Genomic DNA, 72,089 nt, shown 5'->3' on the forward strand with positions numbered 1-72,089 from the left:
TAAGTGAATATGTATAATACGCGCTTGGATCGGATCGGTATCGGTATCGGCCAAAACTCAAGGCTGTAATATCGGTATCGGATCAGAAGTGGAAAAAGCTGGATCAGGACATCCCTAACTAATTCCAAACGAGATGTTGCATCTCAAGGGGTTTATCCCGTTAATAAAGAAATTTCAACCCATTCATACTCACATTACTGTGTCTTTAGATGACTAAGTAATCACTGCCTCAATGTGTCTATGCGTGGCAGGATAGGGGGTTGTTCTTTTTATGCGGCAGACAATGGCATCACTAAATGCAGCCGTGTGACAATTAGCAAGCTGAAAAGAAACCTGCTCTGCTATACTAGAGGGCAGAGACAGACAATGTATATTGTTGTCAAATAAGGGAGACTTGTTGAGCTTTTCACATAGATTCTATTCTTTACTCCTAAACCCAGGCTTGCTCACCGACCCCGACTTTAACTAATCACACAAGTGTTTGAAAATGTGCTGGTTCATCACCAAGAAAGGTGATTTCTTTGCAATCATAAAATGGGCTCATTGACATTGTGTTTGCTAGCCCACTTGACATTTACTGATGCATTTGACCCGTAGGTGTAACAAAAAAAACAGCGTAATCTTCTTTATTTCCATGGGTGTGTCACTTACACATGAAAACAGCTCTAAGAGCAAAGACTGTCATTGTCAGGGGCAGTAAAAGCTCTACAATATCCTTTTGCCATACCAAAATTATTACTTTGCTTAAATTGTTCCAAAGGCAACATGCCAATATGGAAAAGAACAACTGACAGAGCAGTTTTTATAATTACAATTACCTTACCTCCTCACTGGATGTCCCTGCCTTAATGCCTCTGCTTTAATCACCCAGCTTCCTGCTCTCTATTGTAAAAATATGACATTAGTATTTGTGTCAATTACAGACCAGTGGAATGTGTGCCAGGCTCTTGTCGATGCCTCTGCCTTCCCTCTGTGGCTGATAGAGGTTGATTAAAGTCATAGATTACTTAATGCTTCTTTAAGTATAAATTGAATTACTGACATCCAAAGCACTTCTCTACAGTAAGGACAGCGAGTGTATCTCCACTCTTGGTGAAAGCCAGCAAGGACACACTCTGATAAGAGAGATGCTTTTTGTTGCCGCTGCCATAAGCAGAGCTGGAGCCCCTCCTCTCGTCCTCCAGCTGCCTCAACCTCCCACTGCAGCACCTCCACACAGGGGGGACATTGATCAAGTGTCATCCGCGGAAGAGGGCCCAGCGGATCAAGAGCTGCTGGAGGAGGCCATAATGTTGGAGCCTGTCCATTTTCCTGTCTTTAAATCCTCTAGGCTGCTGAGGCTGCTGGGTGTATCCTCTCCCATCCTGTGTTGGCTGCTTTGTCCGCCAAACGTAAGCCCAATCATCTGTGCGAGAGTCCAACTCCTCCTCTGGCTGCAGTCCTGGTCCAAATCCCAGCCGCTGCCTCGCTCCTGGCCTTGGTGCAGTCCAGATAAGAGGATTTTCCCCCGGCAGCGTTTTCCTACCTCTGATGCCAGCTGCTGACAGTGCTGAGGTGAGGTTGTCTAATGTAGTTTCACAACAATGTCATGTCTCGTCAGGGGGTGTAGTTTCCCTCATGCAGTTTTCGGTTTCTTTTCCTGCTGCCACTGCCTGAGAGAAGCAGCAGTGGATCAGCTGGCTGCTGAGGAGTCCATCCAAGAGTCCTTAACTTTTCAGTAGCCTCCACAGCCAGGATTCAGTGTCACGTATGAAAAACTTAATCTAAAGCACCTCAATGTTTTTGTGCATGATGCATCATAAGGAAGCTAATAATGGACAAATACAGGTGATAATAACAGTACTGTATCCAGGTATTAAAGGGTGAAACACTAGTTTTGACACTAACTGCTTTGTTATGCTAGAAATTGGTGCTAGAGTGCAAACCTGCACCTGTGCTGAACATGTCTTAAAAATCATTTTAAAGGCTGATGTTCATTTATCATATCATTCTCGAGTTTGATTTTCTGATAAAAACACAGATGTCAGCTTGTCCCACCAAAACACAACAAGCTCATACTTTAACCTCAGGCCATTGTCTTCCACCAAAAGGTGTGAAATCTATACATGTGCATTTTGAACAGAGAGAAATCTGACAGTTTAAACCCCTTCAGGTGTTGGTCTTAGAAGCATTGTAGCTTGATGTTAAAGAAGCAAAGATGGTTCTATCTTTCTCAAACACAAATAAAGAATCATCCTAATGCTTAATATCTTGCAATCTGATAAATGTTCTGTGATGGAAACAAACTTGTTCCACTAAAAGAAAGTCCTTGTGTGTTAGTTTCAATTTTTGTTAGATTGGGATTAAATTACTTTACAACACTATTGCCAGAATAAACGTTGACATTGTATGTTTCTGCAAATGTTACATTTGTATGTTATCATGTGGCAAACACATTGAAACTTTACAGTTCTTTACATTTTAACATGTGGTTAGATTTAGGCACAAAAACCACTGGTAATGATCAGTGTACTTTAAAAGTAATCAAAGTACGTTACTGCATTACTTTCTAAAAAAGTAACCAGTTACTTTACTGTGTTACTCCCTGAGTAAAGTAACTCAATTACTTTAAAAGTACTTCCAACATTACTCCGTGAGAAAAGTAACTCAAGAACTTTTAAAGTACTTTTGAGTATTCTACATTTCCTACTGGGCAATGGACCACAGGGCGCTAAGCCTACATTTTTTTGTCTCCAAAATTAAAGTTATGGACCACTTGCCCTTCACTGAGATCCAATTCTCCCATCACAGCCGTCACTTTGACCAGTAGAAACACAGAAGGATCTGCTGCCGTAGACAACTGTATGACAACACCCTGGCGTTTTTAATATTTCCTCTAGGGATGTTACCACACAGAGTAAAAGGGGGAAATGATGGTGCGAAACAGCAGAGGCACTTTGTCAACCCGCTGAGTTAACATTACTGTCATTAGCATCAAGCTAGCAAACAATGGTACATCCTCACGGTCGGACATAAAGTAATAACATTAACAAATAGCAGCGGGGCTTTTACTCACCACAACTGCAGAGGCTCCCAGCTTCATTTGAAACAAACTACATTATAGACGGTCCGTTATTCATTAATCCCTCTGTGTGTTTATATATTTACTTTTTGTCCCCTCCGTTGTCTTTGTAAAGTTAACATATCGCACCGTCATTTCAAACTCAACACTTGTTTCAAATTAAAAGCCCCTTATAACCTCAGCTGAGAGAATCCCTCCATTTTCTAAATAGGCTTTTATTCTGAAACATTTGTCAGAAGTTCCTGTGGAAGATACAGTAGCTTGATAGTTTACATATGGCACTTCAAATGTAGCTCCTGCCATCTGCTGACGCTTTTAGGTGACTACAACAACATGTCGGCTGGCACATGAACAGACACAGTGACTCAAATAATAGTGAAAGTAATAAAAATAGGACAAGAATAACCCGATGACATCACACACGCTGTGAAAGACGACCGGGGATAATTGGTGAGTACCAGCGTGTAGCGTGTACCAGGCATAATGCAAGTCCTGAGTCTGAAATATGTCTGTCAGCGAGTCCTACTTAGACTCCACCGTAGACAACTGCAGCATTTCTCCGACCACGTAGCGAGCCACAAGCTTCATGACTTCTTTCAGACTGATACGTTTAACGTTATCTCCGTTATTAGAACCAAACGACAGCCGTTGCTGTTTCGGAGCTGAAGGACCAGCGTCCTAAAAGTAACGGAAGTAACTGATGTCTTGTTTGAAAATGTACTTAAGTATTTGATTACTCAAACAGCAAACTAACGCGTTAGGTTACTCGTTACTGCAAAAACTAATCAAAGTACTCTAACGCGTTACTTTGTAATGCGTTATACCAACTCTGGTAATGATTAGAAAAAGATCATGTTTTGGCTTAAAATACCCAGTTTTGGGGGTGTAATCCTGGCTAGAAACGCAGTAATGAGTTGGTACTAGCCCCTTTGAAAACGCAGTGATGGGTTGCTAAAAAAACACAAATGTTTGGTGGCTAACAAGATGCCTGACACACAAACTGAATCTCTTTGATTACGCTAGTCATGCACTGAAAGCAGCAAGTCTTGGTTCCACAGGGTGCAACAGTGCAGAGTGCTGCTCTGCACTTAAGCCATAGACTACAAAAAACATAATGGATGCATCCACTGTGATGTCACCCATTGGTCTGTGAACGTTTGAAGCCTCGAGTTTGAGATTTCAGTCGTCACCATCTTGAATTTTTGGAGCCAGGGGTGACCGTATTTGGAAGAGTGGGTGGAGCTGTGGGTGGGTGAGGGGTTGTTTTGACTCACAGACTGTAGCAACACCTCGCAGACAGTCTGGCCACTCCTGGCCATGCCCTTAATTTAGCATAACTTTAAGTCTGAATGAAATACAAATGTGTGAGTTATATAAAAACTTCACCCCCCACATGTCGGTGAAGATTCCTAGTCATCCATGCCATGGTTATCGTAAGTGTTATATCATAGGCAACTGGACTTGCTTGCGTTTCTTGAAGACGTTTCGCCTCTCATCCAAGAAGCTTCTTCAGTTCTAAATGACTGGTACAAAGGTGTAGGCTATAAACCCTGTGTGGGTGGGAACCCTTGCAGAGTCGTAGGGCTCACATGAGCTCTTAGTTTCAGAGTCGTTAAGGTCACAATGTGAGTCGCTGACCCACCTGGCCACCGACTCTGCAAGGGTTCCCGCCCACACAGGGTTTAAAGCCTGCAACTTTGTACCAGTCATTTAAAACTGAAGAAGCTTCTTGGATGAGAGGCGAAACGTCTTCAAGAAAAGCAAGCAAGTCCAGTTGCCTACAATATAGCACTTACAATCGCCCCCCACAGTTGTCATGAGTGGGGAAAAATGTTTACACCAGGCTGTGTTTATTTTAGCTATAAAGATTTGCATTTTAACATGGGGGTCTGTAGGGATTGACTTGCTTTTGGAGCAGGCCTCAAGTGGCCATTCAAGGAACTGCATCTTTTGGCCTCTTTCAGCCCCATGGTTGCCACTTTGGCTGCAACACTTTTTGGCAGTATTCACAGCCCAACACGCAACCACTTAAGTTATGTATATAAGTCAGAGGAAAACTGACTTGCACTTCTGTTCATATGAGTGACATGTGAGTAGAGAGTTGTATTGATTAAAATGGAAATTTATCTGTTCCTCAGACATGTGTGAGATGGGCTGGAAAACATGGCTGTAAGACCACTGTTTAAGATTCAGCAATCCTTCATATCTGTATCATCATTATTTACATCTAGTCAATACAACCGAGGGCAATATGTCCATAAAATCTTCTCAGATATCTCGCTAACACACAGGCAAACAGGGGTGAAAACATAACCTTCTAAGTCATTGAAGATAAACATAATGCCTGCTTTATTGCCATTAGAATGTTTTAGCCACGAAGTGATGGAACAGTGTGTCCAGGAAAAGACACTGAACTCTAACCTGCTCATTCATGCTCACTGCTCATTCTCAGTCATCGTCAATCTTAATAGGAGCAGCAGCTGAATGTCTAAAATGTTATTTACTGTCAGCTGGAGGACAAGGCCAGGACCATGTGGATATTTGGCTCAATTATAAAGATTGTTCTTGTCAAGAAGTTTATGAAAAGTTTTCACGCACTGACTTGTTCTTATTGACATGGGGAGATCTATAATTTTCTGAGGTGTCAATTGTACTTTATACTAACCGGGTGTTGTTTTTTAAAGAGCGCTTTGGGCTAAATTGGATGAGGGGGAGCATAACAAGATGAAAAATTATGTTTCTTGTCTCAAAACAAATACCACCCAGTAAAACCTCACAGTTGCTAACTCACAGAATTGCATGAACATGTTCTTGTGGCTGGACCGCAGCATGCAAGGGCGGCACTATAAACGCCATGAGTGAGTAATGAAGTTACACCATTGCATGGAATAAGTGATGACATGAGTGTTGTGTTTCCCCATTGGCCGTCGCTCTTTCAAAATGAATAAAATGCCTCAGGGATGATGCTTTTTTAAATGTTTATTTCAACATAGTTAAAATAAACATTTAGAGTTAGTTAGAGTTTGGCCTCTAGACTACGGCCTCATTGCTCCACACAGATATGTTTACATAAGATAATGGGGAGTGCTGTTTAAATATTTCCTTCCTTAACCAGAGCCTGTGGGTGGATGCTGGGGTGGAGGTGGGGCTGAAAGAGCAAGCAGCAGTACCGATGCAGGGCAGCAGTGGCATAGACAAGGCAAAGGGAGAGCTGGGAAGATTTTGCAGCTTAAACAGACTGCTAGATTGGGAGGGTGGGTTTTGTATATGACGTATGGAGAGTGACATATGACGTGTGTGTGAATCAGTGCAGCTTGAGTTGGATACCTGAACTAGCTCACAAGCGTTGCTCCATAAAATAAGCTCTCTGACCAATAAAAGTTTATGATAATTACACGTTTTGACCGGCAAGATAATCTTCACTAATGAACGCCACTTTCATGATTATTGAAGCCTAAATACAATCGTCAGAGGGAAAAAGCTAATGTAAAGCTATACTAGGTTAGTAGTCTCATTTAGCCACTTGTTAGCAACCACCTTTTTTTAAGACACAGAAGCTTCAGAGTTCATGAGTAAGGTATTTACGGACGTATTTTATGTTGTAGAACAAAAAGAAGAAATTCTCTCAAGCTTGTGTGAAACATAGACCTTCAGGCAAAACAAAAAACAAAAACCCATCAAAGAAAACCCACTGACTTTAAGGGAGCTATGAGTGGTAAAATGCTAACTAATTTATGGGTTTCAGCAGTAATTTCTAGGGCACTGTATAGGTGTTGACAGAGATGTGTGTGCTGACAGCCCTGTATTATTGTTTTCCTCATTTTCTGTATCCAGTGCAGTAGGGCTGTCAAAATTGCTCAAAAATGACATTCGAATATTCCTTCTAAAAATAACTCATAGGTTCGAACCATTCGAATATTTTTTTTTCCGCATTATGTCCACAAGAGGGCAAACTAATACAAGGAAACATACTTGTATATGAAACATAACTACCTGTAGGTATTTTTATTTCAACATAAACGTCTTTGAAAACATTTACATACCTACACATTAAAACACATAAAACAATTATCTATAACATTACGTTATAAACGACCGCGGACCTCTCGCTTGCCCCCCCCTCTCTGACCCGTGACCACACCGCCCGCGAAAGCGCTGCGAATAGCCTCGAAGCACCAGACCGTGACCGGCTCGCGCCCTGCAGCGATCGTTTCAGCGTCTGGTCTATTTTCTGCGCGAGCCGCGAGCGAATGTGTCAAGCCGGGTGACGGAGACAACAGCTGGGAGCAGAACTGCTTGTCGACCAGCGTGGAGTAATGCGCATCTGATGCCAACGCCCACTTGCAAAGAGGACAGCTGCGGTGGTGTTTTTTTTTTTCTCTCTCTACAATCGAATATCAATTTTCACATTTGAAGGTCCATTTTTTTTTTTCAAATTCAAATTTAAATTCAAATTTAGAATATTCGTTGACAGCCCTACAGTGCAGCATGATAGTGGCATTAGCAGGCTAACTAGCTTGCTAACTAGCCAGCCACTACATGAGTTAAATTTAACAACTTAGTAGATCATCCACACACTCTTGTCACAGCGTAGGAAAGCTTTGCTCTCATCAGATGAGTGACAGCTTTGTCCAGCTAATTTTCTGTAACCACTTGCATCAAAGCATGAATTAGCAAGCAAGCTATCTAGCTAACTAGCCAGTCATGGTTGAAATAGCAGTTTTGAGGAAAATGGATCACCTAATAAATGTGTTGGGGGAACAGCTGTGTCTGTAAACTATAAGCCTTAAATTTATACATAATATCATTAACCTCGTTTCCATCTATAAGTGATTCGAATCTTTGGGAAATGCACATTTTTAGAAATGTGAATCATGTGTGTTTCCATTTCCATTGGAGCGTGAAAACTACACTACGAACTTGCGCAAGTTGTGAGATTACCTGGCCGCAGAGCCAGAAACAAAACAAATCTCACATGCTGTTGCCGGCAGGTCACGAACATATGCATTTAAGAGGGAGCAGGGCAGGAGAGGAGAGGAGGAGGAGAAAGGAAGAGGAGAGGCAGAGCAGCGTCCCTGGAGATAGACTGCGTGTGTGCACGCGCGCACGCACGCACACACACATACACACACACACACACACACACTCCTGTCTGTCCCTTTCTTTGGAAAAGCAATAAACATACATTCAATGTTCTTAACTCAAGAAACAGTCGATCAGTCACGTGTTTGCTACTGAGGGGTGCTTGACTGTCATGACATGTCAGCTTCGTTAAAAGCATAGCTGCAAATTAAAGCAACAATAGATGTGAAAACACAGAGAGACAATACATCTGTGATCAGTTCCCTCATTTAATTTTAACAATTTTCCAAATTCTTTTCCTCTTTTCCAATTTCTCGTTTATTTTATGGAAATGATCAATGTAAGTGCACTTGTCCTTTAAACTTGATAACAAATAAAAGCTAACAAAATAAAAGATGCCTGGTACATTCGTTACAGCTGTATCAGTTTGTAGAACAGTTTTGAACAGTTAGAACAAGAGGCTGCACTGCAACGTGCAAAGCACTCTTTCTCATGGCTGCCTGCGCTTTCCCTGTCCTCGCGGCTGGAGCTTGCGCTCTCTTCTCTTCTTTAAACTACAACACCCATAATTCATGTAGGAACTGCTGCAACCAATGTGCAGCCAGTGGGAGCGGCAGGACGACTCAACCACCATGATCAGTTTTTAATGTTTTATCAGGCAATAACTACTCCAGACTCTGCTCTACTGTCATTTTCGGGACAATTAGGGCAGGATTCGGGACAACTGCTTGGCTTTCGGGACTGTCCCGAATTTTTCGGGACATGTGGTCACCTTACTAATAATGGTGTGTGACAATGTCTAATATTTCTGTATTGTCCTTCATTTGAAGATGTATTGAAATATCCCACAACAACAGAACCAGCATGATAAGAGCGAAAGTCTGTCCCTGAGTGGATGACACCACTTCCTGTTTGAAATTTAAAGTCCTCGTAAAAACATTTTGAAAGAATCTGGTCCAGCCATTTACTAGGTTTTGACCAAGCCTTGTTTTTTCTTTTTTTAACTTCTCTCTGTCTCACTGACTCTACTGCAGCATGAGCAACAACAGCGCAGGTCCAAACTGTTCCCCCATGTGCAGAAGTTGCTGTGGGCCTGCCCAAGATAAGATGAGACTTAATTGATCCCTGTGGGGTAAATGCGTGCGATGGTGGTCTGCCACACAAAGCGCTCCCATCTTGCTGTCATCCTGTCAGACACAATGTTTCCTAATAAGTGCAACTGTTATTGCACCTTGTAAAACTCTCCCATACTCATTACTTTTTAAAGGTCAGCAGTATTATCTCCGACTCTGGTTCATTTAGGGTCATCAAACTCAGCTTGTATCACGGGCCGCTTGGTTGATGCGCTGAAACACAAACACTGCTAATTACTCCTGTCTCTGTCAGTAACCACTAATCGAGGCTGATGCTGATAACAAGGACGCACACATACATAGGGCTGTGCCCAAAGCTAAAGACATGAGATGCTTTTGTAGAAGAAGAAAACACACACACACCCCATGTGGAGTGAGGCTGTTTCTTTCTAAATGTTTACAACTTGAAGAGAAAGTAAAGTTACTTATTGAAAACAATAGGGGGTAGAGGGAGAGACAGATTAAAGAGCCTCCAAAATATGAGATATTAGCAAAAAATAAAAATAAAAAAATAGAGCAAGATGAGGAGTTTTGAGATAAACAGAATGTCAAGCAAATGACAGAGAGATGAAACATCCACCAAATCAGACACAGATAAGTAAATATGTCGGGATACACAACCCCCATCATCCATCTGTGGGCGTTTGGCCTCAGGGACCCCTGGCATCTCTTCCTGCCCAGGGGACACTGCACGCAGTTGGGCAAAGATGAAAACATCCCTGGATGATGCTCCAGAGACTGGCTGGGTGTGTGAGTGAGTGGGTGAGAGCTGAGAGGGGCAATAAAGCAGCAATCTGGGGTGGGGGGAGAGATGTGAGGGCAAGACAGAGAGGTTTAGATGTATGAGGGTTTTTGTTTTTTTTGTTTTTTTTTCACCTACGTAGGTGCTTGATGATCAGTGACATGAGAACATTTATAGACTGACTTCCCTACCGTCTGAGGCTCCAAGCACATTTATTCATATTGAAGACATACATCTTACAACAAACACTGGGCACTGTAGTTTTGGATGGATGGATTAACACACATTTGGTGTATTATTTGCTTTCTTGCCAAGGGTTAGATTAGAATTAATACCACTTTCATGCCTGTGTGTGCTAAATATAAAACTACCGCCCACAGCCAGTTAGCTTAAGTTGGCACAAATCCAATATCCCTGCGATAACACCACAGTGTGTCGCTTTTATATATTTTTGGGTTGATAAAAAAAAAAAAAAAAAAAAGTGAGAGATACAACATCTACAGTGCTCATTAAAACCTAACAGTGCTTTATAATAATGTTTGCCTGCTTTGTTTGCCAACTTAACTATTGGCACCCACTTCCTGCCGGGGTCTCTGGTAAGTAGTTGGCATAACTTTTTAGTAAATCCAGCCATCCAGGAAGCTTCCACCACTGGTGCTCCAGGTGGCTATAGCTCAACTTTAGATTAATCCTTAGATACCAGCTAAGTTTAGGATTAGATGATTAGATGTAATGGTGGTGAATGAATGTTTAACATGTTTAGTGAAATTGCACAAAAGACTTCAAATAAAGCGGGCCCCTGTGGATTTTTCAGCCCAATCACCAGAATAAATGTTGGCATTGTATGTTTCTGCAAACCACAGATGTGGAACATTTCTACGTCATAATGTAGCAGATACATAAACTTTACCTCCCTACAGCACTAGGTTAATGTGTATTTATGTTTACGCACAAAAAGCACTTGATTATGGTTTGGAAATGATTATGATATAGCTGGAAACACACAGTTTTGGAGGCAAAATTGTGGCTGGAAATGCCTCTACTGTATGTGTCGCTAAAAACACCCAGTTTTGTTAGGTAGCCTTGAACAGTGGTTTACAGCTTGACATATTTTTTATATGTTCTTTATATTCTGATATATTCAGTAAAGAATATTTTATAAATAACTAAAAAACAATTTTAGAAATAACTAACTGTATTAACAAAGCTGTATTAAATATGATTGATCTACAATTTCAATTACTGTCAAAAAGGTTAATGGAAAATAGAAACAAAAATTGCTTTTGAAAAAAAAAAATACAAGTAACCGCTGCTACGTTTAATTTTACACATTCTTGGTTTCTCTGTATCCATGTCCTTTTGTCTGTTATGTGAGTATGGCCTTTTTCACATGCTTAACTGAAATACACTCCTGAAACAATGGTGTGTGTGTGAAATAATGATTTCGTTAATTAGTAAGCTTTAGAGGAGTTGTTCAGTAGATTCTGTTACATTTGGACACAGCCAGGCTGTTTCCCTTGTTTCCTGTCTTTACTATGCTAAGATAATCAGCTACTGGCCTGATAGCTTGATACTTGCTGTACATGCGTAAGGGTGGTATCAATCTCCCACTTTAATTCTCTGCAAGAATAATTTTGACGGATTGTTCTTGTTTGCTTTTGGAGTTTCCATAGGATTTGTCAATAAGAAAAAAGATATGAATGTCTTACAAAAGTACTTTATGCTGCAGCCATAGGAAGGAAAAAATGCTGCCATATAAATCATTGATATGGTTTCAATGCTCTCAGAGCTCTTAAATATGACATTTCCTTGTTTTTTCTTTTTTTTAGTTGTATTTAAAACTTTCTTAGTGTTTCACGCATGCTTTATTTTATAAATATTTATATATATTATTTTCTTTTCAGTGGCGTAAGCGTAACCTACCCTATAAAAGCGTGTCGTCAAATACGGGGGCTGTAAGACTACGGGCGATATAAGTCATCATCAGGCTCCACTTTGAACATGCAGCCAACCTAACAGCCTGCTGTGCTCTCTTAATGTATAGGTATGAATATTCAGACCGGAACACTTTGATCTCTAAGGGATGCTACCCAAGATGTTTGAGGCATCTTAAGGAGATTAGGGATTTATAACTTATAGACTTCTGATATTTGTCAACCAGAAATACCATATTTGGTCTTAAGCTGGCTTAAGAGGCATTCATGCATTGTAAGGTAATTCATAATCCCATAAAGTGTTTTTCATCAGAAAGCCTTTCCTTTCATGCACAGCTGATTTAAAGTTTGGAAAAATGTAAAATGTTTAGAAAATCTGTCTCTTTGAATCAAAAAGATAATATCTCAATTAACCCTGCAGTTAAAGTGAGAAAGGCCATGGCCCCTAACAACAGAAGCCATGACAGCTCATGAATTACTGTGATTTTGCTAAACGGTCTCAGGAAGCACGACAACCTGGCTGAAGCTTTTCTAATGACACGAACACACTGTTGCATTGTAAAAGAAAAAAACATACACAAAGTTCAATGAATAATTTCAGAAGTTACTTACGTCTCTGTGAGTGGCAGATTTTGTTTTGAATTGTTATTTAAATGAGGTGTTAAGGGGTTGATAGGGATGGTTAACATTATAATATCAGTTTGAACTCAAACTGACAGTTATGTCGTCACAGTTGCGCGTACAGTTAGACGCTGACAATAAGAAAAACATGAAACTCACACCAGGAGCTGAACGCACCACAAACTACCCTACAGAAACGGGGCAACCTCCATGCATCTGAGCATGTCATACTTGACTCAGGCCCTTTTTTGTTTCAAAATGACATCATGAAAATCACTCTGAACTGTGATATAAGCACAGATTGTATTCAGCTGCTGGGGCTTAGACACAACTTTTGAGCGCCATTCTAACCTTTAACTTGTCATTTGAGAGGCCTGGCCAGTGTTAATTTTGTTGATGAAAACAACGACGAAAAATTTTGTCAACAACCTCTTGCCCACGACAAAAAAAAGACAATATAAAGCTAAAAATAGATTTTGATGATAAAAACTAGGACAAAATATATGTTTCATTTTCGTTGTCGAGACGAGACGTGATGAAAATGTTAGTGGTGGACTATCGGACATTGAAAGCTGAGAATGGCTTGTAATTATCTTCAGATGCCACAAGAGCGAAAGGTTGGTAAACTCCAGAAAATAGTCTACTCCAGGATGTTTCATTAGCCAGCAGAAACGCTCACACCGGAGCAGCGTCAGCCGTTGGTGCAAGTTGTGAGCTGTATTTCAGAAGTAAATACTCAGCCGTGTGTGTCTCACTGTGGATGGTGGAGCTGCTGAATGGATTTGTGGAGTTTGTTAGTTACAGTGGTGGCTGTTAGCAGTTAGCTCTGCTCATCAGCCGCAGAACAGCAGTGGAGCAAGCAGCCACCGGCCACCAGACTTCACAGCTGATCCCCGTAGGACTCTACTTAATCAGGACTTTAGAAGGTCTATGGTTTGATGCCGTTTTACAGGTAGGTAGGAGGCTCAGTTATCAGTGAGTGTAGCTGTGGTGTGAGAAAACAGTCTGCACTCAGCTGAGTTTTCTTAGACAAAGATAGAATTTTAGTTTTAATAACCGACTCTGCGAGAGGACATGAGTTTAAACTTCCAGACTAACATGTTGCAGATTAAGAAATAATTTTGACTTTAGCTGAGATATTTCTGTGCTTGTTAACAGTGAGTTGGATAAGTCAGAGTTTACAATGACTCTGGGTACAAATCCTAGTTGTCTCTGATTAGTTGTTTGTGGTGTCAACGTCTTTGAGAGCAGAAATAGAGAGATGTTGAGCTTTTCAAATGATGATAAGTAAGTGTGTGCCCTTAAATCAATCATCAACCATCCCTTTATTCTTAAACTAACCAAGTACCTTTGCCCTGTAAACCGAACAAAATAAACCTACATTGGAAGTTAGGAGACTGTATGCATGTTGTGAAAACTGAGAAGCCGTCCCTGAGCATCCCAAACTGATGCTAGAGGAGTACCTAGAGTGTCATGGGTTGACGCATAGGGACACTGACCAAGCTCCAGTATGTGATGAGCTGGTAGTGAGGATGTGCCGGGATGAATGCCATGCCCATGGCTGTCCAGCCCAGTTTGAAACATGCCGCTGTGACATTAAATTTTCATTGTTTTATGGAGCAAATTCAGTGGTCTCCCAATATTTCCAAGGGAACGACTCCAAAGCCTCCTGCTCTGACTCTTTTGGTTGGCAAGTCAGTCATTCCTCCCATCCTGTCTCCATGCCACCCATTCCTCTTCCCCTCCTTCCATCTTCCCCTCCCCTTTCATCCACCCAGTCCATCAGTCTGTGAGTCAGTGTTTCTGAGCCGTGGGGAGTCTGGCAGCCTGTCTGCCACTTCATCACTGACCTTCCTCTTCTCCTCCTACACTGTCTTTTTCCCTTCTGTCTCTCTTTTCTTCACTTGCTCATTTGCTTGCTGTCTCCCGTTGACCTCTCCTGTCTCCCCTTTCTTTGTTCCTAACTCTCCCACTATTTCTCCCTGACCTTTTCTCTCCACTCCTCTATTTCTTTATAATTGACCTCTCTGCCTGATGGTCTCTGTCTCCTTCCCTCCTTGTCTTTTCCTCCCTCTCCCCTTCACTCTGAATGCATGTTGATGAATGCAGCACGCTGGCTGCAGCAGTTACTCAGACTTGTTCATTTTCATATTAAGTGTCGTACTGCAGCCAAAGAAGGGAAGGAACCTATTCTCCAGAGGTTTTTTTTTTGTGAATATTAGAGAGATTGCGGGGCTTTACTGCAGAGAAGGAGAGGAAGGTGGTAGGTGAAAGGAGAGAAAGAGAGGATACGACAGGAGAAGAAGCGCAGACATAAGGATGGAAAAAGAGTGTTGTGCAGGTACAACCATAAGACTTCAGGAATGGCTGGAAATATGTAACATTTGAGAGGATAAGAATGACAAAATTTTGAACTTTCGACAGACTAAAACACGTTACTCCTTTGCAAACATCAGTTGATGCATCCTTTTTATCTTAAAAATATACAGTAACCACTTCAACTTGGTCTCAATCCAAAGTCCTCGAAATCCGACGCTTGGTCAGTGACTTCTGGCGTCAGACACAGACGAAAAAAACCACATTTTCACGTCGGCATGATACACGTCCGGCCGCCGTTATTGTTTAATGACACCCAGCGGCATTAGGGGGAAATGCAGCAGGACAACAATGAAAGTTAAGGCAGCAGATATCTGAGTAGGGTGGAGGGGCGGGGCGGTGGATGGGTCCAACAACCACCGACTTTCACACGGGAGGGTGGTGTTTGCTTTCCATAAACTGTAAAGCAATGCCATGTTCTTTTTCCCTAAACGCAACCACATGCTTTTCTTGCCTACACTCAACCAAAACGTAGCAACGTATGTTTGTTGCTGAAGGAAAACAGCATCAATTTGTGGTGGTGGTATAATAATGCAATGACCAAAGTCCCCAGAAACAAAATGTTTCCACACTGCAATCCATTACCCTGAAAACATTATTTAAACTAATGCCTCCTGTTAGCCACTGGCTAATGAGTCCGCCTGCTGCCAGCATTACCCAGTGGCTATTAGTCAGAATGCCGTTGATGCCAACACGCCATTTTTCAACCCAAAGGCAGAGGGAGGCACAAACTGTCACAAATGATGGAAAAGGCAGTTTTGCAGTTTGGGTATTTGTCTTCATCCAAGTTTGATTCTCCAACAAAATAGCATGTGAATGTAAATGTGTTAAGCAGCTAACTTGGAATTGCAGGGTGGTGATTGTTTTCACTAGCAAAAATGCAAATTAAAAAAAAAAAAAAAGGAAAATGTAACCTCAGACAAGTAAAGGAGCATTTACGTTATTCCAATAAGTGTCATCTTCAAACCTCATTATGGCATAACATGCACATACTACCTGGAAATAAGCCCTTTGTTTGTAAACGATGGAGTGAAACAGGTATTAATACTCTTAACCACATATACAGCTCAAAAGGTCTTCTAACCTTTGAGAACCTAAGATCTTGTTTTAACATCCCAAAGACATCCTTTTTCTTTTAACAACATTTGTGTTCTGCCCTTAAATGGTGTCGAGTCCAAACGTTTATCACCAAAAAAGGACAATATAATGTTGGAAATGCCTTATCTAACATAGACTAATTTCACAATTATAATATAACTGTCTAATCAATTTTTTTAGATACATTTTTTTTTTTTTTAAAGGAGCTGTATGCAACATTCAGCACATTAATATACAAGTGTAACCCTTTCACCCTGGGCTCGTACTATTATGACCACATTATGCACAACACAATTTAATATCTGACCAAATAAATGTTCAAAAGGGTGAAAGAGACATCTCAGTGTAAAATAACATGTCTAGGGTAAACTATGACTCTCACTCTCATTAATAATCACTGAGAGGCTATGGGAATAACTCTGGTTATGATAAACCCAATGAAATGTTAAGGCTACTTATTTACTGGAATAAATGAACAAAAAGGACCCGGTTATTTTTAGTCTTTAGTCTGGGTTAACCTGAGTACACTCTTTAGGTTTTTGTTCTTTAAGCAAGCTTGCATTCAGGTTCGTTGGCGCGCTTAATGTTGGAGCTCATGAAGTAAACAAACCAGCCTAAGGTTACCTCCTCGTGTGAGAACAGTCTTGAAATCCCACTCCTCTGCCCTGGCACAGGCTGCAGCAACACCGCAGCACAGCAGTGATGAGTAACGTTAGCAGGCAGCCCCGCTCCGCAGACCGCAGACCACACTCGGGACCCAGCAGCACCTCCGATGCAGCTCCTCCCGGCCTCAGTCTCCTCTCTCGTCCCGCAGGTGAAGAAGAATGAGGCCAGCCTCTCCCCCTCTGATGACGGCAGGCGAGCTAGGCAAATTAGCTTGGCAGGCGAGCTAGGCTAATTAGCTTGCCTCATAGTTGCAAAACCACACTTCGTCGACAATAAATAGTCTCTAACTTACACGCACCGGCAATACACAGTGTCTGGCTCACACACGTAGGAGCACGTTGGTCCACAACAGTCTTTAGTTCAACATAAAAGTAGGAAAAAACATGTTATATAACTTAAATTATGGTCCGACGTCCACTCAGCTCTACAGCACACAGCGTGTCTGTCCGCTCGTCCCCGCCAGTCCGTCTTTGTTATGTTACCCTTGCAAAAAAAAAGGTCAACAGGAAGTCAACTCCTCCGGGTTATTAACTCTTTAAAGTACATTTAACTTATTATCACACTTTTCAAGTACAAACCAACCCTTAAAACGTATTGAAAAAGTATACACAGTATAAGAATAAATCTTATTATTTCAATGAATATAATACACATTACCACCACCTTAATATGAGTTATGCATCTTAACATTTGCAATAATTCACAATTAAATCAGAAACGAATATTAACAAAATAACTGATGTGAAACATAACTGATATGAATCAGGTTATTACACAAGCAAACCATTATTTGCTGTATAAAGATATAGCGGAGTAATGGCGTCCTGAGCAGAGAATGAAGTCAAGTTAACACTGTGCATGTTGTAACCCAAGCTTCTCTGTTCTTTTAGAGGGAATCTCTTGGATTCGTGGATTCCTCCACGGGGTTATTTTGACCTTCTCTGTTCTTTGTTGTAGTAAACAGTGCAACAGTGCATGCATATTAGTGCATGTGAGTCCGTGTGTGTGTACTACTGATAACACCGTCTTCACCAACTGTGGCGGAACATTGCCATTGCAGAAGCATCATGTCCACCTTCCAGTTCCCCCACATGTTAACACTCTTAGCTCTGTCAGCACTGTTGCCGTTGTTAGCACTTTTCACATTGTTTTAGAACCATTAGCTGCTGGCTCAGACACCTCCATGTTGAGAGCCATGTGCAGTGAATCTCAGCTCCAACTCTGAATCATAAATATGCCCTGAGTGCTATATACAGCTCCTTTAATTGCCTAATCATATCATTTTCTTACCATCACAATGATGAAGACTTAATTAAGGCAAAATAATGGGTGTATGACTTGTTGCAATGCCTCAATCATTATTCAAGTCATTTACCAGCTCAGCTAAATAGAATCACAGTCACACACTGTAAATCTTAGTTTTATTTGGGGCTCAAACAAAGGAAGTAAAATGCAACCATAGAGTCAGTAAGTTAGCGCTGGGCTACTAACTCTAGTGCCATTATGGGGTAGATTGGCACCATTAGATGTATGCTGAAAAAGTTCTGGAGTTATGAGAAGTGTCTTTTTCTTTCTAAGCTGATTTATGGATGATGTGTGTGCTCAGATATGACTGAGTAAAGACTCAGGACAGGAATTATTTGACTCAAATTGTGGCAATCATGCGCTAAATGCTTTTAAGTACTTTAAATGCCTCTAAGAGCTATGCGTCATGGCTGCTGCGCTACAGCTCACTCACTGGCAAATGTAGTGAGCAAATTACAATAACTAACTTCCTGTTCCTTTTAGAACTCAGGTATGAACCTGTCCTTTTAACCTAACACAATATATTTGCCTCAAGTCTCTCCATCTATGTCCCCCTCTTCAGCTCCCCCCAAGTCCCGCACAGTTTGCAAAGATCTGCTCCGGTGCATCCCTTCATCTTCAGTCAATCATACTTGTGCAGGGATGCCTTGCACCAGCGAGCTATGTTAGCTATATAAAAGACAGGCCAAAGTGATCTGATCTGTTGGGATTATTGAAAATGGACACTAAATAGACACGGACTATGAGCTTCACTGCAGTAAAGAGACCTGCTGAACACAATGATCCCTTAAACCATTCCTCAGTGTGCCCTGAAGGCATCCTTTACAGCCTTGTATCACACTGCCCACGCAATGAAACTGCATGCAGCTGATGAAGAATGCCACAGACATTGTCTGGGAAGTTGATGAGGCTGCTAGGAGGGCTGATAAAGTACCGCTCTTCACCGACACAGTGGTGTGGTGCATAAGAGAGCTGGTCCCTGGTATCAAGGCAAGTACCTGAAAGTGAATCATTCAAGTAGCAGAGGAGGATAAAGAGTAACAAAATATTAAATTATTGAAAAGTATGTTGAACAAATTTAAATTTGATAAAGCAAACTGAAACATAATGAATGAATGAAATAGATTTTTTTTTTAAAAAATGTGAATGAATGGTTTCATTGTGCTTAAAAGGTCTGCTGAGGATGCTGAGTATTAGACAGAAACTTTACTCTCAATTTTTAAGAAATGAAACAATATGAGCACAATAATGGTCATGCAGGTATATCTTGGTTATTCAACACCAGTATTATCCAAATCAGATGGTGCTGAGTCTTGCACAGTATGTGGGTGGATGATAGCTTATGTTTGATTGGTGGGGGGCCCTGGCAGGGCAGCGCTCTATTTTGGGTGTCCTTGGCATTGAATAGCTTGACATTCTCAGGCATATTGTAGCTTTGATTTCAATTTTCTTTACTGTAATATGTGTTGAAAATCGTCTTATCTCCAACCTTGTTTAAAATTAAGTGCAATGGATTATAATGGTCTTTTTGAAAGCTGTTTACTTTAGTCTAATCACATCCATCAATACACACCATCTGATGTAATTGTGTTTTGTGTTGTGAGTTTATCAAAGCAAAATGCTGGTTAAGATATTAAAGAAAAACAAAGTGTGACAGCGGCGATATCAGCACCTTATAAGATCTGTAGTGCCCCCAATGGCTTGCTAAAAGTTTAGTATGACATAGTATGTTGCTCATAACACATGCTGTACTGAAATGCAGCACTTGGTGTACCAAACTCCACTAAGAATGTCTTTAAAAGAGTACAAACACAGCAAGAGTTTAAAATCTTCTCTTTTCAGTCATTGACCTTCAGGACATGTTTGACAGGGGGCCTTGGCTTGTGCAAAAAAAAAATGTTTCAAGTGTACTGAGAAATAAACAAGAAGATAAGATCAGTCTTATTGTACCCGGGAGGAAAATTGTCTTTTGCTCTACGAGGCCGTTTCTTCCCCAGGGACAGGACAACTTATCATATGTCATCTCAGATCACAATGATTTTGAATAACTTTGAGGTTTAAGTCTTAGAATTCAGACGCGGTAGGCAGCTATGGATCAATAAAACAGAAAAATAGATGCATGGCAGCACGCTGTTGCTTCAAGCTACTGGCTTTGTACTTGCTGTTTATGTGTGGTATTTAAACCTAATGTGTGAGTGCGCAGAATACATCTGATACTATGAAGTCAAAAACTCTGTGTTCTCAGTATTCAGAATTCACAACACTCAGAAAGACTTGGCAAGAATCACAAGGTTTTTATAAGAAAAAGTTTTTGGGAAGAGCTTTATATTATAAGATTTTTTTAAAACTTTATTTTGCAAAATACAAAGCAAATCTGCAAGTTCCATATATGCACAACAAGTGTTGGGGGTAACACGTGACAAAAGTAATGCATTACAGTTACATATTACATATTACTTTTTAGAAGTAACAATGTCATGTGATGCGTTACCAGCAGGATTTCGAAATGTGTGTTTGCATGTTCAATGTTTTTCCGTTCACATCCCCTACAACTGTGGAGCAACGCCACCCATCCCCTTTGTATACACAGTTCTCTTTACGGTGCTGCTGTAGCTGACAGGCTGACGGGAACCAGCTGGTGGGTCTTCCAGCTCAGCTGTATTAATTTGCACTCGTCATAGTGGCTGACTCACATGCACATTAATAAACTGCAGTAAACTTGAGCTTCCGTGCTTGACTCAGCTGCTATGACCCTCTACTGTTTTATAATTCTTATTCACACTCCTGAGGTTATTTTGGTGAAAGTAACACAAAAGTTGTGACACATTACTCTAAACAGGAAGCAACGTTGTAAAGTAACTTATTGCTTTCAAATAAAGGTAACTGGTAATATTTTATGTATTACATTTTGAAAGTAACTTACCTAAAATTGTGTACAACCAACACGTTCACCTCCCAAGTTGTCACATTTTGCAACTTTGTCCTCTTGTATCTGCTGTTGAAGTTCCAGGACACGCTACCAATGCCAGGACATAAACAAAGGCACATGGTTAGGTTTATAAAAAACATATTGGTTTGGCATACAGGAAATGAACACTAGGCTCCCAGGTGAAAGTCTGGGGTTTGTTGGACCCATCCACCACCCCTTCCACCCACCCACCCTATACTTACTTTCCAGCCCCTTCTATTACATCATTACCGGCAGGGTTTCAAACTGACATCATCTGACGGTGTATCATGGTAACACGTAAAGTTATGTTCGGCTGTGTTATATACTGACGCTGCCTGGCCGTGTATCAAAACATGACTTTTTCCGTCAGGTGTATGATGCCGAAATCAGTGACAAAGCAACAATAAGACTACTTCAGATGAGCATAGTCTGGTACAGCTACATATACTTTTTTAGGCTGCCATATAATTTCATTAATAAATTTCACTCAAGTAGATCTGTTTTAAGAGTAAAATTTGCAGCAACTAGATTGCTGTTTTTGGAAATATTTGTTAACTAGTCCATATTTTGTGTGTTTGGGATACAGGTCATAGGAAATTGCAGATTAAATAGTCAACTGAACACATTAAGAAGAGCAATGTATTCAGACAGAGTTTTGGTGAATTTGATAGTATGATTATTTTATTGAAAGTACAGTAGTACCATTGTGCTAAAACTGTACATTAGTAGTTGAGGTAGCACGTTGAAAGGCAGATAGTTAAAGTTTTTATATGTTGTTTTGACTTAAAAGTGGGGTGCACTGGTAGAATGACTGACTGACTGACAGAATGACACACTGACAGTTTCCGTGATTATGTACAGCATACCACACCATGACTTAATCATACCAAAAATTAGAAAAAAAACAAAAATACATTCGGCCACAGGGGGAGCCACAGCGATCGGTCGCATTTTAGCCATTTTTAAGCATTTTTCTGTTGTTATAGCGCCACCCAGTTGCCAGTTAGAGTTACATTTCTCCAGTCACCTTGAGGCGTCCTGTTCTACATATCTACCAAGTTCAGTAAAAATCGATATGGCGGTTATGCCTAGATAAGAAATTAGCTCTCTAGCGCCCCCATTTTGTTTGATGGGGTCAATAATGGAGGGGTCCCCTCAGATTATGTGTGGTCATATGCCTACAAAGTTGCATGGTGATCGGTGAAACCCTTGAGATGTTATACACCTTTATGTGATGAGCCACGCCCTCCGCAATATTCATTGCCTTATAGAAGCTCAGTTTTAGTAAGTTTTCCAACTTTTGCCAAGAGGGAACTTTAGATATTGGTCCCTAGATTATGTTCACAGAGTTTCATGCAGATCGCTCAAACTTCCTAGGAAGAGATCGATTTGAAGTGTTTTTCAAAAAATTCAAAATGGTGGAAAATCTATAACCAGAATTATGGTTTCTTGAGGCAAATTTGTTCCTCATGAGGAGAGGCATCTCTGTGCAAAGTTTCATGTCTCTACGACATACGGGGCATGAGATATGCCCATTCAAAGTTTGCAATTTCAATCGGTTGCTATAGCGCCCCTCTTTGGCCAGTTGATGTAATATTGCTTCATTCGCATCCTCCCATGACCCTCTACCACTGTGCCAAATTTGACATGGATTGACCAAGTCAGTGAGGAGAAAAACGTGGAACAGACACACACACACTCACACAGACAGACAGAGTTTTCGTTATTATATAGTAAGATATGCTGTTATCCACTGTACTCAGAACTTGGAAAAAAATACTACCTCAGACATGTCAAAGTGCAATTGAATGGTCATTGACGTCAGAATTCCAAGTTGGAAACTCGGGCAAGATCCATCCAACTCAAATTGCCGATATAAACACATGTGAAGTCACAGCAACATAGCGACGCACGGTCATATATTTTGATATATTTTATGTCAGTTTATCCTCATTGTGGTTTAGCAAAAGAAACATGGTAATAATGTAACTTATAAAGACTCAAAGTTTTGAACAACCATCTCATGGGAGAGTCCTGGAGGATTGCAGACGTACAAAATACATGGGTTATGCGCAAATTACTGGTTCATCATTACGCTGGATATGTATGAACTTTGGTGCATTACTTTTTGTAAGAAAACATACAGACAGTGCATGAAAACTGCCTGTGTACATTATGTTTGTGTTGTAAAACATGCTTTAAGCTGCCATTTTGATTTCCATTCAGCTGATATGTGCTTGATAGAAGTCTTTGCTGGCATTGGAATCTCCACCTCTGTCTACACAAAACATATGCACACAACAACTTCATGCTATTGGCACTCCGCATTCGTTGACACAGTTTTTAGCTGTTGTATGATATTTTAATGAGCAAAGATGAGCAAGACAGTCGACTTGGTTAACTACACTGTTTCTCTTCACTGTTGGCATTGTGGTAATTGATTTAGGTCATCTGTAGATACTTGTGAAGCTCAAAGACTTGCCATACAATCCTTAGCTACCGGTGTCCATGTTTTCCTGAGCAGATGCACTGGGACAAATTTAGAGAGGAAGTGGGCAAGACCGAGCTGTGATCATCAACTTCCTGCTTGCAACAGATTGCAGCATTCAGCCCTCAACTCACAATCAGTCTCAGACTTGGTTGACTGACATGAGCGTGTTGTTTTGCTATGGGCAGATCAAAGTCGCCAAACCTCAGGCATTACCTTGGGCCTTATGCTTGGATTTTTACCAAGCCTCCAGGAACAGCGCTGGGCTGTGAGGTTATTTTGGCGTGGACTCAGAATTATTTACTGTCTCTGGTATCTCAAAGAACTCAAGAGGAAAGCATTAGCGATTGAGTCTGCAGCTGGACCCTCTATGTCATAAATAACTGCAACCTGAGAAAATGTCAAAATATAGTTGAGTAGAACACAAAATAAACTACTTTTCACTGTCTGATTGAACAGGAAAAATCCTATACATATATATATGTGTGTATATATATACATATATATATATATATGTATATATATATATATAATTGTTGCTGATGTCAGTTCTCAGACAGGCAGGTTGTTTGGTCTTCAGAGCTGGATTGACATCTTTTATACGAGCCTCAACAAACCAAATGGACAAATACACCAAAGTTCATTTAAATGGCACCAAATCTGTCAGATGTGAAAACACCCTATGTACTATGGGCCCAATGCTTTACAATGTAAATTAATGCAACCGTGAGCTGTTCGTTGCAGCCAACAGCTGTTTAGAGGTAACGATAACCAGCTCTCCTCCTGCTGATTTCAACACGGATTTATAGGTTTTTCGTGTTCTTTCTCTCCACATCCGCTTCTCTCAGTAGTGTAGTGGTGAATGAGTGGGCACCAAAAAGCTTCTGTTGTTTTACATGACATTGAATAACTCGCCCATCTCCTCCAGAGAGCAGGTAAAGTGTAACGAGCTGAGAAGGGGGTCGATAGGAACCCACAAATAAAGGTCTCTTTATTATTTAGTAGGCTTTGCTATGAGGCTATGTTGTTGATGCCTAATGTAATATTTCAAAATAATAGTAGTAATAGTATTAGTAAAAAATAGTAAAAGATAAACATTTTTTAAAAAAATTTCTTCCCCCATTTGTGGCGCCCCCTATGGATGAAAGCGCCCTTTGCATATGCCTATACTGCCTATGCCACGGGCCAGCACTGGCAGAGTTGCAGAAACGGTTTGCAGAGTTAACAAACAGCCGCAGACATGTGCTGCACAGCTCCTGAAAAATCAGACTATGTATGAAGCACTGCGGATGCTGCAAAGTTTTGATTGGACATCAGAACAAGTACCTCACATCCGTTATAACACAAACATGGACTAGTTTGAGGAACAGCTGGCGAAGCAAGTAATAAGATAATGTCTATGTAAGGATTATAAAACTTAAATGTAAGTCACATTTCCTAGAAGGAGATTGCTGAAGAGCTGGAGAGTGATGTTGGCAAAAATTGAAAACAAACAAAAAAGAAGGCAGCAAAAAGCAATGGGAGTTTATGGGGGAGAAGAAACCAGCCTTTCATATAATGACAAGGATTGGTGGGGGAAACTATGGACCTACAGTGGAGGTAAGTCCCTCAAGCCTCAATAGCAATTTCAAACACCCATGAGTGAAATCACGCCACATGTGCAGTCCCTGAGATAGGCATACAGCTACAGAATTATAAATAAGACTTAAGGAAGCCTGAAAACTTTTGCAGCATATAAACAACTTATAATGGAATTAATGGGATGCCATCTTGAAACAATATATACAAATACATCCCATGGATTTTATACAACACCACCTTAAAATCACAACACATCTTGGCAGAGAGACTACAGCACGGCAGAATGTCAGCAGTGAAACAGGGCACTGGGGTTGTGTAAAGACAGATACTGTAAACAAAGGTGTTTTCCTGCTACCTGGCACATTATGAGCTGTGTGTATAGAGCCTTCAAAGATGTTTCTGGAGCCAGTAAACAAACAAGATGGTTTCTTTTATCATATCAGCCCAGCCCACCCTCACTCACCCTCGCTCACCTACTGTTAGTTTAGACCCGGAATAACCTGAGCAAGCTATTCCAATAAGCTCTTTGTTTTGGTCAAATCTACTCAGTTACAGATTTAGAAAAAGAAAGAAAAATAGACTCAATAGCAGCAATTTGCTCTTTTTTTAGCCGACAATAACCATCAGCCAGGCAGAGTGAGAGAACTTTGTGTGTAATCAATAAGTCTGCCAAACACTAATTCAGCTGTTGGGGCCTGTGACACTGAAGGCCAGGGTGGCTGCTGTGTGTTTGTGAGAGTGCAGATGCTGAGAGTGCAGATCCTGCGGTGTATGTATGTGACAGGGCACAGGTGTGTGTGCGTGTCGGTGTGTGTGTGATGTGAGCAGCTGTTTGATAATCCCCTCCCATGGATTGCAGAGAAGTTATCTTTTCTGACGGAAGAAAGGCCCAGCAGAGGGAGGAGGTGTTCTAAATTCTAATCTCTCAACGGTTTGTCGATAACGCTGCTGGCGGTTTCACAGCCCATTCTGCTCACTGCTCCGTCGATTGGGTAAACCCAGCACAGGCCAAGATATTTCTTGCTCTCGCTCTCTTACACACACAAACTCAACACTTCTTTACTTTCCTCCTCTTCTTCCTCGTGATAGATAAGCGAGGAAGGGCATGAAAATGCAGGAACTGTGTGTGAGTGTGTGGAGCTATCCACTGAGAGATACTTTACATGTGCTGCAGTGATGCAGCATCGCTCCACCTCCAGGAGGAGTCCTGTCTCAGACCTCAGAAGGAACATGGATCGAACTGATAATCACAGCTTTTATGTGACCTATTCATCTTTCTTACAGCTTTTTAGAATGTTGTACTGCACAATGAATGATACCAGCAAATTCCTGTTTCTAATGCAGTATTCTAGCTCTGCAGTACAGTCTTATTTTACCAATGGACACTCCAAATATTAACACCAAGGCTCCCATATACACTGTACAAAAATCTAAACACAACACTTTGGTTTTTGCTCCCACAGATTTTGTGCCCACTCCTCTTCAATGGTCGTGCGAAGTTGCTGGATATTGGAAGGAATTAGGAGATGCTGTCATACACACCAATCTGGGCATACCAAACATGCTCAATGGGTGCCATGTCTGGTAAGTATGTAGGCCATGCAAGCACTGGGATGTTTCCACGCTTGCAGAATTGTGTACAGATCCTTGCACCGTGGAGCAGTGCAAGATGAAGACAGGCATGTCATGAATGGCATGACAATGGGTCTTAGGTTTTCATCATGGTATCTCTGTGCTGTCAAACTGCCAGTAAGAAAATGCACCTGTGTTTGTTGTCTGCAGCTTATGCCAGCCCATACATAACCCAACTGCCACAGTGGAGCGCTTTGTTCAACATTGGCATTAGCAAACCACTCACCACACGACGGCATACACGTTGTCTGCCATCTGCCCTGTAGAGTGTTAACTGGGATTCATCTGTGAAGAGAACAGTTCTCCAAAGTGCCAGATGCCGTTGAAAGTGGGCAGTTGCAATGCCAAACAGCTGTCTGAGACCCTGAGACTGACTCTTTGGCTGTACAAACCAACTGTTGCATCAGCTGTCCAGGCTGCTGGCCTCAGACAATCTTGCAGGTGAAGGTACAGGATGTGGAGTTCCTGAGCTTGTGTGCATGCTCCCACAAAATTTGTGACATCTGTGGCAAAACTGCACATTGTAAAGTGGCCTTTTATTGTGACCAGCCCAGGGCACACTTTTGTAGTGAGGTGAGGTAAGGTGAGGTGAGGTGAGGTGAGGTGAGGTGAGGTAAACTTAAATGTCCCTGAGGGGCAATTTGAGATACAGACAGTAGTCATGACTACAACAAAACAGACAGTACCATACATAACACACAGTATCCAGTATCACACACTGTCAGGGGTAAATAATGGACATTAGTGGTCACTGCTGGTTAAGATAAACGATAGCAGATGAGACAAACGATCTTTAACACTTAGTGCTACTTAGAGAGGCAAAACCTCCGCCCTGATGGAAGTATCGGAAACTCGTCAGAGTCTGAGACAATTGACCAAGCTTTAGATGTGACCCTCTCTTCATACAGATGCTGTAGGTTATTTAGAGTAACACCAATGATCTTGCAGCACAACCTGACCACTTTTTTCAACTTTTTCTTGTTTTTAAGGCTCAGATTACCAAACCAACTGACAATGCTAAAAGAAAGAATGGACTTAATAAAATCAGAACAGAACATTTTCATGACAGTCCTATCTACATGAAAACTCTTCAGCTTCCTTAAAATAGTTTAATAAATCAGAAATTAACTTGGAATACAATGCCCGCATTCAATCATAAATGGTCAGTTCAAAGCACCTTGTGGATTTTGATGCATAGAAATGAACCTTGACAGTTTTTTTTACAGTGAATTATGACAAAAAACATGTGTCACCAAAATATTTATGTTTACAGTGATAAAACTGATTGCTTTGCAACTTGCTTGTACAACTCATCAGAACCTACTTCAGTATACAGTTCATTAAATGCAGTAATTACAAACTATAATAAATAAATAATAAAAAAAAAAGATTAATGGCCATCAATTGATTACCTAGTGCAGCAATGAAGCTTTAAAAAAAAAAAGTAAAATTAGTAAATGAAAGGAGCTGTATACGACATTCAGAGCAAATATATGATTCAGAGTCGGATTCAGGTTGTCTGCACACAATTGTCAACATGCAGGTGGCTGAGCCGGCAGCTAGCAACTAACAGTGCTAACAATGCAAACAATGCTCACACTGGCAACAGTGCTGAAAGAGCTAGCAGCATTAACCTGGGGGAGAACCTGAAGGAAAGGGTGGCAGTTCTGTGAGGATGCTGTGGGTTGGGACGGAGGCTCAGATTACAACACACACAGAGGAAGCGTGACTTTATCCTCTGCTCAGGATGCCATTACCTCACTACATCTCTACATAGCGAATAACTGTCTCCTGCTGGCCTCAGTGTAATTTAAGGAAAAAGCTTTGAATGCTTTTGAGGTTGTCGGTGACTTCAGAAGATTTCAGCGATGAGCCACCCACCCTGGTAAACAAGTCACCCACAGCTTTTAGTCAAAAAGTAATGGTATGATGGATATGAAGGGTTATGGTCAAGGTCACAGTATACTTGAAGCTGCACTTCAAAACTGACTGAATGTGGGAGATAACTTGAATTTCAAAGGTTTAGAAGTCTCACTTGCATTATGCAGAAACCTTTAAATCAGATGACGGTGCAGAGCACTCAGTCTAAAATGTTGCCTTGTAAATGGCAGGTGGGTAAGACATGCTAGGAGGGCAGGTTTCTGGACACTGTACATACTGTCTCTGCATCCAACAAAATGCCTGTCAGATTATACAACATCCAAACCCCCCCTCATGTATCCCACTTTTGAAATCAGGGGCAGCATATATATTCCAAAAGGTTAGATGATGCAAGATTTGAACTTCCCTTTCTTAAACTCTCTTTTTCACTCTTTTCACAACAACTTCCGTAACTTTTTGAGTATAGCAATACCATGAATTCCAATGAGAAGAGGCCAAAAATACCTTTGTTTGTAATTTTCCTTTTTTTTTGCATCTCCCCGCTCTCTTTTTGCCACCTTCCAGTGTGGCTATTCATAACACATTTGAATGAAACTTCATACAAGCTAGTTTCTTTAGAGAATCATCAAGATATCAATTGGTCTGTTTCTAGGAGTGCTGCCATCTCTATCACAATGTGAGTATAGTAGGTATCGACAATGTACTTAAAGGCACCTTGTGGCTTTTTTGGCCAATAGTAGTGATATAGGGCAATGTTTTTGAGCAGGTCCCTCTTTTATTTGTACCACATGAACAGACGCAAGGTCCCACATGTATGCACAAGCAAATAGTCATTGTAATGTACATTCCTGCTGACAGTTTTAAGCTGTTTCCCCAATCTTACTATATCTTACTATATAATGACGCAAACTCTGTCTGTGGTTGTGTCTGTGTGTCTGTTCCACGTTTTTCTCCTCACTGACTTGGTCAATCCATGTGAAATTTGGCATAGTGGTAGAGGGTCATGGGAGGATGCAAATGAAGCAATATTACATTAATTGGCCAAAGGGGGGCGCTATAGCAACCGATTGAAATTGCAAACTTTGAATGGGCATATCTCATGCCCCGTATGTCGTAGAGACATGGAACTTTGCACAGAGATGCCTCTCCTCATGAGGAACAACTTTGCCTCAAGAACCTATAACTTCCGGTTATAGAGTTTTTCCACCATTTTGAATTATTATTATTATTTTTTAAAACACTTCAAATCAATCTCTTCCTAGGAAGTTTGGCCGATCTGCATGAAAATGATCTGTTGGAAAACTTACTAAAACTGAGCTTCTATAAGGCAATGAATATTGCAGAGGGCATGGCTCATCACATAAAGGTGTATAACATCTCAAGGGTTTCACCGATCACCACGCAACTTTGTAGGCATATGACCACACATAATCTGAGGGGACCCCTCCATTATTGACCCCATCAAACAAAATGGGGGCGCTAGAGAGCTAATTTCTTATCTAGGCATAACCGCCATATCGATTTTTACTGAACTTGGTAGATATGTAGAACAGGACGCCTCAAGGTGACTGGAGAAATTTAACTCTAATTGGCAACTGGGTGGCGCTATAACAACAGAAAAATGCTTAAAAATGGCTAAAATGCAACCGATCACTGTGGCTCCCCCTGTGGCTGAATGTTTGGGTTTTTTCTAATTTTTGGTATGAGTATGGTATGCTGTACTCAATGGGTATGGATGAGTAGATGGCTCTTGGCGATAATGTGCCAAGAAACATATCAATACACAGCAAAGGCACGGCAGAAGAGTGCTAGCTAGCAATCAGCTTTGTTGATGGCTATGAGGAAGAAAATAAATTCATCACATTTTTTAGACCTCAACAAATACACACAATGTATTTTAGAGAGTAACAGTGAATGTAGATATTATTGTGATTGTTTCCAAGAAAACTCAACAGGGTCTCTTTAATATATGCCTCAGAATTAGATGCATATGTGCATGTGACAAATTAACTTTAACTTTATTACTTATCCGAAGGAAATTAAGCTTGCAGGCAGGTGGTAAAGGGATAGTTTGCATCTTTCGAAGTGGGGTTTTATGTGATAGTAATCATAATCAATGTACTACCTAAATTAGATGTCAGCCAGCATGGCCCCAGTTTGGAGAAGCAGACTGGAGTCCGGCATGAAAGCTAAGTAATGCATTGCTGGAGGGGTCAGCAACAACAGTATGTTAGCCACCTAAAAAATCGACAGAAAAATTAGAATATTTTAAATAATATTTTAATTAAGAAAAATAGTCATTTATCATCGTTGAACACAGGAGTTGCTGGTCTGCCGCTGCTTCGATCTGTTAGCTTGTTTGTGTTACTGTTTGATTTTGGTGTTTAGAGAGGTTAGTTCGGATTCACCAGTCACACAATAACACAAACTAACTAACTGATCAAGGCAGCAGTAGACCAGCAGCTCCTGTGTTCAGCGAGCTAAAATTACTGTTTATATCAATGGAGTGTGGTGACTTAGCTTCCGTGTCAGCACTCCTGCCTTTTCTCTAAACAGGGGGAGTGCCATGAGACATCTGCTGTAGGTAATACACACTGACTCTATACAACCCCACTTCAAAAAATCCAAACTATCCCTTTAATACTATCCCTTTAAGTTACAGTAGTACACATATGTCGATGACAATGACAATCGATAATCAAGGACATAAAAGCAATAATATAAAATACAGTACATATGAACAAAAACAAAAATTGAAAATAAAAAAAATAAATACACAATTTAACAAAATATATTAATCAAAATGCTACAGTCTTTAAACCAGGATTTACTCTGCATCAGTGAATGGTCTGATGATCACACCATTCACCATCAGTGAATGGTGTGATCATCAGACCTCTCTGCATCAGACAAGCAAGAGCCACTACGCTATAAAGAGAGTTGTTGCTAACTACTCTGGGAGTCAACACATTAATATTTTTCCTAATAGTGCGAAAAATGAGCCAGTTTGAGAAATGAAGTCATCAGGGGATTTGAAAAGTCACTAAATCTAGCAACAAAGTGACCAAGTTGACAGGAGTGTCTTCCTGCCTGGAGACGATTTCCCCCCAGCGAACATACCCAACAGCAGAATTTAATTTGAGCAAATAGGGCGAATACAAACAAAACACACACACACACACACACACACACACACACACACACACAGGCTGTTAGCAGTGAATGCTGGGTAGCCTCTGCTGAATGGTGATGGCAGGTCATTCTCTCCTTGGACTCCAGACAAAACCTTTTCCTGGGATACAAACATCCATTATCACCTGTGTGTCCCTGGTGGCAAGTGGCAGGTAAGGAGAGAACACAAGAGAATGCAGTTACACACTCACACAGACAGTCACACAATACACTGGGTCACAGACATATTGTGTATGGTATCGGCATACACACACAGTAAGAGCTTGTTTTTAACTCATTAGCACACACAAGCAGACCCGCTCAGCTAACACAAGCAGAGCATCTACTTTAAAGGCACATCCATCTCTAAGTGTTAACTGCCTTGAGAGCTTTACCTTCAAAAGCCAGTGTTTTAACTAATGCGCACCGAGAGAGCATTTCAGGCAGTACTTTACTTTGATAAAACTTTTTTTTATCTTTTCAAATATTTATTTCTGTATGACTCCATGGACAATAATCCTCAAACATTAGATGCCTCTGAGGTGTGTATTCAGCATCCCTATTCAGGTGTTGAGATATAATTGGAAAAGGAAGTTCTTGAGTGTGTTTGGTTAAGCCTCTGTCAAAGATGGAAAAAATAAGTCCACTTTGTGGTGTGTTGTTTCGTTGCATGACTAAACTCTTAAATCCTCTATCTGCACACAGAAATAGAAATGGTAACCTGGTCAGTGTTACTGCCTTGGTCCAATAAATTAGCAAAACAGAAAGTTATGCCAGGTACACACTACACATATCAGCCTGATTATAGCCTGACGGAGCATCGGCTCCGCTCTTGAAAAACAACGAGTGTCGTGTGCAATAATCCATTGTTTTATTTTGTGTTGTGTCATAGTAGACAACAACCGATGCCACGTCTAGGATGCCTTGCAATATCCTGACATAGAGTCTTTTTCATGTTTGATTTTCTTTTTGTCGTTCATGACTGCTCCGGTCACAGCCTTCCCTTTGACCAATAGAAACACAGAGTGATCTGTTGCTGTGGACAAGTGTATGTCAACAACACTGCAGCCTTTTTGATATTTCCTGTAGGGATGTTACCACAACATCTGGGTACTCCAGCTTCCTCCCACAGTCCAAAGACATGCAGGTTAGGTTAATTGGTGACTCTAAATTGCCCGTAGGTGTGAATGTGAGCGTGAATGGTTGTCTGTTTCTATATGTCAGCCCTGTGATAGTCTGGCGACCTGTCCAGGATGTACCCTGCCTCTTGCCCAATTTCAGCTGAGAAAGGCTCCAGCCCCTCCGTGACTCCCAACAGGATAAGCAGTTATGGACAATTAATGAATGAATGTTAACACAACAGGGTAAAATGGGAAAAACGATGGCATGAAACAGCACTTAGGCAGCCCGGTGAGTACTGCCATTAGCATCAAGCTAGCAAAAAATGTTAATTTTTCATAATGAAAGTAAAAAGTAAAGTAATGAAATAAAAGATGTGTGGTGGGGCTTTTACTTACCACGACTGCAGAGGGTACCAGCTTCATAGAAACAGACTCCATTAGAAATGAGCCATTATTTATATAATTCTCTCTATAATTCATCATTTCAACTCAGCACTTCCTGTATCTGTTCAAAATTAAAAGCCCATTACAATTTCAGTTGAGAGAATTCAATAACCATTTCAGCTGGGACGTGACCTGCCATAGTGACTGAAATAATAGTAATAGTAATAAAAGTAGGACAAGAATAACCCGATGACATCACACACATCATGAAAGACAACCAGGGATGATTAGTTGTTGACCATCGTGTCTGTCATGTTTGTCGGCCAAGTCACAGCAAGATTTTATGACTCCACAATCACCTAATCTGACATAGTGACTGTCGTAACAGACAAATATGTCGTGTTGTGTGAGCCTGGCATTGGCTAAACATCAGAATAGATCTGTCAATAACAAAAAAGAAAAAACAAAGATTAGTTGCAGGTATACCTTAACATTTTAATCCATAGTTCTCACAAAATAATCCCTAATTCTGCTCTTGTTTGATTAAAAACCGACCATGTGTGTTTGAGATGTGGTGCGAAAAGGATGGGTGGAAAAAGATGAGAGTAGATTGATTGATTCACTCTCCATGGAAAAAAAAAATCTATATCGCTGCTCAGTAGGATAACAGAATCCACCACATATACATATACTATCCCTTTCACCTCTGTCTGCACATGTTGTACCATGACATCTATGTGGTAATTAATCAAAACCACCCGCCCCCTCAGCCACTGTATCTGAAGGCAGACCTGACACCTATTACCGCATAATTACTAAGCTCCCATTAACATCTGTTAATGTCACAGCGTACAATATTTGTTCAGACGAGACCATCGTGTTTAATCTTTGCACATACATGCCCGTCATCGTAAAGCTGTCACACGTACAACATGTACCATGACCTTGAGACAAAGTCAACTCTGACAGTGCATTAATAAATGTAAAAATAAGAGTAGCTTCAAAGGGAAAATCACTTCTGTTCAATTTAAATCAGTCCTGTCCCCAGCAGCATGAATATCATTTTTAGCCTATGTACAAATACTTGCAATTGCTCTTCAGAGTAATGCTCCACCTGTGCTGCAACAGTTTGTCTGCAATACCTTCTGACACTGACCTCACAAAATAAAAGATTTTCCAGTGTAGCAACTTCCCCGCCTCAGCAAAACACACACACACAGACTGCTACTGTGGCCAGCTGAGTTATTAGAGGTGCTATTTTGTTTTCTTGTGATACCATAACCCACTCTGGAAAGCAAAGACTGCCATTTTCTATGCTAAATATATTTTACACTCCACTTGCTCTCAGTTTGGTTCACCGGCTTGTAGTTTGTAATATATTCAGCCTGCATCGTGTAAAATACACCACTGTTTAAAGGGTGATCAGAAACACAAACTCTGGGAAAGATTCAGATACACCACTGTCATTTTCTATCCAGTCTAGTGATTCAGTAAATCTAACACTACAGTAATAACTTCCCATTTCTATTAGTTTTTTGAAGCTATTTTAAATTGTGTCCTTAGTCTAAATCATTTCGTAGACGGCTGATTTGTTGGCAGCACTCGTTGTTTGGACGACCATATTGCTCCTTGAGCTTGAACTTGTGAAAGAAAGCAGAACAAATACAAAACGCAATCAAACAGTGTAATGGGATGTGTAACAATGATGGGACAAAGACTTAAATGGACTGGAAATACTGGAGGGTAAAAGTTCAACCGAGAAAGGGAAACTTTTTTTCTTTCTTTTTGCATCCCCAAAGAACAATGTGTGTTAACAGTTCAAATTTTGAGGACTCCATTACCCAGAAATCCTTCAGGATGCCCCCAGAGAATTAACAATAAAGGTTCACTGCCCTGTGATGATTGAAAAAGCAAAGCATATTGCACTGCTGGCCAGCCTCTGAACCATGATGTTGTCTTTCAGAGACAAAATATCTGCTGTGACATCACTGACAGGGGTGTGGCTAAATGTGCAACAGGTCCCACATGTTTCCTGCAATGCTTCAGCAGATTTCCCTTGTGTTTTTTCTTGCCTTGCATTACCTCTGTGTCAGGACTGTGTGCTGTGGAGCTCTCCGAGGTGCTGATCCTGCTGCTGGGAGCAGTGTGGGAGCTTTCCAGCGTGCTCTCTTTCTCCTCTGCCCAGAGCAGTGGGAAGGCTTCCATCAGAGGGAGCCTCCAGCCAGTAACGTCCTTAACCTGTTTTCTAACATTTATATACACACTCCCTCTTAGTGTTTTCTGTTTGCTGAAGCTTGAATCTCCTTTCACATGTGAGTACCAAGCGGCAACCTCAGGCTCTGAAAACTGAAGCCAATGAAGAAGTGCCATAAGAGAGTCAATCCCCATAGTTATGCATTACTAGAGCATTGCAGCTTTGAGTGACAGACTGTCTGTGAGACAACACCACAGTCTGTGAGTCAGATCCACCTCTCGTTCCTCCACAGCTCCACCCTCTGGCTCCAAATGTGGTCACAAATGTGGTCGCTCCAAAAATCCAAGATTATGACCAAAAAATGACAAACTCAAGGCTTCAAAAAAGTAGTTCACAAACACATGCGTGACGTCAGGGTAACTACATTCATTAATTTTGTACAGTCTGTGGTGAGTACCCGAGAAAAGTAAATCTTTATTAACTTTATTCTTATACAAGAATTTACAAGTCGGCTAACAGTGTTAGTTAAACTAATGACAGTTGTTCTAACAGATATCTTTCCTTGTCAAATGGCAGTGGTGGGATTTGAACCCACGCCTCCTGAGAGTCTGGAGCCTAAGTCCAGCACCTTAAACCATTCGGCCACACTACCAGCAAACCATAAAGTCACTTAGGTTGGGTCTAGGAAAAGAAATGTGGTGACTGTGGTCAAGGTCACTTGTTTTTTCACAGTCCAAACCATGATCTTTTTCTAAAGCTAACCAAGTAGTTTTGGTTCCTGAATCTAATAATCGCAGTTTCACGAGTCATCAGTTCCCATGTGTATAATGTATGCACATATAACTTAATGGGAGATTAACAAAGATGATCAGTTGGATTGTCAACATTTTTCTTCCAATGTTGACAGCAAAGCCTGATATAATGGCAGTGGTGGGATTTGAACCCACGCCTCCACAGAGACTGGAGCCTAAATCCAGCGCCTTAGACCACTCGGCCACACTAGCTCATTTTCAACAGTGCTCCTACTCCGCTCTGCAACTACTAATCATAATAGTCAACTGTCAATGATTATTGTTCAGACAACAGAAATGTACCTCTAAATACCTTCCACCAATCAGTCTTAAGAGCAACAATCAACAGTTGACATTGCTTGGATGACAAGTGCTTTTAGCTAGTCAAGTCGAGTCGATCAAATTGCCATGTGTCCTTTCGGCAACAGAGGTTGCACACAAGTTTACTTAGCCTGACACCCTTAGTTAGCTAATGAGCTAAGATGTGTTCTAACAGATATGTTAGATGATACTGGAAAGTCACTTAGGTTAGGTCTAGGAAAAGAAACATGGTGACTATGGTCAAGGTCACTTGGTTTTACACAATCCATAACACCAGCCTCCTGAGGAAAGTCCTGTGTTTGTTTGACCCATCCATCACCCGACCTGCCTTTTTAGGCGGATTTTTGCTCTTTGTGCTACTTCCGTCTTTACTCCCATTGGCGCATTGGTCACATGATCAGAGCCTTCCTAATCATGTGGGTGAAATATGAAAGGTGGTGCATTATTTTTATAGGTACATGTATGAACAGTTCATGAGAACAGCCTGCTCAGTTATGTTTATTGTTTTCTGCACTGTAGATTGATGGTGTGAGGGTACTTATTAGAAAGCCTCATTGGCTGTAGTATTTTTTGTTGTGCCAAGAAAATAAAAGTCCTCAATGGTTTCTTCAGTCTCCTGTCTTTCTCTGCACATACTTCTGATGAGTCATAAGTGACAATTGAAAGGTATCACTTCTGTATGAGTAATACATTGTTTTGTTTTGTCTTTTTTTTTAAGGAAAATCCTACATAGTATACATTTAAAAGGTACTCTTTCTATAGTTTTCTTATAAGCAAACAAATTTGAGCATAGCATTAGTTCAGGCAGGACACAATGTCAAGCTCAGGTCACATCCCAGCTACATCAGCTGATCTCAAACAGCCAATCAACAGATGGAGCAGCTGATTGATGAAAGGGAGTCAGCTCATTCAGGCTGCCCTATTTAAACTGCTCTGGCCTGCCTACTGTTGCTGCTTCCTTTGCAAGCTGCTTTGCAAGCTGCCTCCACCCCAGCTCCTCCTTTGAAAGTTGTGTCTGAGTCATCAATGTCATTTCTGTTTGTCATTGATGCTACTCTGTTCTGTTCCCAGGGGGTCTTTGCTGCTGCTCTCCCTGCCTTAGGCTTTCCATGTAGGCGCATGGAAGGGCAGGGAGGTTTGCTCTCTCTGCCTCAGGCTTTCCTTTTTTGCATGTGGAAGGGTGAAGAGGTGTGCTCTCTCCACCTTTGGCTTTCCGCACAGGTGCGTGGAAGGGCAGGAAGGTTTGCTCTCTCTGCCTTAGGCTTTATATAATACTTAGGCTTTAAATGTAATACTGCAAATGGAAATAAAGTTTTCTTCGACAAAAGTGTTCCTGACTAAAATTATATTGACATTAATGGTTTCTCACCAAAATGCATTGTGTGTGTATTGAATGGAACTCCTTCCTCAGAAAACATTTGCAAAGCAGATTTTTTAAAAATACTTTAAAACCTGCATTGGTTACATACATTTGCTAGTTTGAAGTCTTCTTCTTTCGTACCTTTGCTGACTCATTGTTTTGTTTTTTGGTGTGCTTCTGCCACCAACATGAGCATGAAAACCATATTGACGCATGCGCACAAGATAAGCAAACAGGGGTCTGTTCATAAAAACACTGCTCCATAGTGCTACTAGTGTTTCATCATGAGTAGGTGTACCGCTGGCCATACTCATATAGCATGCTCACATCAAATGACAAACACACCAAAACAGCACAAACATGACTGAATAGCTAATAGAGTGCCAATGATACTTATATGGTGAATTTCATATTTTTAAAATCCTTAAGTTTTGTTCTTGTCAAAATGCATATATTGTGGTTTTAAATGTGTTTTGGAGATTAGTGTTATTTCTTTTACATAACATACAGTTGTCTAAATGAAGTCTATACACTGTGACAGTAACAGATGTTCACATGAGTTTAATAATTAAAAAGTAAGAGGTGTCAAGTGGGTGGCAATAGAAGTGCTATGTCTACCTGTAGATATCTTGGCAAGCACATAATGTGTGTGTGTATATATCTGAGTGTGTGTATTTGTGTGTATAATTGAGTGTGTGTGTTTGTGTTAGCTAAATGATTCATTAGCACCATGACAATCTGGACAATTGGTATCGCTGTCGGAGAGCAGGGGATTTGACACAGAGTGTCACACACGCAAATATGCACTTGAATACGAGTACGCCCAATCTTCTACACACACACCCTCACACCCTCACACACACACAGACACACACACACACACACACACACACACTGATGCATACAAATAGGTGGACAAACATCCAGGAGCCCAAACATGAGGGTACGCACAAACAAATGCGTAGACTGACCATTGGTTTGACAGTTTCTCACACACACACACACACACACACACACACATAAACACATCCACTCAGAGGCAGTTAAGAGTGAGCAGGTGGAGGCAGAGGCCACATGCGTCTGGCTGGGTGACTGATGAGTTTTTGTGTGACTCAGACACAGTGACATGTCCTCTGAACCTCAGCCGATGGTGTATGACTAACCTGTGGAAATGTGTGTACAGTATATGTGTGTGTGTGTGTGTGTGTGTGTGTGTGTGTGTCTTAAATGACTAAGGCAGTGACAAACCCATCTGTGTGTGTGTGTGTGTGTGTGTGTGTGTGTGTGTGTCTGACAGGGCAGGGTGATGGTATTGTACATGAATGAGACAGAAAGGAGGTGTCTGTGTGTGTGTGTGTGTGTGTGTGTGTGTGTTTGTGTGCGTGTGTGTGTGTGTGTATGTGTGTGTGTACTTGTCATGCATAAAAACATTTGTTAACATTATGCTGAAGCCTTCTTGAGAGCATCATTGAAATCCAACAGCAGAAGCCCACACTGGCTGCCTTGGTGGATGATGTCATACCATTCATAAACTGAGCAAGAACACTTGTGTTTTTAGTTGTGCTGAGCATGACTGTAGATGGCAGGTGGACAAAATAAACTACAAACATACTTATCTTGACCCAAACCATGATCTTTTTCTAAAGCTAACCAAGTAATTTATAGCAGTTTCACGAGTCATCAGTTCCCATGTGTATAACTTAATGGGAGATTAACAAAGATGATCAGTTGGCTTGTTGACATTTTTCTTCCAATCATGTTGAAAGCAAATCCCCAAAGGATGGCAGTGGTGGGATTCGAACCCACGCCTCCACAGAGACTGGAGCCTAAATCCAGCGCCTTAGACCACTCGGCCACACTACCTTATAGTCAACAGTGCTCCTACTCTGCTCTGCAACTACTAATCATAATAGTCAAATGTCAATGATTATTGTTCAGACAACAGAAATTTGCCTCTAAATGCCTTCCACCAATCAGTCTTAGAAGCAACAATCAACAGTTGACTTGCACAGTGAAATAAATTAGATACTGTAATTACCTTTGGAGATGTTTTCCACTTCAAAAGGAATGCGTATTACACATTTCAATATAGACACTTGATTGCTCAGTCATATCAAACAATGGGAATGTGAGTGAGTATGGACGGAAATGGTCGAGTCAGCACGAAATCAACCAACTTGCCATGTGTTCTTTTGGTAACAGAGACTGCACACAAGTTTACCAAGTCTAACACCCTTAGTTAGCTAATAAGTAGTGATGTTACGCTCGAGCCAGTTTGCTCGACACAGTGTCGATCTATTGAAGCGCAAGTGTTCCGATCCCTGCTTCAGCACGCCCACAACCACGTGACTACCGGGAGCGAGGCCTCATTACAGGCAGTCCTGAGGCTTTTCCAGGTCTTCCACTTAGATGCAGTTCTGACACACAGCCAGCAGATGTCACTCTTCTGACTGTATGAAATGCTTCGAAGCAGTGTGTCATTCTTGAAGCAGGTGTGTCAAAGTGGTTCAGTGCTTCATGAAGCTTCAATTTCACCATCACTACTAATAAGCTAACTAGCTAAGACACACTCCAACAGATAGCTTTCATTGTCACATGGAGGGATTTGAACCCACGCCTTTTTAGAGACTGGAGCCTAAATCCAGCGCCTTAGACCACTCGGCCACACTACCTGCAAGTGTCCCATGGCTGTTTCTGCTGTGACTGAGCAAGCAGTGAAGGCAACTAGGCAGGATAAGTTGACATGTTTTTTTGGTTTTTTTTGTGATCAAATGTTTTTATTTACAATTTCTGTTTATAAGCAGTGGCATCAACAATTATGTCAAAGAAACTTTATACACATATTTCCCGCCCCCACCCTACCCACCCTCGGACCTGAACACTTTGATGACAACATAGATAGCACAGATTGGACAAGGATAGCTGAAACAAGCTGTATCAATTGAAATTCATCTTTCAAGTCTGGCTTTAATTTGATCTGCTGCCATATGTCAAAATAAAATATGATATTTTAAGTTGACATGTTTTTAAAGAATAAGCCATTATGATGTTTCCATTTAGCTGCTTGTGAGCACCAACTTTAACTACCCCAAATGAATATGTTGCAGAGGAGTGCTGACTGATTTAAAGCCATACCATGCTAAAGATCCAACTTCAAATTGCACCACAGAGCCAAATAGCAAAATAGAAAAAGTTAACGACAAACCTACTTGTAATAAACCAAACTACGACCATTTCCTAAACCTAATTAAGTATTTTTGGTGCCTAAACCGAACCAAACTCCAACCGTTTCACCATGTAGGATATGCACCTTTTTTCTGAAGCATTATAATGGTAGTGATAACACTGATAATGGGCATTTAATGGGCTGATAAGATTTAAAATAGGTGCATTACTGACTACCGTTCATCAGGGATCCAGATGACTCACATCACTTGTAATGTTGCTCTGCCTGCTGGATGTGTCAATAGATAATCGACACCATAAATAATTTTATAAGGCAGTAGTATGACAGAGCAATGTGTTTATAAGCTTTAGCTTTTAGTTGTAGAGTTTCACTGTCTCCACACAGGCCAGAAAATATATTCTTGCAAAAGGTATAATTTCAACATTTTCCATCTACACGGTGTGTGGGTGTATAACACCTTGGTGCAATAATATTTTATTCCTGTCTGTGTCATAACCATTAGTAGCATTATTGTTGGAAAAACTTAATCAATTCCACACCTGCTATGCAGAAATGGAATTGATTAAGGAATTTAATCTAGACCTGCATAACAGCTGTTATGCAGGTTTGTGCAGGTGTAGCTTAAATATTTGCCAGCAGAACAAGTTTCTTGTCTCACATGCATTAACCATTACTGTGTGAGATTCAAACCCAGAGCAGCAGAGTACATATGAAGTGACTTGTTTTAATTTGTATTGTGGTGCCCTGGATAAGCATGGTGTGTACACCTTTTCCTCATCAGGGCACTGAAGAGCATTATCAGTTTTCCAACACGTTTATTTACAAGAAAAATGGGGTTAAACTGGTCAGAAAACAACTATACAATTGAAGCACATGTAAACTTTGTTATAAATAGTAAAAAAGAAGGTGTTATATTTATTTCTTTAACATTCATGACTTGTATCTATGTTTGTCTATACCAATACCACTAATAATAATAATAATAATAAAAAACAACTACCCAGCTACTGAGTGAAAACTGCATCACCCTAACAAGTGTCTGTCAGGTTAGGAATGACAGCTTATAGAAAGCTGATGGTTGCATGGCAACTTATCGTAACTAGTGCTGTTAGCTTAATTTGCTAATTTTGGTGAACGACATGCAACTGCTTTTTAACCTTTGTGACCCTTGATTATATGCTGGCTCCCTAAATTGGCATTTTGTCATCAAAACTTTAATAACCCCTGCTTTAAACGTGTCTCATTACCATGTGTCTAACATGTGTTTCCACTACCTGTTTCCAGCCTGTAACATGGGCACTGTACAACTTTTTGTTTTTTCTATTAACATAAAAATATCCTACATGCAGTCCTCATTAAAACAAACTGCTTCAACCACACAGAAACCAAACAGCACATTCAACCATAGTCTTATTATCCTCTGCCTTCTCTTGTTATTTTGCCGAACAGCCCACGATTGAAAATGACCCACTATTAAAAATTGAAAACGCTCTGCAAACCTTGACTTCAGCCTGCAGAGAAAAGACGGATAATGAAACCGTAATTACATGATGTGAGTCATATGAATCATCCTTTTACCATTATTGCAAACATTATTGTTAATGTTCTTTAGACTTACTCTTACCTCTCCCTTACCCTGTTGAATCTCAATTATGATTTTTTTTTCAGACTGTTGCTAAAATGAGTGAAAGGCTTTCCTTGTATTTTTCTCATTGACCAGAGTCACTGCAGGCAGCGAGGAGATTAATTGTGAACACTTGACTGTCCATTAAGCTGCAGTGCCTGTGTTCACAATAATGACAATTTGATTTTAAATTTAACTGGGACAGAAATACACATAGGATGAATGTAGTAATAATGAGTTAGGGTCTGCATATTGTGCTACTGCCATCATCACCCTGACCAGGAGAAGTGATGTATCACAGGTGAACTATGGATGAACTGAAAACACAGTGGTGACATTGGTAATACAGTTACCGTGTAAAAGTCTATTCACAGTGACGCATATAAACCTTCTTTATAGAGAGAGATATTAATGAGGAAGGCCTTCTATTACATGATTACAATGAGCTTTAGAAACATTGCCACATACAGTGACCATGAGGAGCATCACAAACACCATCACCAGTGTATATGAACTAAACACAGAGATATAGATAGTTGTAACAAGGTCTTAACAAAAGGGAACACTCAAAGGCCAATTAAACATACAAAGGCGGGCTTTAGCACACACAAACACGCACAGGTTAATGCAGTCACACAGTTCCCTTTACACTGAAGGTTTCATTGTCATCTAATAACACTCAAATAAACAATAAACAACAATCTGCTCTGATGCAGCAGTACGATACGCAGACAGGCAGCCTCAGTTCCTAACACAGCCAGACAGCACCTGTCACGGCGTTATGATACGCTGCTGGATGGCACCAGGTTGAAAGTTGACAGTAACAAAGTAATACAAGCAGTTGGAAATCCCTTATAGGGCGGGTGGATGGAGGAGGTGGTGGATGGCTCCAGTAAACTCCAGACTTTCATCCAGGAGCACGGTGTTCACTTCCAGTATGAATGTAAAGCCAAGCCATGATGTTTTTTTCTAAGCCTAACAATGTGCTTTTGTTGATGTCCCAGCATTGGTAGCAGGCGTCCTGGAACATCAGCAGCAGACACAGAATGATACCTAGAGCATAATATGAAGATGTGAAAGGCCATTTACAGAGAAGAAGCATGTGACAACATGAGATGAGAATGTTTTGGAATAAACTGCAGATGCAAAGTGTCTGTGAGCACATTCAAATAGAGTGCATGAAAGTCACTGAATGCAAATTTACTAATGGCTTTGGAGTTCAGGTGCATTTCATCAAATCCTAATTAATTCAAATATTTGATCAGGTTTCACTTTCCATGTTTGAAAATAATTAAAGTAAATTAAAATTGCAGCTGATATTAGCTCTCGTTGGCTGAGAAGGCAGTGACAGTTTTTTTAACAGCCTAATTAATGTTCACAAATTGATTTTAAGGTACTTTCTCCAAATATTGGAGGTCCCATACTTAGTTAATAAGATTAAAACGCTGATGTGATATTTGTGAAAGTCGGACTGGGAGACCCTACTAAATCCGATGTAAGCAGCAGGAGTCTCCAGAGATTTCAACCACATTTTTGATCTTCTGCATAGACAGATTTGTTGTCGTGGAAGAGCTCAGTTGTAAGACCACAAGATGCAGATGAAAGCTGGTGGTGTTCTAGAGTGAAGGTCTTCTGAACCAGATGGACTTTTTTATGGAGAAAGTTCAGTTATAAAGACCACAAGATGCAGCCAAAAGCACCAGAAAAAAAGCTTGTAATTAGACTTTATTATTATTTTTTGTCCAGCAGTGCTTCCAGGGATGAGAATGACATACCCTCCAGCACTGGTTGCAAACCAGACTGAAATTATGACTGAGAGTTGGGTCCAGAATGGGCACAGTAATCATTTTGTCTCATCTATGATTGTTGGGTTGTCCTAGAGATAAAAGAACTGGATTACTACACCCGAAATAATCAATTTTTACATTTAGATTAAATAAGGGATAGGTCCAAATTAGATCTGAAAAGGTCATATTCCATGATTTTCGTCTTCGTTCAGATCTTTGAAAAGATATATCTAATCTATGACGCATGTACAGGGAAAGAGAAATCACTTTGTGTTGTAGGCATGGAAGTAGGCAGTAAAAATGAAAGAAAAATCTGATAAGGTGATACGTAATCTTAACATCCATAGTACACTGAATCTAGCATTCTACCATCGGCAGAGGTTTGAAAATGCCATGCATGTGGCACCACAAGTGCTTTACTGTCATGCTTTGTACTTAGGCAGCAGTTTCATCAGAGTACAACTGCTGGAGTTTAACGCTAGGTTAGCCTTCTGTTTATCTCCACAAGCTCAGTAAACATTGCCTATTCAAAGATGGTTCCCTTGAGAAAGATGCACCACTGCGAAGAGCAATAGAGAGAAGACATTAATGACAAACAATGGAGGAGAGAGTGGTGCATCTTCCCACGGGGGACATCACGTACACCAGCAGGCAGATATCCCTAAAGGAGAAAATATTCCTAAGGAGTGGAGACATGACTGATTTTCTACCTCTGAGCAAAAAAATAAAGCAGAATCAAATTTCTTTCGGATGGGCTAGTTTATTTGGAAACTCTGTTGGTGCCGAGTAGAGTTTCAGTGATGGGATGGTGTTCAAAGGAGGTTGCCAAATAATGCTGCTACCTCATAAATTTTTTCTCGAAGTCATGTTTTTTTCTTTGTGAAAACACCAAAGGACAACACAGGAAGAGTGGACTTTGAGCAACAACAACCCAAATTAGCACTTTAGCTAATGTCTCCTTCTTATCTACAAATAAAAAACATATTGTGTACTGCATTTTGGATTGTTGCCCTCACTATCTTATCTGTCAGTCAAACATGGACACCAGCCTGCCCAGTCAATGGCTTCAAGAGAAATTTTGTATTTCTGATTCTAAAGGCCTTTTCCCACTTTAAACCTAACTCAGGATGCTTGACATGAAGTGTCAAGATGGTACACATAACTAAAGTCTGCAAGGGCCCAGTTAACAGTGCTAACATTTGGATTCAGCAGGACAAGGTGGTCCAGTTATGGAGCATGTGACACATACCAATTGCTACAGAGCAAAAGATGAGGACAGAAAAGCAGAGCACAAAAGTTCTGGAAACGCTGTGGAGCTAGCTATGAAGACCACATCTAGAATGCATTATAAGGCCATTCAAAGTGAATTATTATGGATTTACAATGCTCTATGACTTAACTCATAAACACACATAATGCTTACTGAAGCATTATATCAACAGTCAAAAAACATTATAGAAGATGTGACTTAGTCTGATTTTACTGTGGCCACTACCCTGTGCAACCCACATTATTTTCATAATGATATATAAGAGAAAATGCTGTCTGTTGCTTCTTTAACACATACAGTGATAACTATTGATACTGCATGGACTATTATAAAATACTATGAGTCCTTACTACAGTTGATTGTTGAGGTGTGTATAGGTGAGTACAGGTATTCATAATGCATCATAAGCCCCATCAGTCAACCTCTAGTTTAAAGAACATCCATAAGACACTTATAATTCATTATATCAGCGTTTACATAGGTTACTTAGTGGCTTTGCAATCTTTGCAATAAGCTTCTGCCACCGGGATGACTTTTCACGGAAAAATCTGCTTTACGGCAGGAAACCCATCATGTATTGCGAAATTGGTTGGTCAGCCAATCAGGGACTGGAGCTGGTCCTTATGAGGAGTTGGGCATGAGATAGTTGAGTCAGGAGCACAATGGCAGATGGACGAAGTTTGGAGACAGCTCCTCTGTCTGAGGAGGCAAGGAAGAGCACAAAGGAGAGTGATAAAAGAGGAAAAACAAGAGTAAACCTCAGTCAGGCGTTCAAGAGATGGAGGGAGCTCCGTGACCAAAGAGGCTTCAAAACCGATGTCCAGCTAGCTTTCTTTCTAATGGATCAGTAAGTAACACAGCTAAGTGTTAGCTAGATGAGAGAGGACTGTACTGTACTGGCTGCTAGTTCATTCCTACCTGGTCAGCATCGCAAATTGCTGCAACCAGGGACCGGGTAGCGAGTGTTGGTCGGCTGACATCCTCGTTGCCATTCTACGGCAGCCCTCGGACAGTGATACCCCCCCACCGCTGCCGCTGCCACCGCAGCTACTGGGCACCCAGCCTCTCCGACCGGGAGAAGTGGAGTAAAATCTTCTCCTCCGCTCCCATTTGTCTGGTGAACGCCTCTCCTCTGTCAATACACTCTGCCAGCAGTTTAATAATATTGATGCCAGTTGTAACATTTGAATCTTTTAGTAGTAAGCCATGTTCTAAGCGGGATAATGTATAGTGAGCCGGTGACTGTTGAAAAATAACTCCGCTGTGTGTCGGGGTTCCATTCCGCTGTCGGGAGTTATTTTTCAACAGTCACCGGCTCACTATACATTATCCCTTACGTGTCTACTGTTGTTTGAACTGATACTGTGCATATTGGTATCATTTACTGTGAGTTGTTTACTGGTATTGTGCATTCTGGTGTAATTATTTGCATTACTATTTGTTTTTTTCTTCAGATAAATCTGATAATTGTTGCTCGGTCTCTTTACTCATTTATTTAGTAGTGTCCACACACCTTCTCATTCTACATATACATAGAGGTATACTGGTGGCTTTACAGGCTACATTTTATTGATTATCTCTGATCCCCACGGTCAATTTGGTCTTTGTGACAGTGCGACACAATACTGCTGATGCTAGGTGGCGCCTAGCTAAAAAACCCCAAATCCTATCTGTTGCCTCTTTAAGTAAAGTGAAGTAATGGCGACTGCCATTATGATGCTGCTGTGTTGTTTCTCTTGGACTGCGGAAAAGGAGCAGAAAGTGAAGATGTGGAGTGAACAGGAGTGCCTCTTTGACATGTCCTCACATTTGTGCCACAAAGATTTGCTGCAGCCCTCGAAATCCCCTGTAAGTATGCAGCATGCTATAGATAGCTAGCTAACCACTGTAGGGGCTACTTGTAAGCTAACGCTAGGTACTGGAATGTTTGCTATTAACCTACGAGCTGACTGTATGTTACAACTAAAGATTATTAGCTTCAAAAATCACATCATATGACCACTTATATGAGGGAAGCTAGGAATCGTCAGCTGAAATATACAGTTTGCTTGTTGGCTAATAGCAAAAATTCAAGTCGCTACCATTAACTTACAAGTAACCCTGTTTGGGATGTGGACAGTGGTTAGCTAGCTGGCTAGCTATAGCATGTAGCATACACCCTGGGGATTTCAAGGGCTGCAACAATTTCCGTTTACTTTATTTTTCTTTTTGAAGCTAACAATCTTGCAAATAGTGACTCTGCAAAATCCTCAGTCTTTGCAAAATATTATTCTGTGACTAAAAACTCTGACTCATGACAAATTGTCTTTAGATGTGAGAGGGTATCAGACTTTAGTCTTTTCAAAGTCTCTTTCAAAGATTCTAGTGTACGGTTAGACATTAATCACTTATGATGCTTCATAGATTCTTTTAAATACATGAAAATGCATCACACTTTACTTAGCACCAACAATGAAATGTTATGATGACCATGCATTATTATAGGTGCATCAATGTGAACTTCACTTCACTTAACACATACAATAATAACTTATGGAGTGTTATAACATACTATAAGACCTTACTACATTTGATTGTTGTGGTATCATCCCATCATTCAACCTCTAATTTATAATTAGTCAAGAACATCCATAAGACACTTAAAATTCATCATAGGTTACATTTATAATGTTTTATGACTGTTGATATAGTGCATCAGGAAGCACTATGTGTGTTTATAAGTGCAGTCATACATCATTATAAATGCATTATAATTCACTAAAGCCCTCATAACACATTGAAGATGAGGTCTTCATAGAAAGTGTCACCAGAGTTTCCAATCTTTTCTTTGTTCATTCATAAGATTGAAGAGGGTAACACAATTTTAAGCAGTCTAAAATGAAGTTTCTGATAATTACAGTTACATGCTGTTGGCCAGTAAGCAGCTCCACTGTAGCAGTTGGGTGCTAAAGGACGGACCTCCACAGTAGCTGCTGAGAGGGGAACTGTCGCTCACTCACTTTCCTCCCACACATTTTGCCATCCACTTGGGGGATTTAAACTAGTCATGTTTAACCAGCGACAAGCTTGCTGCTCTAACCTCAATAGGCTACTGGCAGTAAAATGAATTCTGGATTATGTGTGCAAATCCTACAGAGGGAGGAATAACATTGCACCCACTTGGCATTAACCTTTGATAGAGCTTTCTTATGGCGCTGTGGTCTCTCAGTCTGTCAGGGGAACTCAGAATTGTAGGAAGTATACCTGTGTAAAGAGTTATTGCTCACTGTTAAACAATGTACAGCTACAGTGTACCACATACTGATTGTTGTTGTGTTTGGCTTTGAATCATATTGATTTTCAGGCTTATTTCAGTACTGGCTGCAGAGCCAAGGCTTTGTCTTTGTCAGAGGAGACAATCTTTACTTTCTTTCCACAAAGCAACAAAACTAAAAGTCTAACACATTCTAGCAGCCCATAGAGGTTCCGCTGTTCTGTAGAATTGGATTGAACAAACAAAAGACGGACAATTTTGCTATTCTCTGGCCCTTACCAGTAGTGGGGCTGAATGTGCAAAAAGTGCCCTGAGCATGAGAAAGATCCACGGGTCAGTAAAATAAAGAATGTTATCCTCTTACAAATGCAAATGTGCTCAGTAAATTCTGTTGCAACCTGCCTATGAACTCATGAAATAGCTTGTTGGCCAAGTTAATATTTTGGTCTGGGAACAGCACAATAGGAAAACAAAAATGAAAAATTCATCTTCTAGGGATCATGAATGTACTCAGATTTGGATATTTTTGGCACTGAAGCAAAATGTTGGCCTTATGGTAGTGACAGAGGAAAGGTCAGGGGTCATCAAAAATGTTAAGACTCATCCTTTGAGGACCATGAACATCCACCACAAATTTCATTAACCTCCTGAGACTCAAGCTAATTTCTTATAGCTATTTAAGATTAGTAGGACATAAAAATTATCAAAAATAAAAAATTAAAAAAAAACAACTAAGAAATGTTTTTGAATAGTTTGTAGTTTTTTGGGTAAAAAGGATATGGGGACAATGGTTTTAATTTTAAAAGTCATGTGTATAATAAAGTTTAAAACAGTTTATTTCAATGTCATCATTGTGATGAAAAAAAGGAAGCAAAAAGTGCAACATTTGTTCAATGTTTTGTAACTCTATGGGTCAAGGGTCACTGAACAAGTCTAAAACTGTTCAAAGTTGTTGTTGAACATGGTTGTGCAAAAGCAAAATTCAATAATGCAACATGTCTAAAAGCCCTGCAATTTGTTTGTTTTGTAACTTTGTGTAAATTCTGTCACACTCAATTAGCCTGTTTGAAATGCTACAATGTTACAATCATAAAGTCCCAATGTCCTCAAAGAAGTACTTCCTAATCAATAGCATATTAGCTTGTTACTATTGCTAAAATTAGTCAATTTTGTATGCTAAATTTTTATGCTATATCACACTACAGACTCCAAGTTCCAACCATAAAATTTGACCAGGTTTTGGACCTTTTCCACTTTTGTGTCAGGATCAGCTGTAGACTTACTTGGCAGAGATGGTTGCCATCTAATTGTCTTACATGGATGTGTGTGTTGTGCTTTTGCTACCACTAGATGGCACAAAAACAAGGTGCAGCATACCCAAAATGTAATGTTTTCATATCAGGACATAGCGTCACAGGAGGTTGTTGAGATATTTTGTTCAATAGTATTCAGACAGACTAACCAACTGATACAGCATTCCTTACACCTTGTCTACATGGGTCATGTACTGAATAGGGGCAGGGATTAAGAATCACTTTGCTACTTCAAATTGTTATAATGCGTTCTGTAGTCACAAACTCTGTGGTGAGTTCACTGCAAAACAAGTGCATCACAATTCATACCGCCACAACACCAAGTGTTGGTTTACAAAAGTATTGGACAATAATCATTTTGACCTTATGATGGCGCTAGAAGAATAGTTAAGCGGTCACCACAGTCATTAGGATATATCATCGCGATCAACATGGATATCTGTACCAAATTTGGTGCCAGTCCACCCTGTAGATTTTCAGATATTAGCATTTTTCAACAGGAAGTGATTAGGATTCATCCTCTCTGCACCATGGATATATGGACCAAATTGCATGGCAATCTATCTAATAGTTGTTGAGATATTTGAGTCTGGATCTGGAAGTGTGAACCAGCCGACCCGTCCAACATTGCAAAAGTAGTTCTGTTTAAGTCAAAGAAAAAGACTTCTAGCCTAAAAAAAACACCTCTTGTCTCAGTTCTGCATTAAAAGTGGGAGACGTTACATGGCCAAAGTAGTTTACTGAAGAATGTGGATGAAATGTGTCTGGTATACACAGTAAGGGCGCACTGTTAGCAAGGCACATCCTACAGGTCTGTTGAAATACACTGTGTATGAAAGTGGTGTGATTGCATCAGGGTCTGATTTTTTTTGTGATGTATATTTCATATTTCTGTGGAAATCTACGAATAACTACAGACATTGTCAGGCCAGTTGTTAAGAATAAAAAAGCAAGAACATTCTCTATACAAACACTATTCTGGACAAGAACAATCAAAAAATGGGCTTCAGCAGAACAGTGTGCAATTCAGGTACAGGAAGTGTTGTGTTCCAGTATGGGCTGACTTACTGTTTTTTCCCTAAGTTGCAAAAATGTCTCCTTCTGTTGCTGTTTTTATTGTTTCTGCTCTTATTAAAGCAATATAAAACTGCCATCTGAATGACACACATACAGAAGAACTCTTACTGAAGGTGGTGTAGACAATCACGCAGAGGGAAAGTGAGACCAACAACAGGCAATTACAACCCAAAACTCTTGTTATGTACTCAGCGTTGTAGATTCAACAATCCAAAGAGTATGTGAGGGTAGAAACTGCCTTTAACAACCCATTCTTCTTTCAGATTATGCTATTTTGTATTACTGCAAAGCAAATGAAGCTCTTTGTGATGAGCAAAGATGCAAGCCTTAAACTCTAAGACATCCCAAGTCGTCATCTCTCTCTATGTATCTGTCACTTCCTCGATCCGTCTCTCTGGCCTCTTTCTCATCTGTGCATTATAGCCCACTGTTGATTAGAGCAGTTGGAGAGTGGCTCTCACTTTCTTCCTCTGACTTTTCCTTTGATACTGCAATCCTTTCGTCATATTATTTCTTCAGAGTGTCTAATTAGGGTATTTGGAATTCATTTTGCTTTGTCAGATGCCCTTTGTCTATGAGAAAGGCAAAAAAGAGCAAGAAAAAGTAAGGTAATTCACAAAGGCAGGGTAAAGCTGTATTCTTTAATCATTAAACCTACTCCTGTTACAACAAAAGTAGAGAACAGTGAACCCACGCAAACTCATTTAACCTTTTTATGTTTGGTTTTTACCCACCATTTTACACCAACATTGATCTTGAGGTTTGGTATCTCACAGTCTGTGCAAGTTAGAAAATAAAGCAGAACTGATGTTATTGGAAACATGTATGAGTTTCACTCATATTTGAGGCTGTTTGTCTAAAAATGAACACTGACTAATGGTCACACTAAAGGTCATCTATATTTAGCACTACATCCATGATTGTAAGCAGCCAAGCCAGTTTAAACATATCCCACCAATGACTGTAGAATGTTCAATACCCATGCATCTACTTGTGCTAACATTGATATTAGAATATATGGTATATTTTTGTATGCCAATTATTTGTAAATGTCAGTGCTGTCGAGATAGGTGAAAGGATGGTGCTTTCAGTGTTATTTTTTTTTCCATAAACAAATACAGTAATTGAAGAAAAGATGTGCAGCTTCTACCAGCCTCTGCTGCATTTTTACATTGTTTGCAGAACAAACAAGAGGACATTGTTCTTCCAGAGGAGGTAAAGCTTTTACAATTTCTGCTGACATCAAATGCTCCAACTAGTTCTCACATTTGACAAAACAATCACCTCAAAGTCCCAGAGATCTTAAAACATGATCTTTCTCAGTGGAAATTATGAAATTTGGAATTATGGAAGTTACAATGTCCTTTTTGTCTTTTTATTCTCATCCTTGTTGGCTATAATGGTCCAGTCTGTAAGATTTAGGCAGGTATATTGGCAGAAATGGAATATAGTATGCATAATTATGTTTCAATTAGCTTGTAAACACCTAAAACTAAGAATTGTTCTGTAAAGATAAATGACTGGCCAACTCACTCAGTGTAAAAGTCCATTGTGCAGGCAGGCAGTCCAAAAATGCATTCTGACTGTGGCTGACAATCCGTTATTATTACTGTACATGGATAAACCAACGTGTTTTGACAAGAGAGTCTTCATCAAGATGTAAATGCATTGGAAACAGGTGTGCCATTCAAGAACTTAAAGTGAGTAAGAATTGTTATATATTGTGAACCAATAAACCTGCACATTAAGTGGAAAAAATGCATTTTCCTTTTGAAGAATTGTGTTTTTGTTGCCTTAGGATGAGCCATTCTTATCTACATATGGAGCAGGTCCTCTTTCACAGATTCTACCATCTTGTTTCTACAGTAGCCCAAAATGGACAAACCAAACACTGGCTCCAGAAAGGGCAATTTGAGTTTCTGAGTTTTTGAGTTTTCAGTTTTGCGTTGGCCATTGTAGTTCTCCCACACGCTTGCCACACATCAGAAGTCTAGGGTTGGATGCAAACTGCAACCTCACCACTAGATGCCACTAAAGCCTACACACTGGGCCTTAAAAGGTGCTGTATGGACCGTTTCATTGCTATTCTGTTGCTAGGGCAACAACTTTGGTCCCTGTTTACTTCCTGTCAGCTTCTGCATTAACATACATTCAAACAGGAAATACACAGGGACCCATTTAGAATGTTTATGTTGTCCAGTTTGAAATGGTCCATATGACATTGAAAGCTCAGCTATGATTCAGAGTGTGGATCAGGGTTGCTTGTACACAGGGAAGGGGCTGAGCCAGCAGCTCACAGCTAATGTTGCTACTAGTGCAAACAGTGCTAACAAGGGCAACAGTGCTGACAGAGCTAATGGTGTTAACGTTGGGTCAAACCAGAGGGAAGGCAGTATGCTTTCGCAATGACGCCATCCCACCACCATAGGTCAGGAGAGCTAAATCAGCGGTGACTGCCCATAACCACAGCATAGTGCAGAGCGACAGTGATCAGCTAGCCAGTGTGACACACACACAGGGACTTATATGCTCTAACATGCTCAGATTAAAACACACTGAGGGAGCATGACTTCATCCTCTGATCAGGACTCCATTACTTCACTAAATCCTTACATAGCAGATAGTGGCGCTGCTATAATAATGCTCTGAATGTGGTATACGAGCAAGGTCTCACTCCGAAGTTGTAGAAATCTGACGTTTGAAACCAACGAAAAAAGACGTCCTTTAACATCGGCATGATACACGGCCGGTTGCAGTTATAGTTTAACGGGACAAGGACTAAAATTAAGGCGGTGAAAGCCAATCAGGGGAGGCAGGAGGGGTGGTGGATGGGTCCAATAAACACTGACTTTCACCCGAAAGAGTGGTGTTTGAGTCCTGTAAGACTCTAAATACAAAACCCTGTTCTTTTTTCCTAAACCTAACCATATATTTTTATTGCCTACACCTAACCATGTGTGTTTGTTGTTGAAGGAAAAATAAATTGCGGTGTTATACTGAGATAGTGCGTTTATTTTGAAAGAGACTGTATGTAACGTTAAATTTCCTGTGAAAACGGAAGTGTATCTTGAAAGAAGACAACTTGACACGGTGTCCCAGAACGTCAACAACCAATGCACCCAGGGTACCTTGCACGTCGTATGTGGACATGGAAAGTCCATGACCTAAACGTCAATATGTGACGAGGTCGGCGTGAGAATATGTTGGGTATACAGCTCCTTTAAAATTCATCATGTTATTTCTAACATGTCTTTTGTCTTTAGGGAGCAGGAGGGAAATGTGGTTTGAATTGCCAGGATCATTAACCACCTTGTTTTTATAAGCAACAGCAAAGTGGTCTACCATGTTATGTAGGTTGGCCCCTGCTGCTTGGGATCATGTTACACTTCCATTTCAGCAAGTATCTGGTAGTTTTATAATAAATGTAGAGTGTTACAGATTATCATACCTGGAAGAATATTAGAAACTCTACCAGAGTAGTGGGCTACAGTTAATATGACAATGATATATGGATGTTTAAACATGTGCACATCAACTCAAATGGCCTTGAATGACACAGTCAATATTTGTGTTATGTTCAAATAAATTGGATATCATTTTGTTTGTGGTTCAGGCAATCATAGCTTTTTTGCATCATCTCCCTGTTTAGAGTAAAGCTAATCTACCATGCATCACTAATCAATAGTTTACTCAGCATTACATGCTCACTCCCTGTCTTTCTTTGTTTCTCCCCTTTCTGTTGATCTAGACTGCATCTGGAATAAATGGACAAATATTTGGAGATATTTACCGATGTAAACACGATATATGTGCAAGTTCAGATGTAAAAGAGGCGTCACTGTGCTCCACAGCACACACCTACACAGATAGCTGCTACTTAGGATTTTATAAAACCAGAGAAATACTTTGTTGCAGTGTTTCAGGTCTGTTACCCAAGTACGTGTTTTATGTTTTTAGTTTTAGCTGCATATTCAAAGCATTCAGACATGTCCTTGTCTTTTCAAACACAAGGACAATTCATACTTTGGAGCATTTGAACATATAAAGGAAACAGAATTTGGATATGCATCTAATTTGAAAAAACATTTACAATTTGAAACGTAAGTGTGTAAGAGGTCATCGTAGAGTGGATCCTACAGTGGTTGAGATTGTTGTTGAATATCATTTTACACGAGCTGGATGTACTCAATTTTAAAGGGTTAGAAACATTTCTGGGATATTTGCTTGTTTGTTTTCCTACGACCAAGAAATGATATAGGACTACAATCATGTCACTGTTAGCTTAGCTTAGTTTATCTTAGCATAAAGACTGAAATCAGGAGGAAACAGCTAACCTGGCTCTGTCCAGAGTTTAGAAATATGCTTTGCGATGCCTCTAAACCTTGCTTACTGACACACTGTTACGTACTTCACCTATAACTGTGTTTTAGAGGAAGGTATGTATTGGTGTTATTCATTGAAAAACAACAGTTTTTCTATCCACCTAGGACTGATTTGCACCGTCTGGTTGCCAGATACAGTATACTAAGTTGTTAGCACTGTAGTTTAAAGACCTGTGCTAAGCCTTGTGCTAAGTTAGCACAGGTGTCAGTTGGTCCTTATTGGTTGTTGGTAATTATCTCTATGTAGCTTCACTTAGTCTACAACGACAAACATTTTTACTTTTCTGTTTATGAATAGGTTAAACAAAAGAGACATTTTCATTAGGTAGCTTTAGAGCTCTTGATATTCCTTTTTTTAAACTTTGGACAAACCCAGGGTAGCAGTTTCCCTGCGTCCAGTCTTTAGTTAAGCTAAGCGTACTATGCCTCGACTCCAACTCTGCACTTGACTTAAGACTGATATTCTCTAATGTTACTCTTAGAAAGGAAGGAAAGAAAGAAGGTTTCCCAAAGGGCAGACCCGCTTGTAACAGCAGGATAGTTGTAACAGCACCAAGAAGGGATGACCTATGAGTCATGTTATACTCATAGGTTATTGTGTGACCACTTCTTTACTGACCTTGCATGTGGGATTGCATAGCTGTGTGAAAAAGTGTGCAGAATTTAAAGACAAAAGACTGATTTTCAGACATGAAGAAAGGTGTTACAACCACTTTCTGTCTTGCTCCCTTTCTCAGCATGCTAGGAGAGTTAATGAGAAAAAGTGCTAGGGGTCAGCACATGTACTAAGGTCTGCATCAGATGAGGCAAGGCAGGGAAAGACAGTAGGGTCTGTCGCCAAAGTATCTGCCATGTGACACTGAGCACATATTGTAAGAATTTACAACACCTCAGAGAAAGAGGATCGGCACAATTGCCCTGTGTGGGAGATCACAGCGGTCAAAAGTTCTTCAGTGTGCAGCAAGAGGATACCTTGACTGGTTACTTGATTTAGGCAGCAGACTTGTATTGGGGACTGACTCCACATAAGATACTAAGCATTTGCGGGCCCTGACACACCAAGGCAATGATTGGCCATTTGTCAATGGTGGACCATTGGTTAGCATCTGTCACTTAGTTTTTGTGGTGTGTCCCACACTATTTGAACTAGCCGGCCGTTGTCTTCTTTTTTTAGCATGTTGAATCAGCATCAGAGACAGTGAAGCTCATTGGGGAGTAAAATCACTGTGATAGGCAGTTCAGCCCAGTGCACAAGCAGAGAAACGGAAGTGAGAAATATCCTTTGTTCTTTTAACAAAGAACAAAGAATACTGTTCATTGGGTTGTGCTATTAATGTGTTAACTGGCTAACTAGCATCTTGAATCTGTCCCGTTGGTCTTCCAGTTTCCCTTTTTGAATGAGGATTACAGACTACCGCCTTCTGCTGGCAGTTTATTCCTCTCATGCAGGCGAAGAATGTATGTGCTAGCTGGCCGTTGGTTGTAGTCCTTGCAGTATATTCAGTGTAACGGACGTGAGGTGATACAACAGTTAGCCTTTGTCACCACTATTTCTTTGATTCAGGTTTGGTGTGTCTGGGCCTTAATAGTACAGGTTAGTAAGTTAGACTTTAGTAGGAATTCGGCGAGTTAATTTATTTGATGCCACCTGGCAAACTTTTATTCAATATCTGAGGAAGACAACATTGTGATGCCCCTTGCACACTCTTGCTAGCAATTTAATGTAGGATCCTTCAATTTTTTGGGGGTGTCTAGGTAAGGTAGGTTTGCGGCTTTATCGTTTTCTTAATTCTAAAAGAGAATGGTGTCTCTATCAGTTTTGCAAACAATTATCTCCTTATTGCATTTTAGTATTTACCAGAAATGTCTCTATCCATATGTAGTTACTTATGATCTGTGTAACCTGACACCACTTTCAATAAAATGTTTTAATTGGGAATTGGCTATTAATATATGCATTGCGTAATTTTTAATTATTTACTCATATTGTTACATATTACCCCCGTTGGCGAGGCAGGTTGTAACAACAGGACTTCTTGTATTTGACAATCTATTACTGTAATTAATTCTGTGATATCATTGGAGAAGTTGGAAACATTGCTAATTAAAGCAAAAAAAAGAGGGGGCATGAAATTCAACAAGTTATAGGTGCTGAAACAAAAAATGTTACAACCATCTCCACCACATTATTAAAGGAGTTTTTTTTTTTTTTAAACTAAAGGACAAAGGAGAGATTGGAGATTTTTTTCAGCGTTATTGATTCCTGGCCATCAAAAAGTGGCAAAACTAAAGGTGCTCATAACTGTATTTTTATTTCAATATTTTTTACATCCATTGCCATCCTCAGCATTTCTTTTGCTGAACCTTCTATTTGTGGTCTGTATGCAACAGAGGTAATTGTGTGTGTGTGTGTGTGTGTGTGTGTGTGTGTGTGTCTGTGTGTGTGTGTCCGGTGAGAGTTTTTGCCTGTCGGTCTAGCCTGGGGTTCCTCTTAGGACAAATAGCAGTTTTCACACCATTAACTCTCTACCCAAGAAAGACACAAATGCTATACACCCACACACAACAACACACCCATACATACACACACATACAGAAGTGAGGTGCAGTAATATTTTTATAATAGCCCACAATTTCTGCTACGCATATTTGCACACTCGACATGCTCGGGTTCCTGCACACATTTCTACTAGTTCAAAGACACAAACACACACACATACACACAATCTCCACAACTTTCCTGGAAGGGAAGTGCTGCGCGGTCCACAGTCTGTCACTAAAACCAAATGAGGTGCTTCATTACCGCGGAATGGAGATGAAGGTCAATACAATGGAATGGTTTTACTACAATTGGGGGTTTTAAAAATGAGTGCTTTCTAAGCACAACGGCAAATGCCTGTTGAAACTAATACTACAGTTTCCACTTAAATAAAGTGGTGTGCTTTAGTGTAGTGCTCTCCAAAATTGACTCATGAAATAAGTGTAATGTATAAAAATGCTGTATGACTAAAATTGAGATGGGCCCATGCTCTACTGGTGTGTTACCATTGAATCTTGACACTGCTAATCCCATACTTTTTGGGTCTGTTAACATGAAGATATTCAGAAAGCTTTGGTCAGAGAAGTTATTGCTGCAGTGAATTACAGAAATTGTGAAAGTGAGTATGTAAATATACACATTTAATGAGAGGTTAAACCAGGTACCTTCTTTTCCGTCTGCACATTTATATGTTGTGATGCTTACTTTTATTTTTATTTTTCATTCAAGTTTCATAAAAAAAGGAAGCTTGATGGTCTGGGGTGGAAAATGTGTCCTTAGGTAATTATTTAAACAAAAAAAAAAAGCTGGTCCCATGGTAATGTGTGTAAATATGTCATCCGTAAGGTTTTCATTATTTCAAACCCCATTTTTCATACATTGTATGGTTGGCATTTTATTCTGCACTAGCCATGCCATGCAGACTATTTACATTCAGTAATTGCTTCCCTACATAGTGGTTTTCATTGTTAGCAACAGTCCACTATTCCAACATGGGATTAAAGTTACCTATGTATACATAAGTGATAAACAGGAAATGATGCATGCACACACACTGTACTTCAGTGTTACTGCTGGAAATTTAACTCCTTGAGATAAGCTTCTCTAGACACTGTAAACGCTCTATTGAGGCAGTATCCGAGCTGCATTTAGTTACTGCTAAAGAGAACTAGGGCTGCAACCAACCACTTTTTTCATTATTTATTAATCTGCTGATTATTTACTTGCTTCACTTAATTTATTTGTAGTTTGTCTATTAAACATCAGAAAATAGTAAAATTATCCATCCTGATTTCTTAGAGCCCACGGTGTCATCCAGTGTCATGTTTTGTCTAATCAATGGTCTAAAATCCAACAATATTAAATTTTATTATAATGTGAGACAAGGACATGCAGCATACTCTCACATTCAAGAAGTTGGAACCAAAAAACTAATTGGCATTTTTGCTTGAAAACTGACTTCAGCCATAGCTCCATCATTAAAAAAAATTGATGATTAAATTTTGTATTAATATACTAATTAACTGGCTAATAATTGCAGCTCTGACTGAAACCCAACATTACTGTCTCTGCTAAATATTAAATAGCTTCAACTGGGTGGCTTTTATTATGAAGTGTCACAGAAAATACATTGTATTTGTCACCAAGGTTAGCCCTGATTGGCACAGATCACTTATCAAGTGTCTACAAAATCATTTTTGGCACATTTTGTCAGGAAATCGTTATTAATCTTTGCAGATAGTAATGGAACAAGAAGAAACAGCCACAGTGAGTTGCTAGATGAAGAGCTGCAGGTGACAGGAAATATGCTTGTGCCACGGTTGCAGCATGAGATCAGATCACGGCTGCTCACAGCATGATGGAAATGATGTGATGCAATGTTTTCTCTCAGCCCACAGTTTTTTTTTGGCTGCGCTGTAAACAGATGCAGCAGTTCATATTATATCCTTGCATTCCTGACAGATTAGTTGTGTCTGTTGCCTTCAATGATCAATAGATGTGTGACTTCAGATAGAACACTGGGACCTGTAGTAGTAAAAGTGGTATTCTTCTTCTTCTTTCATGTATCATCAGATGGCCAACTCCATGTCGTGCAACCACGCCCTCTTCTCCGGTCCTAAATCGAAGAGGCCGGATTCTGAGGGTGGACTGTATAGGGGGCAGCCGGTGATTATGTGCTCTGCAGTCTGTTCAGACTCGCCACACTCACATGCCGCACTGTCCAATAGGCCCCACTTCTTCAGAGATGACTTGCCGACCCCAGTACGTAGACAGTTCATCAAGGTCCATAGATGGCGTAGTAGGTCTTCTCCTTTTACACCGCCACCTGGGTCCTGGATGTATCGGTGGATGCGGGAGGGCCCAGCCGTCTCCCAAGTCTGTTTCCAGGATGCTGCAAGCCAGGGGTCTCTGGACAAGTCTTCAGAGAAGACTGTAGCAGCTCTTGTGCCACCTTGTTGTAGGGATGGCGAGACTTGAGCCTGCATGGTGGCGCCGGTGTTGTTGTGGCTTTGTGAAGGATGTACCAGTCGTACTTCTGGGCTTTTCTTGCCAGGACGAGGGTAGCCGCATCCCGTCGGAGACTGGCCGGAGCAATTCCAGGGAGGACTGGCAGGTGAGACACGGGGGTGGGTTTCAGACAACCAGTCACTATCCGGAGGGCACTGTTGATGGCAGTGTCTACCTTATTCACGTGTGGGCTTCTGCTCCAGGCAGGGGCACAGTATTCGGTTACGGGTAGGACCAGGGCTTGTGTGGATATGCGTAGGGTCTGGGGGGAAGCTCCCCAAGTCGAACCTGCCAGGCGGCGGATGAGCGAGACCCTAGCTGTAACCTTGGCCTTCACTTCATCCAGGTGTTGCTTGTAAGACAATGTCCGGTCCAAGCGTACGCCGAGGTACTTGGGGGCTTGTTGGAACTCCAGGCGGTTGTTGCCAACATACACAACCAGTTCCCTTCTTGCTTCCCGATTGTTGAGGTGGTAAGCTGCCAAAGTGGTATTACTGAGAGCAATCACTGGTGTCATCAAATCAACCACTACTGAACAAGATTATAACCTTAAACAAGATGCTGATGTTTACCTGACCAATAAGTGTAAAATCACTTCCCAGTTAAGAAAAGAAAAGCATTTCAGTCAGGAACACTTAAGTCAAAGAAAACTTGATTTCCATTTGCAGTATTATATTTGGCGGTATGGCTCTGCTCTGGGGCCTCTCTGCCTTTTCTTGGGCCTACGCAGAAAGCCTCTTCCATGCGCCTACGTGGAAAGCCTAGGGTGGAGAGAGCACACCTCTTTGCTCTTCCACATGCAAACAAGGAAAGCCTGAGGCAGAGAGAGCAAACCTCCCTGCCCTTCCATGCACCTACATGAAAAGCCTAAGACAGGGGAGCAGCAGCAAAGACCATCTGGGAGCAGAACAGAGCCAGCATCTCAGACAAACAGAAATGACACTGATAAGTCAGACACAGCATGAAAAGGAGGAGCTGGGGTGAAGGCAGGTCGCAAACAGCTTGCAAAGGTAGCAGCAACAGTAGGTAGGCCAGAGCAGTACCAGGGCACCCTGAATGAGATTTGCCAATTGGTTGCATTTAAAGGAATCATATGATCTATCAGCTGACTCCCTTCCATCGATCAGCTGCTCCATCAGTTGATTGGCTGTTTGAGATCAGCTGATGTCACTTGGATGTGAACTGAGCTTGACATCGTGTCCTGCCTGAACTAACGCGATGCTAATTTTAATATTTAGTGTTTAAAAAAAGGATGGGACCTCCATGGCCGCCACAAGATGCAGTTTGCCACTTGAAAGTCCAGGTGTTAACACTCAGTGCTCATTCCTCCTCACAGAGTATCACTTCCATTGTGTTTTATCAACTAATATGAATGTGTGAAGTGATGAAAGAAGAAAAGATAACGGAAGGCTCCATGTGACAGCTTTGTGTCCTCTTCCTTTGTACTGAAAGCAGCCAGTTAAGGTGGTTTGGGTATCTGATTTGGAGGCCTCCCTGTGGAGATAACTCCAACCATGTCTGTCAGGGAGGAAAATCTGACTCTACAATAATTTGGGATTCCCAGGAGGAGCTGGCGGACATGGCTGGGGTAAATTATATTTAGGCTACATTGCTTATTTTGCTCCCAGTGCTACCTGGGCAAATGAAATGGCTGAATGGATGGAGGGATGTATAGTGCACTCACGGAAATTCAGGAAAAGGTAAATATAGGTAAATATGTACAAATACAGTGATTTCTATTTTTTTAATTACTTTTTCCACGATTTAAATGAAATATACATGCCCACGGTATCTAAAATTATAATATATGCTATAGTATGCATGGGTTTAATGGACTGATTCATGTGCCATGGGTTTGAATACCTTTAAAGAGCTGAGGACATAATGTACTGCTCATATTTAAGTACCCACACAGATATTAAATATACATCATACATATGTACTGCAGTCATTCATTTACTATATACCCTTCTACTCACATTCAGGGTTATTAGGAGCCTGGAGCCTATTTCAGCTTGAGTTGGGCAGAGAGTGTAGAAATAATAATGTAGACTTGACATTGAATTATAAATACATGAATAAATACACTTGAACGCCAACAAGACTCACATCATGGAGTGGACCTGTGTGTAAGTCACTCAGGATGCTGCCTGCTTTCCTGCCTGCACTCGTGGTTAAAAGGTTTTACATGTGACTGGGTGTGTCAGTAGATAATATTGTTTGTGTTTTTTAATAATGTTGCTTGTTTTTGTGGTTTTTCATATTCATGGACATGAAAGTCAATGAATATTGTATAAAATACATTAAAGCTGGGGCATGCAGATCCTGGAAATGAGGTAAAAAAAAGACAAAAAAAAAACCAAAAACCCCAGCAGAATCTGAAAATACAGCTTCCTCCTGCAGCTCTCGGGAGTATGCTTATGCATATGCTCACACTTCATACAGTGACCCAGTGCTTCCTATTTGTTGATTTATTTAATCTTGTTTCATTGTAGAGCTCTCTCTGTTTGTCAGACCACAAACAAGACAAGAATTAGCTGGCCACTTCACACTGCGGTCCCTCCGCCTCACTGCCTCAGGGGGTCTACAGTGGCTCCAGGGATGGACCTTTGGACGACGGCTGTAGATACTAGAATTCAGTGGTCACAGGGCTGGTGGCCAGTGGAAATACCACATCTGATGTGCAATGGCAGCGACAGAGTTCGGGAGTCGTGTTGTCTGGTCCTCTGGCGCTGACTGATTTGAGTACAGCTGCTGACTGAAGGTCTGTCCGTGGAGCTGCTGCCTACTGTACACTGGGTGAGGTGGTCTGCAGTGGCAGGAAGTGAGGCTCACAAATCACAAACTGTGGTTTGAGGCTCTAGCTACATGTACTTTACATAAACATGGAATTGAATTAGGGGAAGTACACATGCCACATTTTTGTGCACTCAAAATTATTGTTTTCAGTGTAGACGCACGGCAGATACACTCAAACATCAGAAAGGCACCATCACGGCACACACGTTCCCGAGCGCCTATTTTTCAAGGCGCAATGGTTGTGCTCTGAGATAAACCGATTTCAACTTTTGGAATGCAGTGGTGCACCTTGCATGTTATGTGATGAGGAATGACCAATCCCAGTCAGCAGATAGCTTTCCTCTTTTCCATAAATAACTGTCAACGGTAACGGAGGAGAAGCTCATCATTTTAGTGCAGGGCTACCCTGAGCTTTACATCTGTCCCAGGGACAATATTTTTGGCCTATTACACACTTACAATACGTACCTGGAAGATGATCTGCTCTGCACTCAGGATTTCTGGTAATTAGGCTATGATACAGTGCTGGTTATGGTTGCTTAGCAACCTCAGAAGCAACCTGCCTTGCGCCCTTGAAAGTTGGCACAGAGTGGGCACAAGAGCAATGCCCAGTGCCCAACCTTGCATTTTCCAGGCGGCTAAAGATGCCGCATGTGATGGCCTCTTAGCTACTGTGAACCTTCAGCTCTGGTAAGTTCAAGGCTAACTTATTAGCAACATCTTCTCTCCATCTCAAACACTTCTCTGATACTGATGCCTGTTTTCTTTGTTTATTGAATTTCTTCACTTGTTTTTACTATTAGACTCCTTTTGATAAAAAGTCAATCTTCTTTTTTTTGCTTGCTTTGCAGTGTAGGTAGCTGTTACCAATGCTGGTATAAGAACGTTCTCTGCAGGATTCTCTGCCACCGAATCAGGCTTTCACCCTCTGAAGGAATGTACGCATGTCTGCATTTGTAGAACAGCCAATAGGAGCGCCCTCTCTGAAATGACCTGTGATTGGTCAAACTCTCCTGTCACAGGCTAAATTTTCTAAAGCCTGAAAACAGAGCCAAGGCTAGGTGCATTTTTATCGGCTGATCCACAACAAACACCCTGTGTAACACTGTATAAAGATGATTTCATTTATTTAATTTTTTGGCATTACAACACAATCTCAAATTTGCAGGCAGGCAGTGGTCAATTCTAGCACAACCAGTCAGTGACTCTTTTTTTGGGTTGGCATTGTGACTTGTGCTATGGAGGTTTTTAACATTAACAAATTGTGCCTTTAATTTGTGCCTTTTTTTATTCTACTACTATGAAAACCAAGGCAGGAAACAAATGAACTGTGAGGGGGAACATAGTCAGAGAGTGAATGTAGTAACAAATTGAAATTTAAAAGCCCTCTTAAAATTAATTTAGCATTCCAATTACTAATTCTTAATTGAGTCAATATTCAACCTTTAAAGACAGCTTAAGGCAATAAAATAGTGGAGAATTATTAATTAGTAAATTACTTTTTTTTTTTTGCTGTTTTTTTTTTTTTAATTTGTAGTACAGAATAAAAATCCAAATTAATTAGCTGAATTCTAAAGGCTTTTCTTTTTAAATTTTGTTATTCAATTTTAATTAAACACAGTAGGAATCAATAATTGTCACACGCCAAGCCTCACCCATTAGACTTATTTCGCAGTGACATAATCACTAAAAACACATCCCTATGGGTTTTTTCCTGTCCTTCACAGGATGATTCAGTGCAAAGGAGGAGTGAGATTGCTGTCTGTTACCTGGTGGTGTGTCTGAGAACAGGAGGAAGATATCTTCAAAGAATACTTGAAAAGTAAATCAGATGCCTGAGTTCTGTCACTGTACTTTGTGTTACACTCAAACATGCTATTTTCAAAATGTGACACTGAAAAGTTACACATTTCATACATTACATACACTCTCTTTACAATCAGTCAATCCCTGAGGGCCATTTGAAAAAATACAGGTTTAAGGTACTTCAGCATTGGCTTCACTTTTCAGACCCAGACCAGTGGAGGACAGCAGACCAACCTTCTGTAACCTGCCCATTTTACAAAGACTTGGACATAGTGTTGCGTGACCATCTATCGTTTTTCCCTATGGAAGGAGATGTGCTTTCTTCCCCTCACAGTGATATCTCCAGCTGTACAGACACAACCGTTACCATGACTGTTGAGCCCTCTGACCTTCTTGCAGAATTGACATAGGCAGTAGTGAAATCTGAACACAAGTGGTCAGCCGGGGACGTATGATAGACACAGCTGTGAACGGCGATGTGTCTCAACTGTCCACTTGTGTTTGGATCACTGAACCACATTTTAGAAACAAGTGAAAACATGGTCTGAGACGTCCTGCACGGACAGATTAACTACCATCAGCAGCAGTATAACTTCATCGTCGGGGGATTTAAGCCGATACTTGAGTGTTTTCCAGCTGCTTGTGTTTATGCTGATTATGCTGACAGGAATAAACAGCAACTGTCAAATGTTTTGACTCCTATAATGGAAGGAAATGACATTGGATCTCTGTATTAAAAATGCAGACATTATCCCTGATGTACACTCAAATGTTAAAAAAAAAGCAAAACAAAAACCAAACAATCAGCATTGTGTATGGTAAAAATGCCTGCTGATCAGCATGCAGCGTGAGTGTTCAAACAAGCCTCCAGCATTGTTCCTAATCAGGCAGCAGACAATACAGATGAGTTTGAATTCCTAGTATAACAAGATAATGACAGATAACAGAATGAATCAGACTGTACTGACACCAGTAACGATGAGCAACCCCCTCTCTTTTGATTCTGTACTGTTTTCTGTCTCTTTGTGTCTCTCTTGCTATCTCGTTCTCCTCTTTCCTCCCCTCACTTCTCCGGTTTCTATCATATCTTTCACTCTCCCTCTATCACTCTGTCAACACACAGACACTCTCTCTATTAGAACAAGGCATTGATAAGAGGCAAACTAATTCTCTGTGGAACTCCACCAACACTTTTAAATAATGTCATGCACCAGGCACCACAACTGATTCATTATTGTTTCCTCGGTGTTTATACCCCATGACCATAATGTTAATTTTGCAATGGGGACACAAAGGAGCAGTTATGTTTCATTGCATCACAGACAGTTGAACTGGGGCCCAAATGTAGGATAATAATTTTGCTAAAGATTTCCAAAATGACAGTTTCATTCACTTCCTCTTTTAGTTTGTCGATGTGTCCAGTCTATTTGGATAGTACACCAAAGTCATGAGGAAGAGAAGCTGAGGAGTGAAAAAATAAGGGTAGCATGGACAACAAGGGCTGAGAGATGCACTTAAAACTGTTGACTTGACTTACCTGTTAGCTCACTGTACATAGAGCACCCACATTTATGTCTGTCACATGAAAGAAAGAGTATTGAATGAAATATCTTTTCAATCTCATAATGACAAAGCCTCGTAGCTCATGGATCTAAAATAGAAGACCTCAGATGCAAATAACTGGCTGTTTGAGTACATAATGTGGACTGATACTGATTATGAAGCCGTGGTGATGGGTTCAGCGTGTGCTGAGACAACTCCAGCTGCTGAGGAAGAGTGTGAGGTTAAAAGCTCTTCAAAGGCAGTAAAAGGTCCTTCAGTGGACAACATTGTAAACTCAAGTGGACATGTCTTCCACTATCCTCCCAGAAGAACTGCGCCTACAAGCATCTTTGCATTGACCTTATAAAACAAAAAACAATTCTTAAACTCACTTTATGTTCTGTACCCACTGGACACTACCTGCCCAGCTCCATACAGTGGACAGATGACATTAGCCACTAGCCGGTGAACATAGTGGAGTGTTAAGGACCATACACATGCTGCATCTTTAACTGCCTGGAAAAAGCGTGGTCGGGTACTGGGAGCTACTCTTGTGCCTTTTCAGTGCCAGCTTTCAAGAGCATGATGGCAGGTTGCGTCTGAGGTTGCTATGCAACCTTAACAAGCACCATATCGTAACCCATTACCTGAAATCCTGAGTGCAGAGCTGATCTTCTTCTAGGCACTGTTTGTGTGCGGGTCTGTTGTCTGTGGGACAGATGTAAATCTCTGGCAGCCCCGCACTAATAGGCTCAACTTCTACATACATATCATAGACTGATATTTACAGAAGAAGGAAAAGATAGCCGTCAGCTGTGATTGGTTGGTCCATGTCACACGACATGCAGTGTGCCCTACTGCGTTCCAAAACTTGAACTCGACAGTGTTCCTCTGGCGCTTGAGTGCACCTGCTTGACGTCTATATTAAAACCAATGAATTCGAGGGCACAAGAAATGCTGCATGTGTTTGGCCCCTTAGGAGCTAAAGAGTCCGATATTTATCTCTGGAGTTGGTGGAGACCAAAACAGAGCTGAAAGGAGTGGTAGAAACAAAACTCAAGCAAATGTTGATATTGCTCTGTGTCCACTGGGTGTGTAGAAGACATCTGTTTGTCAACATGTACATCACACAGTCTTTTTGAAATGAAATTAGAACATAAGTAAAACACTTCATTCACAGGGTGTATTTACTTAGGTGTTGGCAACAAAAGTCTGTGGTTAGGTTAACCAAAAAAATATCCCCATTTGGCTTCAAATTCATACAGGAAACAAGTGCAGACTCCTGGATGACAGTCCACTGTTTGATGGACCCATCCACCTCCCCTCCCACCCTCCCTATACAGACTGTCTTGCGCTTTATATTGCGGTCGTTGCCAGATGCTTGTCATACAGTCACAAACTGTTCCTTTTGGAGTCCGTGTCTGACACCAATGTCCCCTGACAAAGGGACGATATTTGACAAGTTGGGTTGTTGCCAACTGCCCCTAAAACTGACGCATGCGGTGCATATCATATAGCCAGAAAAGGTGCCTTTGTGCATTGGTGTCTGATGCTGATATCACAAGCAAACTGGTAGCATTTGAAGAGTTTGGAGTGAGAATGGGCTGATAAATTAAGAAACAGACTTTCTTGAGTTGCTTTCAGTATCAAGTAATGCCTTGGACAGGTTTACACAAAGACACTACAGAGTGCATTTGGCATCGATATCACATGCCGAGGACCATGACAAAGCATTGGTATTTGATGACCTGACGGGCTGTTGGAGCAGCACATCTGGTTTGAGCTACAGTCATTTATTCACTCTATGTAACTGCTTATTCTGTTAGGTGTCGCATGTGGTGGCTGGAGCTATCTCAGCTGACATTGGACGAGAGACGGGGTACACCCTAGACAGGTCACCAGACTATCAAGGCCCTGACACACCAAGCCGACCAAAGTCAGGCCGTCGGTGAGCGTCTGTTGCTCTAGTTTTTGCAGTGTGTCCCGCAATGTCGGTTTGGTGTGTCAGCACCTTAACACACACAGAGACAGACAACCAGTCACGCTCACATTCACACCTACGAGCAATTTATAGTCATCTGTTAACCTAATCTGCATGTCTTTGGACTGTGGGAGGAAGCTGGAATACCCAAAGAAAACCCAGGCTGACACAGCTAGAACATGCAGACTCCACACAGAGGAGGCAACAATAATAACCACTGCACCACCGTGCTGCAGCCATCGGTTGATGTAACTGTACCAACAGTCTGGTGAGAGCTCCAAGAACCACACCAAAACCGCCTGCAAGCAAAGTGTGACACAGTTTGCAGTGAAGGATCTATCTAGAGGATTATGTGAGAACAATCCATTAAAAACCTGCTTGAATTATACCACTTCACTACACAACTTCACTTGCCCACTCCTCTGCTGATCATGGGAACCATTTTCACCATCATGAAGAGTCAGTTACTTCCATCATTATTTATAATGGATCGAGTCCAGTTACAATTTCAAATGATCGTGTCCAATTATTCCTTCCTGAACCAGCTCATGGGGATAATAAAGTTTTTCAGTGCAGTTAAGTACAGGATGAAGTCCCTGTCAGAATAAAATTGAGTTTTGAGTTATCTGTCATGAACACATCGCAGACTGTAGTAAAAATAAATCCATCAATGTACAACAGGTGTGAACACAACACATGATGACACTGATTAAAACAAGACTGTGTAAGAGAAATCTGTCACAGCACACAGCTGTGCAAGCCCAAGGCCAAGACGTACTGTTAATGAACACAGCGTAACAAACAGTGAGTCAGCTAATTATATGGCTGCATTGTGACGATGGGTCCATGTACAAGCCTAGGTGTGAAACCAGTGCTTTGGTAGTGAACCAAAAGGTTAAGCACAAAGGGAGCAAACAGAGGTGTTTAAGAGACTGCATACTAATGTTTCTAATAGGTATATCAAGGTTAGACAGCGTTGTGTATACAGAGCATATTAGCAAACCTTTTTTTTGTGCTAGTGCATACATGATATTCAACAATCTGTATATCTGAAACAACCCAGAAGTAGTTTAATGTTCCAGAAATCTCATAGTGCATGTGTGTTTGTGGTTGTGTGGGAGATGGAAAAATAGATGACACAGATTGTTGCACAGTTCGTGAAGAGAATGACATGCATCGTCCTCCCACATCTCTCTCCCTCCCTCTGCGAGCGTCTGTATATATGCGTCTGTATCGCGGTGTGTGTCTTAAACAAAAGGGAGTGTGGAAGCGGCCCAGAAAACAAGGCAGAAATTAAGTTTGTTCTGTTTCTCACATGTCGTATAGAGCCATATGTTGTTCTTCCCACAGGCATATGTCCAATCCCCACAGTTTAAAACAGCTGGAGCATTATAAGATTCAAAATAAAGGGATAAATTCACTTTGTACTACACCGGGTGCTGCGCTGCTTTTCTCATAGTGGCAGGAAGTGTTTTTAACATTGGGGTGATTAGAATATGATCTAGTCTAATCTGGTAATTAGTATGATGTTGAGTTTATTTATATTTTATGAATTCCCCTCTAGGGCGGCACGGTGGTGTGGTGGTTAGCACTCTCGCCTCACAGCAAGAGGGTTGCTGGTTCGATCCCAGGCGTGGGAGCCCTTCTGTGCGGAGTTTGCATGTTCTCCCCGTGTCAGCGTGGGTTCTCTCCGGGCACTCCGGCTTCCTCCCACAGTCCAAAGACATGCAGATTGGGGACTAGGTTAATTGATAACTCTAAATTGTCCGTAGGTGTGAATGTGAGTGTGAATGGTTGTTTGTCTCTATGTGTCAGTCCTGCGATAGTCTGGCGACCTGTCCAGGGTGTACCCTGCCTCTCGCCCGATGTCAGCTGGGATAGGCTCCAGCCCCCCCGTGACCCTCAAGAGGATGAAGCGGTTAGAAGATGAATGAATGAATGAATGAAATTCCCCTCTATCAGTGTGTCATTTTCATACCAGCAGGGAACTAATGGAAGATGTTTGGGCAGCAATAAAAATAAAAGAATAAAACATTTAACATGTAAATAAGCTACTTTGAGATTAATTATGATAAAATACAAGATTGTATCACTTCTTGATAGACCAAGCCTGTTGTATTTGTATTGTTAATATTTATTATCACATCGTTATTGTGACCATACTGCATGTCCAAAACAGGTCTACTTGTATTTTATGTGTCAACACAAGAGCTGTGCTGGAAGTATTTTCCCTAATGGAAGTAGCCTCTCAGGTTTTCTTCTTGATGATATTCTCACTGATCCTTCCCACAGAAACATGGAATTCTCCCCAAATAATTTAACAAGACTATGGCTTTATGTTATGGCTATAAATATTACAGTACCCATGACCACTCTTGTTATGGAGAGGAAGCCACCTAGAGACAAGAATCAAAGTTAGGATCATTCATTGAAAAATGAACGAACCTAAATTTCTAAATATATTATCAGTTATGTTGAGAGGGCACTCTTTAGGTTCCATTGGTGGCACATGCAAGAAGATTTTGAGCTCTGTGATTGGCTGCTATTTGCTTAAATGCACATTGATAGTTGCATTTACTGCCCTGGTTACGATTTTATGTGCACAGTTACCTTGCATAATTTTTAAAGGAAAGTAGCAGGACCTTTACCCTTTGAAACCTGCAGCGACATCACTTTTCTTGCTCTGATTTCAGATGCCTTTCACAAGTATTTCAACCTTTGGTCCTTGAGCAAATTGGTGCAATTTCTTTCAAAAATATGGGTAAAAAAAGCAATGAGCAACATGGTAAGAAATGTCCCAAAAATTGCAAAAAAAAGAATGAATACAAATATATATATATATATATATATATATATATATATATATATATATATATATATATACATATATAAACTACTCCACACCCATTGGTATCTTTGTCACCTTCTACCTATGCCAATCCTCAATGTGCAGTTTCACATAGATTGACCACGTCAGTGAGTAGAAAAACATGGGACAGACAGAATGACTGACTGACAGAATGACACACTGACAGTTTCCGTGATTATGTACAGCATACCATACCATGACTTAGTCATACCAAAAATTAGAAAAAAAAAACTAACATTTGGCCACAGGGGGAGCCACAG

The 72,089-nt window shown here is 40.7% G+C and overlaps 3 non-coding genes across 3 annotated transcripts; all 3 read right to left on the bottom strand.

The window, feature by feature from the left end:
- Positions 1 to 35,990: 35,990 nt before the first annotated feature.
- trnal-uag (transfer RNA leucine (anticodon UAG)) lies at positions 35,991 to 36,072 on the bottom strand. Its single transcript has one exon. It is a non-coding gene; the product is annotated as a tRNA-Leu (tRNA).
- A 270-nt stretch (positions 36,073 to 36,342) lies between these two features.
- On the bottom strand, positions 36,343 to 36,424 carry trnal-uag (transfer RNA leucine (anticodon UAG)). Its single transcript has one exon. It is a non-coding gene; the product is annotated as a tRNA-Leu (tRNA).
- A 3,249-nt stretch (positions 36,425 to 39,673) lies between these two features.
- Positions 39,674 to 39,755, bottom strand: trnal-uag (transfer RNA leucine (anticodon UAG)). The gene has a single exon. It is a non-coding gene; the product is annotated as a tRNA-Leu (tRNA).
- Between the last annotated feature and the right edge of the window lie 32,334 nt (positions 39,756 to 72,089).

The sequence above is a fragment of the Epinephelus lanceolatus genome, chromosome 7, assembly GCF_041903045.1.
Source record: "Epinephelus lanceolatus isolate andai-2023 chromosome 7, ASM4190304v1, whole genome shotgun sequence".
Taxonomy (NCBI): domain Eukaryota; kingdom Metazoa; phylum Chordata; class Actinopteri; order Perciformes; family Serranidae; genus Epinephelus; species Epinephelus lanceolatus.